The sequence below is a fragment of the Aulonocara stuartgranti genome, assembly GCF_965226115.1.
Source record: "Aulonocara stuartgranti genome assembly, chromosome: 22".
Lineage (NCBI taxonomy): Eukaryota > Metazoa > Chordata > Actinopteri > Cichliformes > Cichlidae > Aulonocara > Aulonocara stuartgranti.
In genome coordinates this window covers 8,160,208-8,215,958 of record NC_138957.1, presented here as the reverse complement: position 1 = coordinate 8,215,958, position 55,751 = coordinate 8,160,208, and the positions used below count along the sequence as shown (strand labels likewise).

General features: G+C 44.0%; 1 protein-coding gene across 1 annotated transcript; it reads right to left on the bottom strand.

Annotated features, from left to right (window-relative positions):
* Positions 1 to 27,414: 27,414 nt before the first annotated feature.
* LOC309699587 (CMP-N-acetylneuraminate-beta-galactosamide-alpha-2,3-sialyltransferase 1-like) lies at positions 27,415 to 30,809 on the bottom strand. The gene is made up of 7 exons (XM_082522668.1): positions 30,614 to 30,809; positions 30,144 to 30,405; positions 29,856 to 30,052; positions 29,489 to 29,668; positions 28,419 to 28,464; positions 28,210 to 28,329; positions 27,415 to 27,661 (listed from the first exon to the last, which is right to left on the bottom strand). Exons 2-7 carry the CDS (start codon positions 30,396 to 30,398, stop codon positions 27,482 to 27,484), a joined length of 978 nt encoding a protein of 325 aa, XP_082378794.1. The 5' UTR covers positions 30,399 to 30,405; positions 30,614 to 30,809; the 3' UTR covers positions 27,415 to 27,481.
* Between the last annotated feature and the right edge of the window lie 24,942 nt (positions 30,810 to 55,751).

Here is a 55,751-nt window from a genome sequence, read left to right as displayed (position 1 = left end):
ATTGCCTCATAGACTACAGATTACACAATTTAAGAAAACACATTTTCTCTGTGGATCCTTTGGTTTCCATACCATCGTTAAAGTGTGAGTAACCCTCGGATGAGCTATATTTAAATCATTTTTATTGAACAACGGGAGGGCTGTTAGTTCCGCTCTCTGTCACTTATTAATGTGGACATACCCCGATTATGATCTTCCCTGATTATGAATCTTTTCCTTATAAATGTGACTTACACAGTAAGCCACCAAGTTTCTGTATAGATAGAAGTAGCATGTTTGTTAAGGGAGGACAATAATCTAGCAATATTTAAATAGCTTTACAGAGCTCAGGTGATGATATTACGTCTCATAAAGACATGATCCAAATTATTTTCTGGCGTTCATCAATTTTATTCCCAATTAGCAGTATAATTCAGTAGTGAGCAGTACTAGCAGTAGTGAGCATAGCTGGACTGGCCACGGGGCATACTGGGCATTTGCCTGGTGGGCAGATGGGGATTTTTCGTTTCGTTTTGCTTTGTTTTTTGTAACGGTATAAATAATGACAGGTGGTGGCCAGATTGGCCAGATGTTGGCAGGTGTGTAAAGAGAACTCAGTTGTTTTCTATGGCGGAGCTTCCACAGTTTCAGTAACATTAGCAAGGGGTGGAGGCCAGCAGGTGGATCAGGGATAAGGGAGGCAGGAGGAGGAGAGACATGAGGCGCGGCCGGTCCGAGGGGCAGGTGAGAAGTTGGTCTGAGTGGGTCAGATATAAACCAAGTTTAGTTGTAGTTTATTTTCACATTTTTATTTCCTCCCAGTTAAAATAACTCGTACTGCGTACCAGCTAGCATGACGGATTTTTTATACTGCTAGACGGGTGCTATGATATTACTGATTTATTTTATTCACAATTAGTTATTAGAGTTGCCAACCGTTCTGTAAAAACGGAATCATCATGTATTGAGAGAAAATATTAATATTACTTCTCTCACCTTTAGTCTTCTCTGTCAAAGGCTACGTTCACACTGCAGGTCTTAATGCTCAATTCCGATTTTTTGATCAAATCCAATTTTTTTGTCTGCTCGTTCACACTACAAATAAAATGCAACAGCAAACGCGCTCTAGTGTGAACGCTCAAAGCGGCCCGCATGCGCAAAAGAAGATGTCACACACAACGCGCTCTGTTTAGACCCAGAGCAAACAATATTGTTTGACTGATGGCCCTTAATAAAGACTTCGGACATTACGTTTCCCAATTTTTGCTATAAGTTATTTTGTTATTTACATAATAATGTAAATAACCTAATAATTATCCTTATTGCTGTTTTAGAGGAGCGGTGCTTCAAATGATAGTTGCACATTTCTGTCAGAATCTGCAGATTATGCAGTCCAAATCAAATGTTAACGTTTCTCCAACGTTGTCTTCCCAGCAGTTTCACCGGATGGCCAGGAAGCGTTCGCGATGTCTTATCAGGCGCTTCTCTGGCGCTGATAATTGGTGTCTGTCTTGTGTCAGTGACGTAAAAGACGGATTTAATGCGACTTGACCATTCACACAGCAGTCGCTTTCTGGAACATCGGATATGTTTCGGATTCAGTACCACATACGAAAGTGACCCAGATCGGATTTGAAAATATCGGATTTGTGCCGTTCACACTGTCATACCATGATCGGATATGGGTCGCATAGGGTCAAAAAAATCGGATTTGATGCGCTTTCGCCTGCAGTGTGAACGTAGCCTTAATGTCAGGTTTCCACCATGTGTTGTAGATAGTTTAGGAGGTTAACTCCACCAAGCAGTCTTTTGGTTTCTGCTAAGTACGATTTAGAATACCAGAATATGGAGGATGGTGTAGGTTTAAGTTTATTAGACTTGTGCATATATACCAACAAGACAGTGTACATCATTGTCATGCAACCCAACCAGTGCAGGGGCCTCCCTACACCCCGGACTCTGCGTTGTGTTAGTTTTTAAGATAAGATAAGATAAGATAAGATAACCTTTATTAGTCCCACACGTGGGAAATTTGTTTTGTCACAGCAGGAAGTGGACAGTGCAAAAGTTATGAGGCAAAAATTAGAATACAATAAGAATAAATACAGTACACAACTGTACAGAATAGAATAAAATAAAATACTATATACAGTAGAATAAAATAAAATAAATATACAATAAGATAAAAATAGAATACAAATACAAATACTATATACAACTGAGTAAAAATACAACGATGACAGAAAGGATTATTGCACTTAGTATTATTGCATATGTATGGATGTGTGTGCTTGATCAGTTAAAGTCTTTATTATGGAGTCTGACAGCAGTTTGTGTTGGATTGGGGTGCACCGCAGAGAGACCAGTCGGACACAGGCGCTCGATTTGTGGCTCGGACCGTGCCGTTTATTCGGAAGCAGGGGCAAACACCACTCCAACTCTGCTGCTGGCCCTTTTTGAATCACAGCAAACACTGAACCAAGATGGCGCCCGCGCGAACAAGAAATCTGAAGTACGGTGTCCTGCAGAGGACAAATGGTCAAAATTGCTAAATTTTACACCATATATGCAGCTCAACAGCGACACCTTGTGACTTATTCCAGTCACTACCTTACATCCGCCCCTCCTTTAAGTGATGGCGTCCCAGTCATCAAACAAAACAAAATAAAACAGAACAGTCTCACTATGTATACAAGAATAACGGTGGTGGAAGATGTGCAGTGTAATGCGAAAATGTCTATGTGTGTATCCTATGTGTTTCCTGCAGCCCTTCTTGCTTTGGCCCTCTGCCACAGCTTCCATCCCCTTTCTATCTTCTCCTGATCCTCCCCTGGTTCGTTAACTCTCGACCCATAAGTCAGTCTCTAAGGGGGATGCCGACTCCTTGGCAAGTTCCTCCTTGGTTCACTTGGTCTGGGAGGTGAGTGGGTGACCCTGACAGTTTCAGTCCCCCTCCAATCTTCACTCTCTTGTCCTGTCCCTGTGTCCCTTTCCTCTGGTCCCTTGGGGGCAAGTGATCCATTTGCTGCTTCAGGTGAAACTCCCTCCACACCTCCTTCCAGGCTATCAGCCTCCCCGTCCTCGATCATGTCCGACTCTTCATCCTGTCTGATTACTTCACCAGCCTGCTCTCCACTGTCCTCTATGTCCTCAATCCCTCCTCCATGAATCTCCTCCACGTCAAGCTCCATTTCCTCTCTTGCCTCCTCTCCCACCTGCTCCACGGGAAGAAACATACACTGCGCGAGTAGGTTGCGGTGGACCACTCTCTCTGTATCACCATTTTCCGATCGCACCACATACACCGGCATGTCTGGCTGTTTCTTCACCACAATGTATGGACGGGACTCCCACTTGTCTCCTAGTTTGCTTCGCCCCTCCACATGACACACTTTAACCAGGACTCTGTCACCCGGGCTGAAGCTTTGACTCTTTGCTTGTCGGTCATAGTATCTTTTCTGGTGACCCTTAGCCTGGCGAGAGGCCTGATTAGCCTGTGCATAAGCCTGTGACAAGCAGTCATGCAGGGTCTGGACATAATCGCTATATCCCCCCGACCCATTAGTGGTTGACAGCCCAAAGACCAAGTCGACAGGGAGCCGTGGATGCCTGCCAAACATCAGGTAGTATGGTGTGTACCCTGTCGAATCATGGCGGGTGCAGTTGTAGGCGTGTGTCATTGCATCCACATATTCGTGCCACCGGGGTTTCAGGTGAGGTTCTAGCGTCCCCAGCATGTTCATGAGGGTGCGGTTAAACCGTTCAGTTGTCCCGTTGCCCTGTGGGTGATAGGGCGTGGTGTGGGTCTTAGTGATGCCGGTGCATTTACACAGCTCCTTCACCACAGCACTTTCAAAATTGCGCCCTTGGTCTGCATGCAGTTTTGCTGGGAAGCCAAACCGACAGAAAAAGTTTCTATACAGCACCCTAGCCACTGTGCTGGCTTTTTGGTCTTTAGTGGGGTATGCTTGCGCATAGCGTGAGAAATGGTCAGTGACCACGAGGACATTTTCGATACCACCTTTTGATTTCTCAAGAGTCAAAAAATCCACACAAACTAGCTCCAAGGGGGCACTGCTGTGGATACTGACCAGGGGGGCCCTGACCCCTGCGGTTGGAGTTTTCCTAAGGCAGCACCTCTCACATTGTTCGCACCAAGCCTTGATTTCCTGGAACATCCGTGGCCAATAAAACCTCTCCCTTATCATGTGCAATGTCCTCTCAAAACCAAGGTGGCCTGAGTCATTGTGGAGAGCAGTCTTCACTGATATACGCTAATCCTCTGGTAGCACCAATTGCTCAACTACTCCCCTTTGGCTGTCTTGGACGCAGCGGTACAGGATGCCATCCCTTACCGCTAACCTTCTCCACTCCTTTAAGAGAAGGCGCACGTGCCCTTCAGCACTCATTCGCTCGCTGCGGCTCGGCTTCTGGTTCATACTCTTATAGTGCAAGACGGGGCCAATAACAAGGTCTTTTTTCTGCCCTGCACGGAGCTCCTGTTTGGTCATGGTGGGCAGGGATTCCATCCCCACATCCCTGTAAGGCTCAGTGGATGTAGGTGGCCCGAGTTCCAGTTCCTCCCCTGCAGGCGTGCCATGGCCAGTGAGGCTTTGAGTATCCTGGGTAGCCTGTGTCACACCATGCCCCTGTTCGTCGACACCCACCCACTGAGGGCATGTCTGTAGGATGTGCATGACCTCCTGGTTAGACATGCGAGAGAGGGCGTCAGCGTTTGTGTTGCTCTGTCCCCTCCGATACTGGACATCGAAATCGAAAGCAGCCAGCCTAGACACCCACCGCTGGCCTGTGGCATCCAGCTTCGCTGATGACATAACATACTTGAGAGGGTTGTTGTCTGTCTGGACAGAGAATCTACGCCCATAGAGGTGGTCGTAGAATTTGTCGGTGACCGCCCATTTAAGAGCAAGGAACTCGAGTTTGTGTGCAGGATACCTTGTCTCTGCTGGGCTCAAACCTCTACTGGCGAAGGCTATGACCCTCTCAGCTCCACCTTGGATCTGAGCTAGAACGGCGCCCAGACCCTCCCCTGAGGCGTCCGTCTGCAGAACGAAGGGCAAGCTATAGTCAGGATATCCCAGCACTGGAGCGCTTGTCAGCCTTTCTTTTAGGGTCTTAAATGCCTTCTCGCATTCATCTGTCCACAAAAAGGGTGGGTCGGTAGCCAGACTTTTCTTTCCCCCTCTCCTTTTCTTTCTGGGGTCACCAGCAGTTAGGCGGTACAGGGGAGCAGCTAGGGTAGAGTACCCACTTACATACCGCCTATAGTATCCAGCGAATCCCAGGAATTGCAACACTTCTTTGCGATTTGTGGGCCTCACCCAGTTTTTCACCTTGCTGATCTTCTCTGGGTCTGTCCGGATCCCCTCAGCAGACACTAAGTGACCCAAATACTGAACCTCCTTTCTCACTAGGTGGCATTTAGAAGGCTTTAACTTCAAGCCATGCTCCCGAAGCCGATCGAACACCAGCTGCAGTCTTTCCAGATGCTCATCAAAGGTTTTGGAGAATATGATGAGATCATCAAGATAGATTAGGAGGTGGGTGAAGTTCAAGTCGCCAAAGCAGCAGGTCATGAGTCTCTGAAAGGTGGAGGGAGCATTCTGCAGTCCAAAGGGCATACGATTTGCTTCAAACAGCCCCATAGGGGTGCTGAATGCCGTCTTGTGTTTGTCATGCTCCGCCACCTCCACCTGCCAATAACCAGAGGTGAGGTCAAGGGTGGAGAAGTATCTTGCCTGCCCTAGAGCCTCCAGGGCTTCCTCTATTCTGGGGAGAGGGAAAGCATCTCTCGTGCTACAGGAGTTCAGTTTCCTGTAGTCAATACACAGCCTTAGTGATCCATCTTTCTTGGTTACGATCACGACTGGTGAAGCATATGGACTTTTGCTGGGCCTGATAACTCCTGCTACCTCCATTTCTGTCAGCAACCTTCTCACATCCTGCCACTGTGATGGGGGGATCTTACGGTAAGGCAGTCGAAATGGCTTAGAGTCGACCAGAGGGATTTCATGTTGCACAGTCTTTGTATGGCCATAATCCAGGGGGTGCTGTGAGAACACACCCATGTTCCTTTCCACAAGCTCTTTAAGAAGGGAACGCTGGTGCTCGTTTTCGACATCTGCTCCACTTAAATCCACTTCCTGGCTTGCCACAACGTGGTCCATACCCAGGCATGCTTCTCTGCCTCCGCTAATGTGATGGCTGCCCCGCACCCTGTCTGAAAAGTCCACAATACTTTCCACCAGAGATGCCCTGGCCAGATGCGTGTGAGGCTTGATAGTGATAGCATGCTGGGAGAGGTTCATCACTCTTACCGGGGCACATCCTTTCTTTACATCAGCAAGAACTCTGGCGACCAGGATGTCTTGGCTGAGCCGCAGGGAGGGGTGGCCTTCAATTAGGGCTGTATAAGTCTTTCTTTGTGGTCCAGCTTTTATTTTGCACATTAAATCCATCTCTTTCCCTGCTTGAATGTGCACCTTGCGACCAGTATAAACAACAGGGCCCACTGTGTCATCCATATCACACTGATCAGTGCTCTCAATCTCTAGCAGGGAGGCGGCACGCTCCGGATGAGTCTCCTTGACCTGGAGGAGGAACTGCTGGCCGTAGGTTGCCTGGAGGTGACTTCTGGAGGCACGGAGGACATTAGTTCCCACAAGCAGAGGAACAGAGGAGCGGTACTCTGTGTTAGTGACAACAAAAGCAGGCACACCCTTAAACTCTCTCCCCAACAATTTTAGGTTGATGCGTAGCACACCATGGTAGGTGACACTCTGGCCCCCTGCACCTTCTATGGGTATCTTAGAAGGCTGCAGTTTTTGTTTATGGAGGGTGGGGTGCCTGCGCCAGTACTGATGCGTAATACTGGTTATCTGGGAGCCAGAGTCGATGAGTGCCCTGCACTTCATTCCGTTGACTTCCACCTCCCCCTCATTCCTGGGACCAACTAGGGGAGTGTTCTCTCCTCCGTCACCTTTGTTCACCTGCAGTGTGGGGACTTGCTGCTCACCCATGGTTGCCCCGGAGACCATGGGCTTTATCTGTTTAAAGGCTGAGCTGAGTAAGTGTTTCCCTCCATGGGGGTCACAGGCTGAGGATCGTGTGCCCACGTCTGTTCAGGCCCCGGGAGCACTGCTCTGCAAACCCGGGCTATATGTCCTTGCTTCCCACACCGGTAGCATGTGACCACTGACATTGGGGTTGTAGCCCCAGGGGGTGGTCGGACTCTCAGTGGAGTGGCAGAGGATGGAGCATAAATTCTCGATTCAAGGTGGGTCAACTTGGCCATCTGCTCCTCCTGGCTCAATGCTAATTTCTTGACCATCTCTGCTAGCTCTGACCACTCTGAAGAATGTTTAGCCTTTTCTGCCTTCACATTCACACTACACTCTGATGCCACTTGTACCTGGGCATAAGTTTTCTTTGATTTGTTTTGAGGCTGGAATCTCTTTGTTTCTTTTGCTAAATTTCGGAGCTCAGCCTGCAGCTCACGGAAACTCAAAAGCCGGGGCTTCATTGGCGAGATCCTCGCATACACATCCTCATCATTAATCCCCCGTATGAACTGCCGGGTGAGTTTACTGTCACGGTCAGGAAAAGGCTTGCCTCCTCTTTGGTTTTCTTCCACAGCTCGCAGTGTTGCCTCCAGTGCTATAGCATATGAACAGGCAGACTCCCCAGACCTCTGAACACGCTCATAGAAGTCCGCTAGTAGATCTGAGGAGCTCTGTGTGTCGCCGTACTCTGCTCTCAGTTCTTCGAATGCCCTTTCAGGTGTTTGGTCATGGAGAGGTAGATTCAGGACCAGCTTTCGGGCTTCACCAGTTAGGTGACGCACCACCGTGGAAAAGCGGAGGTGAATGGGGAGCTCTATTGCCTCAAGAAGATACTGCATGTCACGAATCCAGTCCTCTACAAGCACCTTGCTGTCAGCACTGCCAGTGAAGACTTGGACATTTTTCACTTGATGAGTCTGTATAAAACCACCGTAGGCAGCTAATGGGGGGTTAGCGTTGGCTGCAGCCCCGCCCGGAGCGCTTAAAGATGTATGCACCTGCTGGGGGGGTATGCCAGGGTGTCCACTAACTTGGGGGTCTAAAGCAGAGGTTGGTACGTGCATTGAGGCATGGGTGCCGGGTGGGGCTATAAAACCTCCATGGGTCATATTCACGATAGGGGGCATGACAGTGTTGGGGCTTATAGCAGATGAGTGGAGGGGGGCTCGAGAGTCGTGGACAGCAGCTAGTGGCATGTGGGGCAAACGGGGCGTCAGCCCATGCTTTGAACTTTCAAGGGTCTGCTCGGCTGCAGAGGGATTATTCATTATGCCCACTCCCTGCACTGTTAGGGGGCTTGGCATGGCGGCTTGGGGGGCAGGTGTGGAATACAGATGGCTGGTGTATGCTTCGGGGCTGAATGGAACGGTCATCGTTGGGTAAGGAGTGTTAAGTGATTGGTTCAGGGTGGGATGCTGGGTACTGTGCACCGCTGGGTAGTTGGGATATGAGGCAACATGGGGTGCCGGTGTAGCAGTGGGCCCATGGACACTGGCCTGAGGGGAAAAAGCAGGGGGCATAGTTATCTGTACATCTGGCCGAAACACTGGAGGGGCTGTAGTTAGAGGGCTGTGGTTGGACTGGCTTGTCTGGTTGGTTGGCACTGACCTTGGGCAAATTTCAGATAGGTGTGAGGGCACCTGCATTTGGCCTCCATAGGGTGGCAGTGGTGGGGCATGAGCTGGAGCCACGCCAAGATCAGTCTGGGGTGAAAGCATGGTTGGTGGTGGGGTCTGTTGTGTGCCCAGCCCAGAGTCGGTAAGGTCCCTGATTGGGGTGTGATACTGTAACCGCTGGCCAGTGAAGCTGGGGAACTGGGTGACCAGCTTCGACTTCACTGATGACTGTTGGTCCACTGTACTGGCGCTAGCTGTAGCCCCTTCATTCAAAAGGTGAGGCTGTGCCCTCTTTGGCGTGTCTGCAAAGTCTCTCAACATTTTCACTGTCCTGTATCTCAAATTTAGCTGCACCAGAAAATGTGTGTGGGCTACTTGCAGTATGCTTAACTGTGAGTAAGTACAATATATTTCTAGTAAAATAGAACACAACACAGATGTATGACAACTATCATTCTATAACGCAGAAAAAAAAAAGAATTCACAAAAAAACAGCATTAAACTCAGAGTGTAGTTAAACAACTATCTTCAGCACAGAGGTTGTGAATGACACAAATCAGCAGCAATTGCTTAACCGTATTCAATGATTATCATTATAGACAGGGAACATCATTTAGCATTCTTTCTACAATTCAAGTCTCTGAGTCTTTTTTTTTTTTTTTCAGGGACAGAAACCCTCAAATGAAACCACCCCAAGATTTCACTTTCAAAGGATATGCCTGGGGAGATGAAAGTCCCAGTAATACAGCTGCACAGGCAGTTATATACTTAGTTCAGCACCCCATCAGATGGCGACACCTCTTACTATGGCTGCGTAGCTGGGGGGTGTCGGCATTGCTTTCTCTTCGGTCTCGAAGTGCCACAAATCCGGGGTCACGGCACCAAAGATGTAACCCAACCAGTGCAGGGGCCTCCCTACACCCCGGACTCTGCGTTGTGTTAGTTTGTGTTGGATTGGGGTGCACCGCAGAGAGACCAGTCGGACACAGGCGCTCGATTTGTGGCTCGGACCGTGCCGTTTATTCGGAAGCAGGGGCAAACACCACTCCAACTCTGCTGCTGGCCCTTTTTGAATCACAGCAAACACTGAACCAAGATGGCGCCCGCGGGAACAAGAAATTATAGTAATTATCATTACTATAATTAATAGCCAAATTTACTGGATTTGAGTTTCCTGGGCAAAATTCTTCTTTTGGGCTCTTTATCTGATGCTTATGAAATAATAATAAAATACAAGTTAATTTAGCAATATCTAACACATCTATCTATGTGGACACAGATGTCACCTTAATGTATTTTAGACCATTTCAAATAGCTTCAGTAAAAATTAATGTTTCATACAGTGATTGCCTCTTTCTCTCAGTATGGCAAACAAAAAAGGTCAGAATTATAACTAAATAAATAAAATTTATAATACGGGTCAGTGCTACTTTTTTCTCTTGTTTTGGACTGGGCTCAGACTATCTGAACACTACAATGACTCACTTTCTCATTCCAAGATCCAAATTTGTATGGCAAGGTGGCTGGTGCTTTGTGGTTCCCATGCTGAGTTAATTGTAGAACTTTGTATCACTGTGTCTGTCAGGGTCCCTGTGCCTTCCCGGTCGGCTCGGTATGGCTACATATGTTTTGTATTCTTTGATTTTTTGCTGCTCTCTCCCTTCCCTTCTTTCCCTCCTCCCTCTGCCTGGGCGGAGCTCACCTGTGGGCTCCTGCCCTTGGCCCATGCACCTGTGGCTCATCACGAGTGATCCAGCTCCTTTATAAGATGGCAGCCCTGTGTTTCTCGTCGCTGGACCGTTGCCGACCCTCGTCAGTGTAACCCCAGCTCAATTACTTCTGAAGTGTTTTCACAGCGATTTACCTTACTATCCCTTCGTGTCTCTGTGTACAGATTCCCTGGACCTACCCCTGTGTTACCCGAGTGAGTGGAGTGTGAAGAGGAGTGGACGGAGTGTGTGTGTGTGTGACTATTGGCGTCTTTCCCGTTCGTGTGTGGACCCCCGGAGCCTGGCTTTCCCCTCACTTTTGTAAATAATCACCTGGTGTATCATAATAAAGACTCTTGTGCTTTCAAGACCTAGAGCCTGCGCGTAAGTCCGTTCAGTCCCGTTGTGACAGAGTCAGCATCTTGTGAATCTAAAGGAGCTGTTGCTACCAGCAGAGCAGCACCCAGGCAAACATCATAACAACACCAGTAGCATTCCCAGTAGATCGATCTGTTTTGGAGAGAAGAAAACTAAGCCCCTAGAGTAAACAAATAGATTTAAAAGCCATGGAGCTTGACGGTCTGATGCCTCCTGTACCTGAGTCCATGGGTCCCTTAACACATATGCATGAGCAATGGGCCAGTCAGACTGCACTGGTACGCATGGATTTTGTAACACTGAAGATTTCATCAGTGCGTTAGTCTTCTGTCATGCTTTCAAGTCAGTTGTCTTACATGAGAATTCTTTTTTTTAATCTCTCTTTAGATGTCAGTGTTCTGCCACCAAGTCATTTAAAAGTACTGCTATGGTATCATGATCAATGGGGCTGGAGCCAGTGCTTTAAATTACCGATTACATTCTGGATTAGGCTTTGGCTGATTTATAGTAAAAAAAAAATCTAATTTTATTTCTTTAATTTTCTTTTAGGTTTTAAGTTACTGTCTTTTTATGTTCTCTGAGGTCTTTACAGTTTGCTGTTTAAATTTGACTTTATTATGTGTGGGTTTTTTTGTATTTTCTGAAATTACCAGTTTTCGCTCTTTAATATCTTGTGTTTTCCTTTTGTAAAGTTCACCCATGTTTAGTACATCAGATGTGGTTATAATTCATTTCCTGTTTTGTTTTATTGGTAAGTTGTCTCCTGTGTCTTGGGTCCTGTTTACCTTCCCCTGCCTTTTGAGTTTTTGCTTTAAGCAATCAGGCTCTGAGGATGATGGTACCCTGTTTTCACCACAGAGAAAGAAATCAGTCAGATTAAGTGGCTAATTCTTTTTTCTTGTGGATTTCTGCATGATTTTCTGAAAGACTATTGAATTCACATTCTCACTGCTACTGGCCAGCCCTTTGTTCCTGCGGCACCCGGTCAGCTCCTATTAAAAAGGGTTCTTTTAGATTCTTAGGGCCAAAAAGACACAAGGCTCAAAGTGGTCAAACTCAAAAAATGATCTTTATTTTACATATCTGGATATGGAGACCTTTCTCACAACACACAACCCAAGGTCTGAAGCACAAAACAGGAAGGCTAGTCATTTATATAGACGTCACACACACTTTAAGTTTCGATCAAACACTCTTCTTAGTTTCACTTTTCACCTGCAAAAGCATGCTCTGCAAAAGCATGTAATTTCCTGTCAGTCCTGTCGGAACAAACTGTACTAAGAGTTGGCCCTCTCTTATCCAGAAAACAATATAATAGCAGATAAGCTTTCAGATTATATTTTTAAATTCCAACACTCCTCACCACGACAGTAACCCGGCCCTCACAGTAGTCCTCATCTAATCGCTTGTCAAGATCCCACGTTTTCTCCACACTGCCCTAAATTTTCCGGCATCACTGCTCAGTTTACCTTAATTTGACCAAGGTTGTGGTGCCTAGCCGAGTATCCGTTAGTCCCCCCACATAAAATGAGAGTCTTCAGATCTATTCCAGCCCCTCTGCCTGAGTCCCATAGCGGCAGACCAAATCTGTCCCTGCTCCAAGAGTAAAGGTGCCTAATTCTCAGCCTGTCCCAAGTCTGACGAGAAAGGGTGCTAGACTCCAGCCTGTCCATGCAGCCAGGACCAGGACCCTCCAGCCCTCCACTGCTTTGCCTGAACTCATTGTGTCTCCTGTAACAGTCCCCTAAGACACTGTTGCTCTGTCTGGTTTGCCACCAGAGCAATCAGAGCCGGCTGTCCCAGTGAGTTTTCTGTTCCTGCTTTTAGCTCTCCTGGAGCCTTCAACTAACCTAAACTGGCTAGCTAATTCTGTTCAGTCCCAGCAATAAGAGCAACCAGAGAGGCACAAAAGGAGCATTTAGGTGCCAAGCAGCTAAAGCCTGAACTTGAGTCTTGGGTGCCATATTCCCTGAGCCTGATCTTGTGAGTTATTGTCTCAGCTGCTTAGTTTTCTCTCCTGTTACTGTTTGTGTATTTATCGCCTCATTCTCTCCTTAGTTATTTGTCTTGTCATACTGTTTCCTGAGTGTGCTTATACTCTGTGTTACGTCCTAGTGTATCTGGTTTCACTTAAGTTTATAACATGTGTTACTAAATATTTTTAATACTCCTTGAGTGTTTTTTGTTGTTGTTGTTTTGCTTGTTTTACTATCTTGCTTCTCTTTTGAAACTGAATTTACCTTTCAGAGTCTTGTCTTGCTGCTCAAACAACTCATCTGTCAGGCAGGCACTGCCACACTTTCATTTATTGGAAGGTTTCTGTAGAAGAGGGAGTATTTCTCAATCACAACAAAACTATAACATCAAGTTAAATATTAATACAGACGATTTTACATATGAACCAGGGTCAGGACACTGTTCCAACTTGCCGTTTTTCACATTCAGAAACATGCATTCACATAAGACGAGATAATCTGCTTCAGATGCATTCTTACTGCTCAAAATGTTCTAAGTAACTGAGGAAAGCAGGAGGAAGATTACAAGACCACTCAAAAGCTGGGAATTCAGCACTCTTACCATGAACAATTCTCACACCAGCGCATTTGTTAATGGAAGTTTAAAGATCATTTAATGCCCAATTTTACTGTGTCTGGTATTTGTAATCTCACACGCAACTCGGTTGAGTATTGTCTAAAGCTCAGAGCTACAGTGAATATGTTAAAAAGGCTTAATTAATGACCACAAAATCAAAATGAGCACATCTGAACCAGTAAACGAGACCATGAATACAGAGATGGGTGCTCTACACCAAGTGTGCCAGAATGAAATATTCATAGTTGACAGCGGGGATGAATCGCAAATAGGAGATATATATACAAACACGATACAAACATATGAACAAAAATAAGAGAAAGCCACACATTAGAGGACAGCTTGCAAAGTGCTTGAAAGTAGTGCAAAAAAAAGACTTTGGTCTGAATAGAGTTCGTGTGTGAGTGGCCTAAATAAGGGGGTTACTCAGACCGTGGCTCAGATTGGTGAGATATGTGGGCAGGGGTGGGATGTGGATGGATAGTGTTTATTGACAGTCCAAATGGCCCAGAGGAAGAAGATGCTTGTGAGTCTGGAGGTGTGGGACCCGATTGACCTGAGGAGCCGACTGGAGGGCATCAAGTCATGTGGTTAGCAGGATGCGAAGGGGGTGACCCTGTGATGGCCGTGGGTTTCTTGAGACAGGAGAATTTGGCAATGGCCTGATTGAGGCCAGTTGGTGAGGAAGTCTTTGATCCAGAAGCAGGTGGCAGGGGGGATCTGAAGGTGGTCCAGTATGGTTGTGAGGATATCCGGTATTTTGGTGTTGGACAGCATCCTTACCTAGCTCTACCTGTTTTCCACATTTCGCACCGCTCTGTAATGGGCGATGGTGCTAACATCCCCCGTGGACTGATACGCTCTGTAAGCAAACTGGTGGGAGTTGAGGGAGGGGGGTAGACAGTCTCTGATGTTCTGAGAACCTAATCGCTCAAAACACTTCATGAAAAAGTCTAAGATGGCGCCGGTGAGGTCGGCTGCCGTGCTGGATGCTCTGCCCCAACTTTTCCACTTTTTTTCTTTTTTCGTCACTTTTTGCTATATCTGCCATAATCTTGCATGGGCATCATGCAAAACACACAAATTCGCTACAGTAGAGACACTCTGGTTTCTATTGGTCTACAATACACAAACATTTCACCATGTTTAACTCCGGACCCAACCTGGCCAAAGGAGATCCTGAGAGAGAACAAAGGACGCGACCCTAAGCAACGGCCTCGAGGGAAACGAGCCGGCATCAGGAACAGGCTACGGGCTCGCGCACACCGCGCACCCATGCCCAGTATCCTGCTAGCCAATTTTCAATCCATCGAGAACAAGCTTGATGACCTCAGAGCCAGAACTAAGTTGCAGAGAGACATTCGGGACTGCAACCTCCTCTGCTTCACCGAGACTTGGCTGAACCCAGCGATACCAGACCGCACCGTGTAGGCGGCGGGGTTCTTTTCGGTTTACCGCATGGACAGGACAATGGAGTCGGGGAAGAAAAGAGGTGGTGGAGTGTGTTTGATGGTGAACAACAGATGGTGCGACAGCACAAACATCTCCCCACTCACACGCTCTTGCTCGCCCAATCTGGAACTTTTGATCGTTAAATGTCATCCTTTCTATGTCCCTCGGGAATTCACTGCGGTCATTGCCTGCACTGTTTACATTCCGCCTCACGCGGACTCGGACACTGCCTTATGTGAGCTACATGAGGCTCTCACACATCAACAAATACTTCACCAAGATGCCGCACTCATTGTTATGGGAGATTTTAACAGAGTAAATCTCAAACTCACATTTCACAACCTTCGCTAGCACATCAACTGCCCCCACCCGGGGCACTAGGACATTAGACCACTGCTACACCCCGTTCAAGAACTGTTAACTGTTAAGAAACTGGAAAATCGGACCATGCCACCATCTTCCTCATGCCTGCTTACAAACAAAGGCTAAAGCAGCAACCACCAATTAGTAGGGAGGTTGCTCGCTGAACGGACCAATCAGTGACCGCGCTGCAGGACGCACTGGATGACGCACTGGATGATGCAGACTGGGACATGTTTCGGCGCAGCTCTGATGACATCAACATGTTTACGGAAGCGGTTGTGGGATTCATCGGGAAACTAGCGGACGACACAGCAGAAAGATCTATCAACCGAACGTTTCCCAACCAGAAACCGTGGGTGGATAAAAACATCCGCGACGCTCTGAGATCTGCTGCCTACAATGAAGGGCTCGTCTCCGGTAATATGGACCTATACAAGGCTGCGTCTTACAACGTGCGCAGTGCGTCAGAAAGGCAAAGCGGAGCTACGGGGAAAAACTAGAGTCACAGCTACAACAGTGCGACTCTAGGAGCCTGTGGAAAGGACTGCAGACAATAAAGGACTATAAACGACCAGCCTCGTCAATGATGAATGCCGACGCTTCACTGGCTGATGAGCTGAACACGTTTTATGCTCGCTTCGACGCTGCGGCAATTAAAACAACAAATGGCTGCGCGCGCTCGGAGTGCACCAGTGAAGACAATGCATTCATCATCACAGAGCATGCCTTGAGGAACACCTTCAGGAGGGTGAACACCAGGAAGGCAGCAGGACCAGATGCAACCCCTGGCCGGGTCCTGAGAGCCTGCGCTGACCAGCTAGCACCGGTGTTCACGGAGATCTTCAACCTCTCCCTGGCTCTCCCTCCAACGTGCTTCAAACAGTCCATCACTGTCTCCCCCTCCATCTCACTCAGCACTGGAGCGCCTCAGGGCTGTGTTTTAAGCCCCCTGCTGTACTCACTGTACACTTATGACTGTGTAGCCACATCAGACACCACCTCCATTGTCAAGTTTGCTGACGACACTGTTGTTGTGGGCCTGATCTCCGACAATATCGAGACGGCCTACCTGGAGGAGATTAGGAACCTGGAGACCTGGTGCCAGGAGAATAACCTCCTCCTAAACGTCAGCAAGACTAAGAAGCTGATCGTGGACTTCACTACAAAGCAGCCGAGGAATTACAAGCCCCTCATCATCAGTGGCACGCCAGTGGAGAGAGTGGACAGTTTCCGATACCTGGATGTCCACATCACTCAGGACCTGTCATGGTCCTGTCACATCAACACCCTGGTTAAGAAAGCCCGTCAGCGTCTTTTCTTCCTCAGAAGACTTAGAGACTTCCATCTGCCACTGAAGGTGCTCAAGAACTTTTACTCCTGCAAAATCGAGAGCATCCTGACGGGGAACATCTGCACCTGGTTTGGGAACAGCACCAAGCAGGACAGACGAGATCTGCAAAGAGTGGTGCGCTCAGCCGAACGCATCATTCAATCAGAGCTCCCTGACCTGCTGTCCATCTACACCAAGCGGTGCAAGACCAAAGCTAGGAAGATTATGATGGACCTCTCCCATCCCAACAATGGACTCTTCTCACTGTTGAAGTCTGGGAAGCGCTTCCGCTCCCTTAAGGCCAAAACAGAGAGAATGAGGAGGAGCTTCTTCCCCCAGGCTATTCGGGCCCTGAACCAGGTGTAGGACTGGACTCTCACACACATCACATCACCACACGCACTCTGGTTTTTCTTCATGCACACTTCCTATAATTTATAATCTCTTTCTGCTATTTGCACATTTTTTTACTGTAAATTTCTAAGTTAAATCTGTAAATTTTGTATAACCTGTAAATTTGTAAATACTGTAAAACCACTGTCATTTAATGGTCGGGCACTACATTGCACAGCTACAAGCATTTCACCTCATGTCATACTGTGTATGGTTGTGTGTGTGACAAATAAAATTTGAATTTGAATTTGAATTTGACTATAGGTGTGAGGGCTATGGGTCTTTAGTCATTGAGGCTGTCTATTCCAGTCTTTTGGGGGATGGGAATAATGGTGGAGGCCTTCAGACAAGTGGGAATAGTGAAGGGAATACCATGTTTACATACATACATACATTAGGGACCAAGTGAACATTTTATCCTCCACTGATTTGTTAAAAGCAGGAAAAATGGGCAAGTGTAAGGATTTGAGTGTGTGTGATAAGGGCCAATGAATATGCTGGACAAGCAAGTCAGATCCATGAAACCCCCAGCTCACACCTCACAGGACCTACTATCTATCTGTTACTAACATCTTTGTGTCAGATACTGCAGCACTCTTTCAGGGGTCTAGTGGAGTCCATGCTTTGATAAGTAAAGGCTGTTCTTGCATATCAATATCAGCAATTTGATTCCCTATTGATTATCTTTATCGATTCTCATTTGATTATCATTGGCTTATGGAATCACTGGCCATTGGAAATATTTGTTTGCTAAGTGAAGATCATCCTTTTTATATCCTTTTTACAGTCATGTGCAGTAGCGATTGCCCGGGGCGGCATCGTGGTGGGGGGCGGCATCACGGACATCGGCAAAAAAAAAAATGCTCGTACTCATGCTGCCCCGACGTCATGCCAGCGCATATTGGGAATGGCATAGGCCCCGATCGGTTTTCTATCGCCCATTTGCTGGGAGTAAGGGCTCCCTTCGTTTGCAAGGTGCGCCTGCTGCTTGCGGCGCAGAGAGGAGAGGGCGTGGCGGCGGGGGATTCTCTGATCGGCTGGAGCGGCATCTAAAAACCAACTCGCAAAATAAAACAAAATAAAAACAAACCAACAAAAACGAAAACACCAGACATTATGATACAGACTTATAATTTGCACCAATGTTTTTTCGAAATTCTATACACGAAAAGTGAGCGCGAGAGCCCTCGGTGCACCTGCTCGCTGCTGAAGTCAAAGTAAACTTTATTGTCATCTCCGCTACATACAGTCCAGTATATAGAGACACGAGACGACGAGGCTCCAGTTACAGCAGTGCAAGTAAACAAACAATATAAGAAGAGTAAGAAAATAAATATACACTTTAGGACTAGGGGTAAAGGGATCAATAACAATTTGAAATTTACAGTTTGATGATTTAAAGCAGGGGTCGGCAACACTGGGCACCCGTGCCACAGTTGGCACGCGAAGGGTTAAGTGATGGCACGACCATAGCTGGACTGGCCATTGGGCATTATTTTGGTCGGTGGCCGATGATTTTTTTTTTTTTTTTTTTTTTTTTTTTTTTGTAATAGTATATAATGAAAGTGGTGGATTGGCCAGATGCTGGTCGGTGTGTAAAAAACGAACTCAGTTGTTTGGTGGTGGCTAAGCTTCCACAGATTCAGTAATATTAATAAGTGGTGGATGCCAGCAGGTGGATGAGAGAAAGGGGAGGCAAGAGGAGAGACCCGAGGCAGCCGCCGTTCCGAGTGTCAGGTGAACTGAACTTCAGGTAAGAAGTTATGACCTGCAGTCTATCTGGGTCAGATATAATGGATTGGATTTATATAGCGCTTTTCAAGGCAGCCAAAGCGCTTTACAATGCCACTATTCATTTACTCTCGCATTCACACACTGGTGGAGGCAAGCTACGATTGTAGCCACAGCTGCCCTGGGGCAGACTGACAGAAGTGAGGCTGCCATATCGCGCCATCGGCCCCTCTGGCCAACACCAGTAGGCGGTAGGTGAAGTGTCTTGCCCAAGGACACAACGACCAGGACAGAGAGTACGGGTATCGAACCGGCGACCTTCCGGATCGAACCATCTGTAACCTTTCGGTTACAGATGCGCTTCCCAACACCCTGCGTGTAACTGTTCATATAGAGCGTTATTAGATTTATTGCTAATGCAATCATATGGCACAGTGACTTCTGAGGAAATTTTAAATGGCACTCGTCGTCAGAAAGGTTGCCTACCCCTGATTTAAAGTCTCGCACACAACCCGTCAAAAGGGGAGGGGGGGCCTGCTGCTTCCAAATAGAGCACATTTCATTTATAATGTTGTAAATCCAATACCATTATGTATTCATGATTTGAATCCTGGGTTGTGTGAAATCTCAGAAATGCACCCTAGACAAAGTGAATCTATGAACTAAGGTGTAGATTATGGTGTTAGATCAGCGGTCCCCAACCCCCGGGCCTCGGACCGGTACCGGTCCGTGAATCGTTTGAGAAAGTTGAGGCTCAGGTGTGAAATGTATGGTTTTCAGGGTTGTTATCGGTTTTCAGCGTTATTTTGTCATCATTTTTATCGTTAACTCAGTTTTCCTGGGTCTTTTCATGTGTGTTATGAATAAATCTTCTTTTTTTCGATACCGGTACTAGTTTTATTTTGTAGTATTTATCCGCGACACCTTAAAGGCCGGTCCATGAAAATATTGTCGGGCATAAACCGGTCCGTGGCGCAAAAAAGGTTGGAGACCGCTGTGTTAGATTATGTTGTGGTGATCCTCGGGTTGAGGGATGGGTACTGGAGTGCAAAATTAAAACCAATGGAAGATGGACAAGAAAAGTTCAAAGCCATCAGGTACTCAGTTTAGAAAAATACGGAGCCCCGCAAGGGACATGGGAGGGGAAAAAAATTAAGAAAAGAATTAAGAAGGACTTTTGCGAGATCTCGCAAAACAAACTCGGGATCTCGCATAACTTTTGCCACAGGGAGTGTTCGCCCAGGGCGCCAAACAGGCTAGGACCGCCACTGTTCATGTGTCTTCATTGTTTGACTCTAAGGGCGTGTTCGGAATGTTTGTCATTCCGTAATGCGTTTCTACTTGCTCTGAGTCAACTAACGAAATGATAGTTTTACTTCCTCCGAATCGTTTAACCTAAGGTTTCTCAGATCAAATTTTATTAAGGTGCAGTTTTTTCAGATCATTTAATTACAAACAATACAAATATAATGACTCAATATATTTGGTCATTTCAAAAGTAATATCAGTTTTATCTTTCCATAGCGCCTTTCACAAGTATCTGTGACAAAGTGGTGACCTGAGTGTTTTGACCTGTGACCGCTGAGATAGGCTCCAGTTCAAACGCAACAAAAGAGAATGGATGGAAGATGAAGGACGTCTGACTTCAAACAGCATTGATGGTTCTGTCTAAGTGGGAAAACTGGATTATCTGTTGGCACACAGATGATTTTACTTATTTGCTCACGTGAAGAACAGATTTTTTTTTAAAGAGCTTTGTAAAGTGTAATATATCTTGTTATGTGGTGTGAAATATTTTCACTGTCTGTGGTGACTGTTTATGCATCTGTGTCTCAGTGAGTGCTTTTCATTAAGCTAATGCTGCTTCATCTTAGCTTCTCCTGAGTAAGGGATGAGTGAGTGTTAGGAGAAAGGATATAATTGTTTTTCACCATACACTCCTTCAACAGCTTCTTCTTTTCTTCTTGAGATCCATCAAGAGGTACGGATATAAATGTACGCCGGGCTGGATGTGGCCTGTGGGCCATGAGTTTGACACATGTGCTCTACCTAATCACATGAGCCAAGGTGTGAAGTTTCAGGTGAGCTCGTCATTGCTGGATATTCAGTGTTGAGAGTGTTATGGAAAATATTGAATAAAACTGCAAACAACAGGCATGCATGGCTTTTGAAGTGAGGTTTATATAAAAAAGAAAAGAAAAACACTGCAGTGGAGAAAAATGTTCAGATCACACACCTAACCCGTTTTTCTGAGTGAAAGACATCACCCTGATCCCTTTATACTTCCCAAACAAAGAACGTTTCACAGCAGATCAATTATTAACAGATCCTTATCTCTTCAGTCTAGGAACAGTTCCGACCAACCGTCATCTCATCTGCAACAGGATGTCCAGAGCCCTCAAGAGGAAAATGAGTCTGCTGTGAAGGTGCAATAAAACTTGGACCCCACTTTTGATCACATTCCACATGCATACAACTGATGCCAAGAGTGAGCTTTCTATACTGAGTACAAAAGTGTTACTACTATTACTAAAGTGATTTAATTAATACATAAACTAAAGAAATTTCCAGTGCAAGAGTCTGCAGCCTCCAAAACAAAACCATCTTCAACCGATCCAAGGGCTGTGTGGTGCTCCAGCAAAAAAAAAAAAAAAAAAAAAAAAAACTAACAGCAATGATTAATCAACACTTATTCAGATGTTACAAATGCAATCACACAGAAATGTCTCAACCATTAATCAGTTAAATGACTAATTGGTTGTCTGGTTTTAAGCCTAATCCTTTTTATTTGTTCTAGATGTGAATCTCTTGAGTTTCGTGAACCTTGGTTGGATGAAGGATGAGCTCAAAAGAGGCTGTCCAGTGTTTGCCAATGTCCCATAAAAAGGGAAAAACTGTAGCCTGCTCTTTCAGGCCAGCAGTCTTTGGTCAGACATTAGTTTGCCTCTTCTGACTCAGACCTTTTACTGTTATGTATTATGTTGTTGTTATCTGGCCAAGAACTTCCATGAAAAAGCCAAATACAAGCACTTCTTCAAAAGGCAAATGGCAAGTCTAAATATTACCAATTTACCTCACAAATGCCTTTATTGTGGTTTTTGAGTTCATACTGGGGAGACATATATATATATATATATATATATATATATATATATATATATATATATATATATATATATATATATTAGGGGTGCAACGATACACAAAATTCACGGTTCGGTTCGGTTCGATACTTTGGTGTCACGGTTCGATATTTTTTCGATACAAAAAAATGTTCATGCATTTTTAATTTGTCATTTATTAAAATTATAAATATATATTTTAACTCAAAAGTACAGTTTTTGAATTTAACCCTAACCCTTGTGCGTGTTTTTTATTTTGACAGCGAATGCGCACCTGCGGACCACTTATGTGCAGCCCTGGTTATTTAGCTCATCATATTGCAGCCACAGAAATTCTTTTGTCCATGAAACCATAAAGCTGCACTTTCTTTTTGCCTCATAGTCTGATTTGTCATAACTTCTCCGTTTTGTGGTAAGCTTTTCTTTGGCTGTCACTTCTTCACCCTGACCTGTCTTATTTGGCTCAGCAGAACTGAAATGCTTTTACACACTCACTCACATAAGCTCAGCGATTCTCTGCACGATCAACCTCTCACATGTTTAAGCTTGCTGCGGGAGATTTCACTTGTCATGTTTGCATAGTAAGCTAACGATTAATAAGACGATGTCAGAGGAATTGGTGCACAAATTATCATCACTCACAGATCAGTGCTGTCGCTCTCTATACACAGTTCGCACGATTGCAAAGTGAAAGCAAAAAAACAAGCGCAAATTCAAACGCGATTACAATATGTCACATATTGACAGTGGCTCACCAATGCCAATGACATAATTACCCAGCTACATTTCTGAAAGAATGCAAAAGCATTGACATATATTTTTCCTACAATAGCCCGACGGGCAGGGAAGAGATAGATTTTGGTACCCCGACTGAAAAAATCGCTCCGGGACGTCGGGCTAGCGATATTGCAAGCCCTGTATCTGATTGAGGAATCACTCATCTTTGGAAAAGAGAGTTTATTACAGAGAAATATGTCTCTTTCCAAAATAAAAGCTATACTATCCGCTTCTTCTGGGCTATATTCTCAGCAGCATAAGGAGAATCATGTGCTAACAGCTGTCTAAATGACTCGGCTAAAGTTAGTAGCATGCTTGTTGTTTTTGTCTTTGCACTACGATGATGTCGGCGTAAATGTGCAGTCATATTCGTTGTGTTCCCGCTAGTGCTTTCAGGTTAATCTTGTTGAAATTACCTTAACGCCACAACACGGCAAATCTCCGTTAACGAGCTACCGCCGATCACTCCGTGCATGGGGCTAGACGGCCAACACGTTAACGAGCTAACTGCGCTAACACACTAGTTCACACCAATGTAATTGAGCATTGCATGGCACATTCAACATACTGTTTTACTTTAGTCCATGACTCGCTTACCTTCAGGGTCATACGTCACATGAAAACCAAAATAATTCCAAACGCCAGATCTGAATGACGTTCAATTTGCCTGTTGCAAGGAGAGCTTAACTTCTGTCTCGCTAGCTTGCCCTGCGCTCTTCCCTCTGACTATGCTGTCTGTGTTGAGCGCTCAGTGGATCTGCGCTCGACAGTGCAGCCTAGGCGGAGTAGTCGAACACAGATTCACTGAGCGCTCAACACAGACAGCATCGTCAGAAGGAAAATTGATAAAATAAATTACAAATGTTGTATTGTTCGATACATATGCATACCGAACCGAAAGCACTGTATCGAACGGTTCAATATCGATACGAATATCGTTGCACCCCTAATATATATATATATATATATATATATACATATATATATATATGTGTGTGTGTGTGTGTGTGTGTGTGTGTGTGTGTGTGTGTGTGTGTGTGTGTTAAAACACACTTTTTTTGCTTAAGAGCATTTTATTTACCCTTGTTATTCTGTTTGAGTAGATTTGAATGGGTGATCCTTTTCACACTGATGAGTGGTTAATGAGTTCTTAAGGCCACTAAAACATGAATCCTATATTGCCCTTTACTGAACACAAGGGACATATTGGTGGGTCATAATAAAACTTTGAGATTATTCTTGTAAAAGTTGTAATATTTAAATATTTGGTGACTAAACAAATAAATGGAACATATTGTTGGGTCATTAATTTGACAAGAGGTCTACAGATCATTAAAAAAAGTTGGGTAATCTTTGTTACATTGCAAACAATTATATACTTAAATGCGAGCATGCTGCTGCTCACTGTAAAGTACATTGCCAAATTCAGTGATCCCACTGGTGAAAAATATGTGAAGGAAAAGTGGCCTAATACAATATTATCTATAAACATACCTGTCCAGCTGTCCAGTGATTAATTGCACACATAGGCAGGACCTCACAACAGATGCATCCTCCAGAAGGTGTTGTACATTATACATGTATTTTTCATCTATTGTATTTACCAACATCAAGAAGCCGCAAGCAAAGAGCAACCACACCATGGTACATGTTTAACTAAAAAGAAGTTTATTGATCAAATGTATTTATTAAACAAATAGAAAAAAAACAGCCAAAAAATACATGTTCAAAGCAACACAAGGTTAGCCCAGTATCAGACAGAATTGTGTAGTCCACTCTGTAAAGTGGGCAGTCATAATAATGAAGCAGTACACTTTAATTTCTACATTCAAGACGTTCTTCATATTTTTGGCCACCAGATGTCACCAGAGAGGACTATCTTAAAACGCTTCGATTAATGAACCGTTTTTTAACACAAGCTTCAATGCTTCAGAAAGCTTCGTTTGGCCATCACTAGTTCTAGTTCAAGCTATCCAAATACAATGTTCTCCTATGGCCTATTCCATTCAATTGAGAAGACTAAACATTACCATCATAATCATTTACTTGTGATGCTCCTCTTTACCAGCAATAAAACACACTTCTAAGATATAGCTCTTACATTTTACAACAACACATATAACTCTCAAGCAAACAAAACCCTTGACTTTATTAAATTACAACCCCCCTCACCCCCCACCCCACCCACCTACTCCCTCACCTGGTCTCTTCCTGAGACATCAGAACTAAATAGGAACCTATAAACACAGGAAGTGAGACAGCACTTCCTCCTTTTGCTCCTGGAACACAGGTAAGTAAGGGGAGTTCAACCAAAGTAAACTAAACAAACTAACAGTTGGAATAAATAAAATGTTAACTTAACAAACTTTCAAAGTTGAAACGTTTGTGTCTGTGTGTACCTGTTTGTCTGTGTCTATATGTCTCCACCCCCTCTGGCAACATCTCAGGCCCTCCAAGGTATGGCCCTTACCACACTCAAAGGCTTTAATTTCATCTGTACTGAGCTGCATCATCTTTTCTTTCTTAGGAGATACTTTGTTTTTGTTCCACCTAGGATTTTGCTTAGAAAATGACTGAATGCACAATGCTTTTCGTTTAATGGGTTAGTAGTCATGATCATTCAACTCCTAAGTGCTATCATCTTTATCGCACTTTCTTTTTTGGTCAGCTTGATTAGCTGTCAGTCTACTAGGTTTTATCTTTTCTGTTATCCCTTTAGCAGTTGGTGTGGTGGTGGTTGGTTTCGCAAAGAATAAAAAATACTGACAGGAGTTATTTTGTTTGACATTTTCAAGCTGTGTGTGTGTGTGTGTGTGTGTGTGTGTGTGTGTGTGTGTGTGTGTGTGTGTGTGTGTCTTATCTTCCAATGACAACTAGTTCTTCAAAAAGCTAGTGGAAGGTCTAAACATTACCTGCTTACTTTATCCATACCCTTATGGGATAATACCTAAGGAAAGGTGTAAAATGTTTTTTAAAAAAATTATTATTATATATTTTAAAAACAATCACCACGAATCCTTTCAGTCTATTACTGTAAAGATTCATTCAGTGATCAATTCATTCATTAAGCGATGTAGTTGTTTAACTCTGATTATAGCACTGTTTCAGTGTGCCTGATATATCAGAAAAGGAAATCAACTTTGTGTTCTGTAGTTTCCTGTTCTCTAGATTATGACCCCTTACATAATAGGAAGGAATAGCAAACCTTTTTCTTTTTTTTCATTTTAAAGTAAATTACAGATTCACTTTGCTACCTAGCTAACAGATTCTTCCTGTTGCCAAAATAGAATGGGGAAACTCACAATAACAACTTTAAGTACACTAAGGTTAAACCAAATTTTCAGTCATTCAGAAAAATAACTCACAATTGTGTTTTTTATGTTATAGTTTTTTTTTTCCATTGTTAGCTTCTTGTTTCAATCATTTTCTGTCCTAAACTGGAAGAAAAGCACATGGTAGTTTTCAGCAAAAATATCATCACACTACCATTACCTGTTTCTGCAGGTTTTCTGCTTTAAAAAAACAGACTGACTCAACATAGACCAATGGCAAGAATTCTTAGATGGACTCTCTAAAAAGAAGCAATTTCACAGCGTGTTAATCTGACCTGTTTAACAACTGTCATATAATTCCAATGTTCAGCATCCAAAAGTACAATTAAAAGTTGGCAAATGTCAGTTTCATCTTTTTACCCTGGTCATAACAACAAACAAATTATTTTGCTCATATGCCTTTTACTTGAGCACAGGAAACTGATTATTTTGTCAGCTTTTGTGTAACAAGGCCAGGTAGTGGATGTAAACTACAAATAATCTTTAAATCTTTTCAAATTTCTGACAGTTGATGACTTGTGGTCTCTTTGTCACTGTGTGGATTCTAGGTGAAGTGTTATTTTAAAATTAGCTATTTTAAACCACTCAAGATAACTGGATGTTAGCTTGATTGGTTGTTTGTCTCCCTATGTTATCCCCTTGATTTCCAGGCATCTGGCTTTCCAGGTTTTCATCATTTGTCTTTTGCATTCTTGTCATTACATTCATAGCCACTCTATCTGATTTTATATATTTACATTTTTGTTTGTTCTAAACAGCTTCTTCTTCTCTTGTAAGCCATGAATTTGAAAGGAATACTGCCTGTTGGAAGTATAAGTCCCAGGAGAAAAGAGACTGTGTGTAGGTTTACAGTTACACATAACCCAATGTGTTATGTTTTACATGTTTCTTCTGCTTCAGCAAGACGTAAAAGAGCACCCTCTATGTATCATCATCTATAATGACATATCTAACTTTAAACTTTTGTGATCCATTAGTCTAAAAGTCAAATTTGTTGAATTCTAATTTAAATTTTGTAATTGCAAAACACTCAAATACTTCCATGTTTGAAGCTTGAAAGAAAAGACTGCCTGCCTCTGTTTGTGTTTGTGTGTTTGAGTCCTTCCTACTCTGAGAGTATGACAGCTCTCCACTTGCATAATAACAATAACGCAAGTTTAAGGAGATCAACCCTGTAAAATTCTACAAATCTAAATATTTGGTGACTGAATTAAACACCCTCTATGTTATAAGTCACTTTACCACACCATTTTCCTTTTCATGCAAACAGCTTACTTTAACTAAGAATAATAATGCTGTTGTCTGTCTTCTTGTAATTCTGCCAACTCTTAAGAAAATACTTCATTTCTTAAGAACCATAGATGTTAGAAACTACTAAAGAGTATGACCCCTGGGTACATTTTTTTACATGGTTAATTTAAGCTATGGATTGGGGGGGGGGGGGCGACCTACCAAAATGTCACATATCCAAAGACTTCTTTAACGTAACACCTTTCATGATTACTAGTCCTTCCTAAAGATTCCTAATATCAATGTCAAGTTAGGAGGGTTAGGAAATTACTATAGTTGTAGATACACATCCATTTGGCTTTCAGTTCTTTCCTTACTGAGTGTATGGCATTCAATCACATTTTTTTCATTAGGCCTTCATAGAACTTAATTTTTTGTTGCTGAGCTAGTTGCTGGATGATGTTATACTCATAATTTCCAGGATGTACTCCAGTTCTTAACCTTTTGTTTGTGAGTATTTCCCAGTAGTGACTCCAGTTTCCATCACTGTCAGCGCCATAACCAAACACATCAACCTAGGAAGACAAAAAAGGAACATATGAATGAATGGGAAACAAATGCATGAACAAAATGTCCCTTTTTTAACTAAAATCCAAACAATGGCTGCTGAAAAATGAAATGAACAGTTGGACAGCGACCTGAGCACTAAATGGAAACACTATGATTATACCATGAGTATACAATGACAAAACCTCTTATTGAGAGGTTTAGCTAAAATGCTTTCCATGAAGGAATGTCTTCTAGATTGTAGTCTAGTCAATTTAAGAAGGGGACACATCAGAAATACTTGCAACAGCTTTCACTTTCATAGGGCATGTGAACTGAAATTTAACCATTCACAGATTAAACCAGAGTTTTTAATCAAGTGGTACTGGTGGGTAAACCTGCTCTGATCTTCACCAAAGACATTTTGAACTTTTGAAATGCACATCTATTTAGGAGAGCAATATAAGAACAAAAGAACAAATTAGCAAAGACTCAAATGGACCAGCTTGTATGAAAATGAAAAACATATTTTATTTTGTACGTCTGGCACTTCAGAAACTGAAAACTTTGTACTTACCTCATCACAAATGTGAAGTGCAAGAATCAAAGCCATAAAGCCAGTGGATGGATAACGTCCCTTATTTCCAAGCCAAACCTCATGTACATATTTCATAAAAGCTGGATTTACCACCATGACCTGTTAGAAATTAGAATGAGCCTTTAAACAGCTTTTATTTTTAAATATTACCATTGCCACCAGGAAGCTTTGCCATTGACGCTACTCACCAAATCCTTGTTAGTTTTGATCTTTGATTTCACTGGCATATATGACCTGTTGGAAACAGCATGATATTGAAAAATATGAAGTAGGTGTTTAACAAAAACAAAGCTAAAAAAGGCATGGTCCGTCTTGAACATGGAGAAGGATCAGAGTAATGGTTTGATACAGAAATTCACCTTATTTCATCTCACACTACATCCATCAGCCAAATCCTTTTAATCTGCATACATGTTGAATTCATGCAGTGGCATTCTATTTTTGCATTTGATGTAAATTCTGTACTGCAAGACAATCTAGGGGAAATATTTCGAGATAATTTGCTTAGTAGCAGGTGTGGTAATTTTAGCAGCTGGGAGAGAAGAAGGTAGTGTATGCTGACTGTAACATCTAAACCTAAGAGTGTTATTTTTTCTTTTAATGGGGTGGCATTGGTGGGACCAAGAAGAAAGCTGGGCAAGCTCAAATGAAATCAGAATATTTTATCTGAAACAAAATAAAGTACAAAATGATTGTATGATTGAATGTATGATTTTCATGTGCCCAAATTAGTGGCTGCACAACTGCCTAAAAATGGTTTACATAAAATAACTTTTCAACAAGCATTAAGAGTCTTTATTTAATTTTTTAATTTTTACTTTATATTAAGTCACAATCCTAAGAACAGTACAAAAGCATACGTAAATGAACTACAGTAAGATGAGTTGTTATGAGGACACTTCATCTGTCTGCATGTTGCATAAAAATGTAGTCATAGTATGATTTCAGGATAATCAGTTTGTAGAGAGCTTAAAGGTGCCGTCATTTGAAGTCTGTCTTCGTGGAATACATTACAGAAAGACTTTGAGCTCTCTCGCTTAACTGATTTTGCTTGTAGATTTAAAAGACGTCCCAGTGCTGATTTTCATCACTGGGAACTTGATCTTAATGAGGCAGATTTTGCTATTTTATTTTTTCTATTTTATTATTTTCATTTAATTATGTTGTCTAAAACAGGTCTCTCTTGTAAATGAGACACTGAGTCTCGTTAAATAAATGTCAAATACATGTGCATGTAGCCCTGAAAAAGAGAACTCACCTTCCAGTAAATCCTGTTGTAGAGGCATTAATGAGCCACTCAAAGTCCTGTATCTTAAAGGGAAACAGTACAAAATGGGTGTTGTCATCCAAATCCACAGCACTCTCTGGATACATGACATGATGAGTTGTCTTGTTTCCAACGTCTTTTTCAAAGCCTCTGGTAATACCAGTGTTCATTCTAAAAAGCACAAAGGGATATATTTCACATCAGTTTGGATCTTTTGTGTAGGAGGGGATATTTCACTGCATTTCACTGCATATCTAAGCATTTCACTGCATATCGTACTGTGTATGACTGTACGTGACAAATAAAATTTGAATTTGAATTTAATGGTAAAGAAAAATTGCTTTAGCTTAGAAAGTACCTTATGACAACTTCATGTAAATCTATCAGCGGTCCATAATGCGATCTCCTTAAATTACCAGAATTACCCACCACAGCACAAGTCCTGCAGTGGTCATATTTGGGTTGTATAACATCTGGATTCTGTGGGAAGATCTGAAACAAGTTGGCCACTGTTGTTTCATAAACTCTGAAGCTACGGCTTTCAGCCTGCAAATCCTGTCAGACATTTCAAATAAACTTTGTTGTTAGACCAAATGAGCTGGAGGGGGATGTGTAAAAATGTCATCCTTTCCTGGTGACTACTTACCTTCCACCAGTTGAATTCATTCTGTGAGAGGTTTATGTTTGCAGTCAAAAATGGTTGAACACTTCTATTCGATCGATCCAGAAGCAACTGCTTATCCTCTGATAAACATTTTATGCAAGCACACAGCTTTTGGTCCACAGCATAATGAGTCAATTGGTAGCCCGTTTTGACATACACACCAATACCAGTGAAAAACAGCAGGAAAACCAGCACCTTTGATTTTGAAATCATTCTAGATGTTTGACTGGGAAACATTAACAATCTGCAGACAGAGTGTGTGGTGATATAATCAGCAAAGTGTAACAAGTTATAGTTTAGAAAGTCATCATATATAAAGCAACATTACAACACACTTAGCCATGTCTCATTTCTATTCACTTATAAGATAATAAAGAAAATAACATCAGCGAAGATTAAGCTGTTTTTACCGCATCATCTGGTAAAATATGATACTTTTATAAATGACTTACCCGATCTACGAGGAAATCGCTTTCTGGTTCAGTTTCATATAATACACGTACAAACGATGCGTAGACTCTATCGGTGAGAGCTTTTTCACCGTTTCACTCACAGGTAACAAGCGTGACATACTCGTTTGCTACCAGGGAACGTGATACCGTCATCTCTGACAAAGGTGTGGAGAGGTGTGGTTTGCGCGGATTTCCTCACGTACCCATGTTCGCGTTTGGAAACAACCCATTTCGAAATCAGTCACACCGGGACAAAGCTGGTTTATTGCCTCATAGACTACAGATTACACAATTTAAGAAAACACATTTTCTCTGTGGATCCTTTGGTTTCCATACCATCGTTAAAGTGTGAGTAACCCTCGGATGAGCTATATTTAAATCATTTTTTATTGAACAACGGGAGGGCTGTTAGTTCCGCTCTCTGTCACTTATTAATGTGGACATACCCCGATTATGATCTTCCCTGATTATGAATCTTTTCCTTATAAATGTGACTTACACAGTAAGCCACCAAGTTTCTGTATAGATAGAAGTAGCATGTTTGTTAAGGGAGGACAATAATCTAGCAATATTTAAATAGCTTTACAGAGCTCAGGTGATGATATTACGTCTCATAAAGACATGATCCAAATTATTTTCTGGCGTTCATCAATTTTATTCCCAATTAGCAGTATAATTCAGTAGTGAGCAGTACTAGCAGTCGTGAGCATAGCTGGACTGGCCACGGGGCATACTGGGCATTTGCCTGGTGGGCAGATGGGGATTTTTCGTTTCGTTTTGCTTTGTTTTTTGTAACGGTATAAACAATGACAGGTGGTGGCCAGATTGGCCAGATGTTGGCAGATGTGTAAAAAGAACTCAGTTGTTTTCTATGGCGGAGCTTCCACAGTTTCAGTAACATTAGCAAGTGGTGGAGGCCAGCAGGTGGATCAGGGATAAGGGAGGCAGGAGGAGGAGAGACATGAGGCGCGGCCGGTCCGAGGGGCAGGTGAGAAGTTGGTCTGAGTGGGTCAGATATAAACCAAGTTTAGTTGTAGTTTATTTTCACATTTTTATTTCCTCCCAGTTAAAATAACTCGTACTGCGTACCAGCTAGCATGACGGATTTTTTTATACTGCTAGACGGGTGCTATGATATTACTGATAGTGAACTTTATTTTATTCACAATTAGTTATTAGAGTTGCCAACCGTTCTGTAAAAACGGAATCATCATGTATTGAGAGAAAATATTAATATTACTTCTCTCATTCTCTCCCCCCTCCCTCTCCTGTTGATACTTCAATCATGAAACTGATAAATGATCAGCTGATCGGCTTTTCTCTCTTGTTTGTTTATTGCCCACTTTGCCCAGAAAGAGGAAACCAGCGGATAAACAACAGCAGCACATTTAAGCTTGATCAGCTGTTGTTAGAATGTATTTAATATTAATTTCTAGTATCAGCTGATGTTTGCTGGAGCCAAAGCCTTAAAAGCTGCTGGTCATGATATTGTTTGAGAGAGTGATATTATACCCCTCTTGTCAAACTGACAGGTCATGAATTATTCATGAGCTCCGGAAGTAATTACTTCCGGAGTAGGAAGTAATTAAGGAAGTAATAAAAATATGATATTCATAAAAATATGATATTCCTAAAAATATGATATTCCTAAAAATATAATTGATTATTTAGAAAGTTTCTTATATATCAAAATAGCATTCTTTTATTTCTTTAAGCAATTTAAAAAAAATTAATTTTTTTATGCTCAAAAAACGCCATCTGGTGGCGGGTCAGTGTGTGTGTGCGCGCGCCCGCGCGCGCCCGAGGCTGTGTGTCTGGGCGCGCGGGGGCGCGCCCGTGTCTCCGGACCGTGCTCTCTCGGGCTCCGTGCTCATGTGTTTAAAAATGTATTAAACCATATTAAAATTGTTTAGTTAAACTTGTGCTTTTGTAACGTTCAGTATGGCCACAAACACATGCTGCATGCCTTGGGGGAAAACTTTAATTCGATTTATATGCATTTTAAAAAAAATTATTATTATATTATTATATTCTCATACAGTGAGAGTGTTACATTGTGACAGTTTCCATAAAAGTCTGCAAATTCTCTGAACAGGTAGCCATGAAGCAGCCTTTTTTTTTTTAAGATTAATTAAACTTAATATTATTTGTATGGCCATATCACAACAACAGCATAGCCTTAAACCAGTTTGGAGTAAAGAGAACTGGACATATAGTTTCTTTTTTGGGTTACTTTGAAGTGAAGAAAGTTAACTTGTTTAGAACTGTGATCAAGGATAACACGTAAAATATTGAACGTTTCAATATAAAAACTGTACAAACTCCAGAAAAGTGGCAACTGAGGTGGCAAAATTGCAGGCAATTTTTACTTAAGTAGAAGTACAGCTGCTAGTGTCAAAAACACTCGAGTAAAAGTTTGATAAAGTATCGGGTCAGAAATGTGCTCAAATTGAGGAAGTCAAAGTAGTAACCTAACTGAACCTTGTGCTATAATAAAAAATAAAATAATATTAGTAGATAGGAATACAAACTTAGTCTGGTGGTAAAAAGCACAAAGGCCTCAGGGGGACATTTGGCAGCCAGGGTTAGAGCTCAGACACCTGGAGCCTGGGGGTTGGGGCTAACAACACTGACTGGTAAAAGAATCTAACATCCAAGTGTTACATGGTGTTGCAGGTGACAAAAAGCCATAAACCACTGTTTAGAGGTTGTTGTGGAAGTTTTCCGTTTAATAAAGCCTGCAGACAAGCGATGAGCGGTAGCTAACATTCTTTAATCAAGACAAAGAACAGAAATCGAGCTTGGTGAGGGACTGCCATCGCTGGGACAGAGGGTGAGCAGAGTCTCTCACTGAGCATGGCTCTCAGTTAAATACCTCCTACAGGAAAGAAGGCAGTACACAGCTGTTTTCACACCTTTTTGTCTTTCCCCCAACTTCCTTACCAGACCCCACTGTCTGTCAAACTGTTTAAATGGGGTGTGAGGCAGACATGCTAAAACAGTGACCTAAAAGCATTACCAATAAACAATGTGATCAATACATAAATGAAAGAAATGCAGCTGATAAAAAAGCCATAAACTACTTCCATTTGTTTAGTGGTGATTGCCAGTTTAGTTGGGTTTTTTGAGACACAGAGAGTGAGAGATCCTGTCCTACATTACTTTAAAAAAAGAAGATATTTTCAGAGCTGTTGATATATGAAGCTCTGAGCATTGAGTGTTGCATTGTGAGAGTTTCAGTAAAAAGCCTGCAAATTATTGCATTTATACTGGAGAGCAAAGAAAAATTAAATTCTACTTGTACTATGGAAAATCAGTTTCATAAAAGCTACATAAACAGAGCTGAAGAAGACTGCGTTTGTAAAACTAGCGGTAACGTGTGAGAATTATAAGTTATAAGACTGTTTCTGCTATCGATACAATTTGTGTTGTTAATCCTGAATGATTCACGGTGACAGCATCATGAGAAGAAGGTCATTTTACTCCACACACACACACACACATTTGGAAAATCACATAGTTTGACCATAAAAATTCCCAGAATAATTAGTATTTGAGATTGCTGAAGCAACATCACTAAAGAAAAATATCCTTGCATGTCACTTTCGTTTAAAAATATAAAAAATGTGAAGTTTTTTTTATGTAAAACATAAAAACAACAAAACTTAAGACCTTAAGAATCTCCTTATGAATTTTGTGAATATCTAGATCATTGGTGTTTGGATTTGAGGGTCAACAGGGCGAACACTGAGGCTGGGTATTAGAAATACAACATGGCAACATGAGACATGTTAACTCTGAGAACACTAACATCTAGTTTAACACGTGAGAGGTAAAAGCATAACAGAAGCTAAAAAGGACTTGCTTGTCTCTAGATTAGTTAAAATAAATTGAAAATAAACTGATTTGAACAGGTTTGATGCATTATACAAAAAAAGGTTCATGATATAGTTCACATGATCTAAGCAAGAGTGACTCGGAATCTCAAATGTTAAAGTACACTTACTGATTGTACTTTTACTACATGAGCTAATGTAGATGCTCTAAAAGCACGCTGGCTGAAAAAGAACCACACGTTTGGAGAAACTGTGCTGTAACTTCTCATACTGTGAAGTTTTCTGACAAAAGTGAATTGAAAACTTATGCTGTACAGCTTACTAAGGGGTCCTGTGATGGGCTATGTGCAATTACACAAAAGAACAAGTTAAATTTCACCATAACACTGCTGCCCTCAGATCCAGATGCAGTCTTCTGTACTTGTTGTCTGTACTTGATGCTGTCCAAGATAAAGACAATGTTGGATAACACCTCCCACCCACTCCATGACATGTTGGTCAGTCACAGGAGCTCGTTCAGTGAGAGACTGAGATTACCGAAAAGCACCACTGAACGACACAGGAAATCATTCCTGCCTGTGGCCATCTCCCTGTACAACGCATCCACTTAACACACTGTTTGCTGCTACAACTACACATGTTTCTTTTCCAAATATTTATTTATAAGTGACTTATGTATGTATGTATGTATATATATGTATATATTGTACTATTCTTAGTTAGCGTATTGTCTGTCTTGTCTTAATGTTGGTTTAAAATGGAGCACTGTAACAAAAAATAATTTCCCCCAGATAACAAAAAATAATTTCCCCCAGGGATCAATAAAGTATTCTGATTCTGATTCTGATTGATTGTTTCATTGGAACAGTAAAGTACCATAACAAAGAAATGAGTACACCTTTGTAGATATCACTGATATGGAGTTTTTCATGTTTTACATACAGACTTTCTCATTTAAACCATGGTGACTTAAAAGTTTAGCAGCAAGACACTTGTTTCCTTTGTTCCATCAAACATTTCTTTCAGCCATCTGTGTTTATCAGAGCGATATGTGACTAATTTTTTATTGAATTACCAGAAAGTACACAAATACAAGAATAAATATTTTATTTATTTATCAAAGATACATAATTACACATTGATACAATGAACAAGGTGTCTATAAAAATTACACATGGTGTAAGAAAAACATTATAACATACAAATAAGTGTTTTAAGATAATCTGACATACTTTAAAAGCATAAGAATAAAAGTTTTTTTTTTTTTAAAAATCATGTTCTTTGATGATCACATTACATGTATCACATTTTTTAAAGCATAACGTAGGGTGTTCACAAAAACAGTTTTATGATTACTTTTTCCACAGTGCTTGTATGCCTCTTGCAAAACTATGTACTTATCACCATATGACATAATAACTCACGATTATGCAAGACCAGCCATGAAATGTCCGTCGCTTCATTACAATCATTTGTCCCCGCTGCTGCCCTCAGACCCAGTCTTCTGTACTGTGGGGTAAAATTGCTTTTTTGGTGGTTCATAAAAAAGATCTCAAAAAGCGATGTTAGTGAGGGGACCAGAAACACTGGGTTGCAGAGCAGTTGGTAAGGACTTGTATATTTCTGGAGAGTCTGCAAAAGCTGTCTTGCTCGTGCTCCTGATTGGATATGTGGAGCCCGGCTCTGATATCTCACTGGTGGCAGCTAAAGGTAGGCATGCCTTGGAGGCGGAGTTGGTCTCGGGCGCAATCTTTCAAACGAGCCTCACGGCATTTCAGGCAACCTCAGGTCGGAAACAACATCCGGTCACTCGCGGTCAAAATCCACGCAGAGCTGGTGTTTCGCAGGGATCAGGTTAACACATCTGGGTCTAAAAATATAAAGAAAAATAAAAAGAGTTTTAAAACACGCAAACTAGCAAAATATCAAAGGAGCATAACATAACAATAACAAGATGATATGAGATACCTGATGAGGCCATGATAGGTGATGTAGAGATGTAATGTATAAACTTTTACAGGAGTTAAAAGTGGAGCTTATATATATTTTAAAGTGTATTGTACGTGGGATAGGCTCCAGCGCACCGCGCGAGCCTGAAAAAAGGATAAGCGGAAGCGAATGGATGGACAGATGGTGTATTGTACGTGTTACAAACCATTATGATATTTTTTTAAATGAAAGGATTGACAGAATGGTAAAAAGGAAAATGCAAAAATGTAGTTAGAGAGGAAGATTAACACTTACCGAATGATATGCGGATAAGGAAAGAGACGCAAGTTGCTGTTGAAATCGGCCGCTCCCTATGCGAACTCGCAAGCAGTCTGAGCGGTTCCAGTTGTTGATATGGCTGAAGGCAGGGGTCTTCTGGGAGCTCGAGGGTAGTCTTAACCTGAGCGGGAGATCATAAAAATCGGACCTGGAGCGGATTGGCTAACCGGGGTGCGAAGGGAGCGGTGCAATAGTTATGTGATTGGCAGCGGGGCGAAGTAAGGGGGAGTTGGTCTCCGGCGCAAATTTCGAACGAGGTAAGCAGCACATTCGGGAGCAGAGCGGGGAGCGAACAAGCAGGAAAAAATTGTGCTCTGCAAGAAGTTGTGGATCGGAGATTAAGAGCGAGGTAGAACTTAGAGTGTGGGTTGAATTTTAGAGCTTGCTAGTAAGAGGGAAGTTTTTGAAGAAAAAAGACTAAGGATTTTTTCAGGATTTTCCCTGTTATCGAATATAAGGTTTTGGGAATAGAGGGGTAGCTAACAAGTTATTCTAGGGTTTTGGAGAAATCGCGGAGAATTTTTTTAAAAGGAGTTTTGGCTTTGTTTGGCTGAGCATGAAGGGAGCCGCGGGGCGCTGAATTTGAGAAAAAAGACTAAGGATTTTTTCAGGATTTTCCCTGTTATCGAATATAAGGTTTTGGGAATAGAGGGGGTACCCTAACAAGTTATTGTAGGGTTTTTGGAGAAAACGCGGAGGGTTTTTTAAGGAGTTTTCCCTGCTTATGTTTCTAAGGATTAGGTTAAGGGGATCGCGAGTTTTTTCTGAGTATGAGTTTTATTCTAAATCTACAAATGCATATAAATCGAATTAGTTTTCCCCCAAGGCATGCAGCATGTGTTTGTGGCCATACTGAACGTTACAAAAGCACAAGTTTAACTAAACAATTTTAATATGGTTTAATACATTTTTAAACACATGAGCACGGAGCCCGAGAGAGCACGGTCCGGAGACACGGGCGCGCCCCCGCGCGCCCAGACACACAGCCTCGGGCGCGCGCGGGCGCGCGCACACACACACTGACCCGCCACCAGATGGCGTTTTTTGAGCATAAAAAAATTAATTTTTTTTAAATTGCTTAAAGAAATAAAAGAATGCTATTTTGATATATAAGAAACTTTCTAAATAATCAATTATATTTTTAGGAATATCATATTTTTAGGAATATCATATTTTTATTACTTCCTTAATTACTTCCTACGTCCGGAGCTCCGGAAGCTCATGAATAATTCATGACCTGTCAGTTTGACAAGAGGGGTATAATATCACTCTCTTGTTTGGATATCTGGAGAGAGGGAAACATGAAGATGAATCCAGGAGATGTCCTTACTGAATCATCAGAGCTGAACAGGTGACGGAGAAACAGGTTTACCTTTTAGGTGACATGAATGAGTTGAAGGGAAGTTATGAACTGTTTCTGAGAGACAAATAACACAAAGATCCTTTTCTAAGTAGCTGGCAGCTGGTAACTGTGCAGGGGCGGGTCAAACAAAGTTTTGCCAGGGGGGCCAGGTAGGGCATTAATAGGGAAAGGGGGGCAGAAAATATATTTTTCTTTCTTATTCTCATTTAAACTGTTTGGCTTTTAATAAATCATTATCTGAATCTTACAACCAAAGTCATGTTATGTCACTTTTTAAAGGTTGCCATGTTAGAAAAAATATTTTGCCCTGCCATGCTGTTTATTGATGTGGTAAATAAATAGTTTATGAAAATATCACTAAATCTGTCATTTATTATTTTTAATATTCAGTAATGGTCATGTCTCACCTTTAGTCTTTTCTGTCAAAGGCTACGTTCACACTGTAGGTCTTAATGCTCAATTCCGATTTTTTGATCAAATCCGATTTTTTTGTCTGCTTGTTCACACTACAAATAAAATGTGACTGCAAAGGCGCTCTAGTGTGAACGCTCAAAGCGGCCCGCATGCGCAAAAGAAGACGTCACATACAACGCGCTCTGTTTAGACCCAGAGCAAACAATATTGTTTGACTGATGGCCCTTAATGTAAAGACTTCGGACTTTACGTTTCCCAATTTTTGCTTTAACATATTTTGTTATTTACATAATAATGTAGATAACCTAATAATGATCCTTATTGCTGTTTTAGAGGAGCGGTGTTTCAAATGATAGTTGCACATTTCTGTCAGAATCTGCAGATTATGCAGTCCAAATAAAATGTTAACGTTTCTCCAACGTTGTCTTCCCAGCAGTTTCACCGGATGGCCAGGAAGCGTTCGCGATGTCTTATCAGGCGATTCTCTGGCGCTGATAATTGGTGTCTGTCTTGTGTCAGTGACGTAAAAGACGGATTTAATGCGACTTGACCATTCACACAGCAGTCGCTTTCTGGAACATCGGATATGTATCTGATTCAGTACCACATACGAAAGTGACCCAGATCGGATTTGAAAATATCGGATTTGTGCCGTTCACACTGTCATACCATGATCGGATATGGGTCGCATAGGGTCAAAAAAATCGGATTTGCAGTGTGAACGTAGCCTTAATGTCAGGTTTCCACCATGTGTTGTAGATAGTTTAGGAGGTTAACTCGACCAAGCAGTCTTTTGGTTTCTGCTAAGTACGATTTAGAATACCATGGAGGATGGTGTAGGTTTAAGTTTATTAGACTATTCATATATACCAACAAGACAGTGTACATCATTGTCACAACAACGTTTGTTTTCATTCAAAGGCTTTATGGTTTTTCCTATAATGCCTGGTGGGCCGATCTCTAGTCAAAATGCCCGGGTCAATTTTTTGTCCCAGTCCAGCCCTGGCAGTGAGTAATTATCATTACTATAATTAATAGCCAAATTTACTGGATTTGAGTTTCCTGGGCAAAATTCTTCTTTTGGGCTCTTCATCGGATGCATATGAAATAATAATAAAATACAAGTTAATTTAGCAATATCTAACACATCTATGTGGACACAGATGTCACCTTAATGTATTTTAGACCATTTCAAATAGCTTCAGTAAAAATTAATGTTTCATACAGTGATTGCCTCTTTCTCTCAGTATGGCAAACAAAAAAGGTCAGAATTATAACTAAATAAATAAAATTTATAATACGGTCAGTGCTACTTTTTTCTCTTGTTTTGGACTGGGCTCAGACTATCTGAACACTACAATGACTCACTATCTCATTCCAAGATCCAAATTTGTATGGCAAGGTGGCTGGTGCTTTGTGGTTCCCATGCTGAGTTAATTGTAGAACTTTGTATCACTGTGTCAGCATCTTGTGAATCTGAAGGAGCTGTTGCTACCAGCAGAGCAGCACCCAGGCAAACATCATAACAACACCAGTAGCATTCCCAGTAGATCGATCTGTTTTGGAGAGAAGAAAACTAAGCCCCTAGAGTAAACAAATAGATTTAAAAGCCATGGAGCTTGACGGTCTGATGCCTCCTGTACCTGAGTCCATGGGTCCCTTAACACATATGCATGAGCAATGGGCCAGTCAGACTGCACTGGTACGCATGGATTTTGTAACACTGAAGATTTCATCAGTGTGTTAGTCTTCTGTCATGCTTTCAAGTCAGTTGTCTTACATGAGAATTCTTTTTTTAATCTCTCTTTAGATGTCAGTGTTCTGCCACCAAGTCATTTAAAAGTACTGCTATGGTATCATGATCAATGGGGCTGGAGCCAGTGCTTTAAATTACCGATTACATTCTGGATTAGGCTTTGGCTGATTTATAGTAAAAAAAAAAAAAAAATCTAATTTTATTTCTTTAATTTTCTTTTAGGTTTTAAGTTACTGTCTTTTTATGTTCTCTGAGGTCTTTACAGTTTGCTGTTTAAATTTGACTTTATTATGTGTGGGTTTTTTTGTATTTTCTGAAATTACCAGTTTTCGCTCTTTAATATCTTGTGTTTTCCTTTTGTAAAGTTCACCCATGTTTAGTACATCAGATGTGGTTATAATTCATTTCCTGTTTTGTTTTATTGGTAAGTTGTCTCCTGTGTCTTGGGTCCTGTTTACCTTCCCCTGCCTTTTGAGTTTTTGCTTTAAGCAATCAGGCTCTGAGGTAGTGATGTGACGTTCTGTATCGAGGCTTCGGAGCGTCTGTCGAGTAATGGAGGGGGCGTTTCCGCGAAGCGCGTATCGAGGCTTGCTTCATTTATGGGAGGAGCTGAAAATGATGACGTCCGAAGCCTCGCTGCCCGGCTGTACCACGTGACTGGTTCATGAAGTGGTTCGAACTTTGCCGCGAGATATGACAGCGATATAAACCCCTCAGACTTCATTCAAAAATGTGGGTGTTTGATGGAGAGTTGCGGTTAGTGAGAGTTTGGAGACCGTTTGGAGGTTTATGAGAGTGAGGAGAGAAAGTCAGGAGAGAATGGAGCCAGCTAAGAAGAGGAAGATGTCCTCCCCTGTGTGGGAACATTTTGATCTTATTCCTCCCAACAAGGTATGTAAATTTCTACAGAAGATGTATTTTCATGATACTGATGGTGCAATACAATTTATGTTAAGCTGTCTGTACTTTTGTACAAGGTGAAGTGTTTGCTATGTGCCAGGGAGCTGGGATATAACAACAACACCTCATCCATGCTTAGGCACTACAGAGCTTTGCATAAGAATAAGGGGAACACCGATTGTGGAGCAAGACCAGGTGAGCCATCAAATGCAATGATAATATAGCATGCAGTAATGTTACTAAATGATATAACAATATTATACAACTGTTATAAGTTACGTGTGTGATATTTATATTTGTGCTTTATCTTTATTGTCTTTCCTCAGGAGAACAATCTCAAATAGATGAAGACCTGGTCAGCATGGTGATTGAGGACTCCCAGCCATTTAGCATTGTGGAGGACAAAGGATTTAAAAGATTTGTTAAATCATTAAATCCCAGCTATGTTCTCCCCACTAAAAAGGTCGTAAAAGCAGTGAAAATTTAGTTTTTACAGAATAAAATGTGAACAGGCAGGACTGAGGCTCAAAGCCTCAGTGTGTAGCTGTCCATACCTCAACGTTACAAAAGCACAACTACTGTCCACACCCCAACCACACCTCACCTCACAGTAAATGATCATTTCCATTTCAAGCATTTCCAAATAATCATTTCCCATACTGCCACTATAAATATACACAGTATACTGCCATCACTACAATATACATGTTTTACACACTCCTTTTGTTGTTGACATTTACAGGCTGTGTGCAAAATGCCACACTCTTCAAATTCATGCCAGCTATTATTTTTTACGTCCAGTAGGTGTCCTACTAGAGCAAATGAAGCTTCATGAAGCTTCGCGTTGGGGTGAACCAATTGGATGAAAAGCTTCAGTGCTTCATGGGGCTTCATCTGCCCATCACTACTCTGAGGATGATGGTACCCTGTTTTCACCACAGAGAAAGAAATCAGTCAGATTAAGTGGCTAATTCTTTTTTCTTGTGGATTTCTGCATGATTTTCTGAAAGACTATTGAATTCACATTCTCACTGCTACTGGCCAGCCCTTTGTTCCTGCGGCACCCGGTCAGCTCCTATTAAAAATGGTTCTTTTAGATTCTTAGGGCCAAAAAGACACAAGGCTCAAAGTGGTCAAACTCAAAAAATGATCTTTATTTTACATATCTGGATATGGAGACCTTTCTCATAACACACAACCCAAGGTCTGAAGCACAAAACAGGAAGGCTAGTCATTTATATAGACGTCACACACACTTTAAGTTTCGATCAAACTCTCTGCTTAGTTTCACTTTTCGCCTGCAAAAGCATGCTCTGCAAAAGCATGTAATTTCCTGTCAGTCCTGTCGGCACAAACTGTACTAAGAGTTGGCCCTCTCTTAGATGATTTTACATATGAACCAGGGTCAGGACACTGTTCCAACTTGCCGTTTTTCACATTCAGAAACATACATTCACATAAGACGAGATAATCTGCTTCAGATGCATTCTTACTGCCCAAAATGTTCTAAGTAATTGAGGAAAGCAGGAGGAAGATTACAAGACCACTCAAAAGCTGGGAATTCAGCACTCTTACCATGAACAATTCTCACACCAGCGCATTTGTTAATGGAAGTTTAAAGATCATTTAATGCCCAATTTTACTGTGTCTGGTATTTGTAATCTCACACGCAACTCGGTTGAGTATTGTCTAAAGCTCAGAGCTACAGTGAATATGTTAAAAAGGCTTAATTAATGACCACAAAATCAAAATGAGCACATAAAACCAGTAAATGAGACCATGAATACAGAGATGGGTGCTCTACACCAAGTGTGCCAGAATGAAATATTCATAGTTGACAGTGGGGATGAATAGCAAATAGGAGATATATATACAAACACGATACAAACATATGAACAAAAATAAGAGAAAGCCACACATTAGAGGACAACTTGCAAAGTGCTTGAAAGTAGTGCAAAAAAAAAGACTTTGGTCTGAATAGAGTCCGTGTGTGAGTGGCCTAAATAAGGGGGTTACTCAGACCGTGGCTATATCTGCCATAATGGGCATCATGCAAAACACACAAATTCGCTACAGTAGAGACACTCTGGTTTCTATTGGTCTACAATACACAAACATTTCACCATGTTTAACTCCGGACCCAACCTGGCCAAAGGAGATCCTAAGAGAGAACAAAGGACGCGACCCTAAGCGACGGCCTCGAGGGAAACGAACCGGCATCAGGAACAGGCTACGGGCTCGCGCGCACAGCGCACCCATGCCCAGTATCCTGCTAGCCAATGTTCAATCCATCGAGAACAAGCTTGATGACCTCAGAGCCAGAACTAAGTTGCAGAGAGACATTCGGGACTGCAACCTCCTCTGCTTCGCCGAGACTTGGCTGAACCCAGCGATACCAGACCGCACCGTGCAGCCGGCGGGGTTCTTTTCGGTTTACCGCATGGACAGGACAATGGAGTCGGGGAAGAAAAGAGGTGGTGGAGTGTGTTTGATGGTGAACAACAGATGGTGCGACAGCACAAACATCTCACACGCTCTTGCTCACCCATTCTGGAACTTTTGATCGTTAAATGTCGCCCTTTCTATCTCCCTCGGGAATTCACTGCGGTCATTGCCTGCACTGTTTACATTCCGCCTCACGCGGACTCGGATACTGCCTTATGTGAGCTGCATGAGGCTCTCACACATCAACAAACACTTCGTCAATGATGAATGCCGACGCTTCACTGGCTGATGAGCTGAACACGTTTTACGCTCGCTTCGACACCGCGGCAATTAAAACAACAAACGGCTGCGCACACTCGGAGTGCACCAGTGAAGACAATGCATTCTCATCACAGAGCATGCCGTGAGGAACACCTTCAGGCAGCAGGACCAGATGCAACCCCTGGCCGGGTTCTGAGAGCCTGCGCTGACCAGCTAGCACCGGTGTTCACGGAGATCTTCAACCTCTCCCTGGCTCTCCCTCCCACGTGCTTCAAACAGTCCATCATTGTCCCTGTTCCAAAGAAACAGCAGCCCGCTTGCCACAATGACTACCGTCCAGTAGCACTGACTTCAATTGTGATGAAGTGTTTTGAAAGACTGATGAAAGATCAAATCACTTCTTCACTTCCTGCCACCATCGACTCACTTCAATTTGCTTACTGGACTAATCGTTCCACAGACGATGCCATATCTCACCTGCTCCACACATCCCTGAGTCACCTGGACACTGGCAGAGGCAATTATTGTCATGAATCGCTGTGCGGTGGGAAGGAGTTGGACCCAAAAGGCAGGCACTCAGGCACAAAGTTTAAACACAAAGAACTCAGCTTTATTCGCTGGCAGGAGAAAGTCATACAAAGCAAACTAAACTGTAAACTCACAAACTAAACCCACAGAGAAACACAGGGAGATCCACACAGCATGAGGGACGACGCAACACTGACTCAGAGAAACACAGGGTTTAAATACACTGGGGAGTAACGAGGGGAATGAGACACAGAAGGAGGGCACAGCTGGGAGAAATCAGGACTGACGAGACAAGCAAAGCAGGACACATTCACATAAGACACGGACCTTCAAAGTAAAACAGGAAGGATCACACAGAGACGCGAACTTGACACAGTGGAGACAGCAACTAAGAAACACAGAGACATAAACCATAAGGCAGAGGACTTTAAGAACCGAGAGACACAGAGGGGAACTCAAACATGCAGACACAGACTTACACAGAACAGAGGGGACACAGAGAAACATGAAGGGCAAGGGATCGAAACTAGAAACCATCGAATAACTCACACACAAGTACAATAATACAAACATCACAAAAAACTAAAAACGCTGGGTCAGGAGACCCAGGACCGTGACAATTATGTTAGGATGCTCTTCGTGGACTACAGTTCAGCATTCAACACAATAATTCCCTCTAAGCTTTTAACCAAATTGACGGATCTAGGACTCAGCTCATCACTGTGTCAGTGGATCCTCAACTTCCTCACAGACAGACCCCAATCAGTGAGGGTGGGAAAACAAGTCTCCATCTCACTCAACACAGGGGCGCCTCAGGGCTGTGTTTTAAGCCCCCTGCTGTACTCACTGTACACTTATGACTGTGTAGCCACATCAGACACCATCTCCATTGTCAAGTTTGCTGACGACACTGTTGTTGTGGGCCTGATCTCCGACAATATCGAGACGGCCTACCTGGAGGAGATTAGGAACCTGGAGACCTGGTGCCAGGAGAATAACCTCCTCCTAAACGTCAGCAAGACTAAGAAGCTGATCGTGGACTTCACTACAAAGCAGCCGAGGAATTACAAGCCCCTCATCATCAGTGGCACGCCAGTGGAGAGAGTGGACAGTTTCCAATACCTGGGTGTCCACATCACTCAGGACCTGTCATGGTCCTGTCACATCAACACCCTGGTTAAGAAAGCCTGTCAGCGTCTCTTCTTCCTCAGAAGACTTAGAGACTTCCATCTGCCACTGAAGGTGCTCAAGAACTTTTACTCCTGCAAAATCGAGAGCATCCTGACGGGAAACATCTGCACCTGGTTTGGGAACAGCACCAAGCAGGACAGACGAGATCTGCAAAGAGTGGTGCGCTCAGCTGAACGCATCATTCAATCAGAGCTCCCTGACCTGCTGTCCATCTACACCAAGCGGTGCAAGACCAAAGCTAGGAAGATTATGATGGACCTCTCCCATCCCAACAATGGACTCTTCTCACTGTTGAGGTCCGGGAAGCGCTTCCGCTCCCTTAAGGCCAAAACAGAGAGAATGAGGAGGAGCTTCTTCCCCCAGGCTATTCGGGCCCTGAACCAGGTGTAGGACTGGACTCTCACATACACATCTCATCACTATAAGACTGGACTCTCACACACATCACATCACCACACGCACTCTGGTTTTTCTTCATGCACACTTCCTATAATTTATAATCTCTTTCTGCTATTTGCACATTTTTTTACTGTAAATTTCTAAGTTAAATCTGTAAATTTTGTATAACCTGTAAATTTGTAAATACTGTAAAACCACTGTCATTTAATGGCACTACATTGCACAGCTACAAGCATTTCACCTCATGTCATACTGTGTATGGTTGTGTGTGTGACAAATAAAATTTGAATTTGAATTTGAATTTGACTATAGGCGTGAGGGCTATGGGTCTTTAGTCATTGAGGCTGTGAGATCGATCCGCACTGCAGTAAACGCCAGGACCGCCTCCTACAACGCGGGTCTCGCCACTGGCGATATGAGCGCCTACAAAGCGGCCTCGTACGGCGTACGGCGTGCGGCGTGCGGTGAGAGATGCCAAACGCCGGTACCGGGAGGGCTTCCACCAGGGGGACACACGGAGTATGTGGCACGGACTATGCACCATTACGGACTACAAAGCCAGGGACACTGCGCCGATCAACGCCGACTCTGCATTCACCAACGAGCTGAATCAGTTCTACGCCCGTTTCGAGGTTAGCCAGGCGGCTAATTCTATCTACCGCCTGACTACCGAGGACAGTGACGTCATCAGTGAGAGACCGGTGACCAGCATTGCGGAGCATGACGTCCGAGCGGCTTTGAGGAGAGTGAACACAAGGAAAGCGGCGGGGCCAGACGGCATCACCGGCCGTCTGCTGTGCTGACCAGCTAGCAGGTGTGTTCACTTACATCTTCAGACCTGGCGAAGTCTGTGGTCCCCACATGCTTCAAAAGATCCACCATCATCCCTGTGCCCAAGAACAGCAAACCCTCATCCCTGAACGATTACCGGCCAGTTGCACTGACCTCGGTAGTAATGAAGGTGTTTGAGAGGCTGCTGAAGAATACCATCTCTTCCTCCATCCCAGACACTACAGATCCGCTGCAGTTCGCCTACAGATCCAACAGATCCACAGAGGATGCCATCGCCCACGTCCTACACACCACTCTCAGCCACGTGGACAAGAAACAGGGTAACTATGTGCGAATGCTGTTTGTTGATTACAGTTCAGCGTTTAACACAATAGTGCCGAGGGATCTGGGACTTAACAGCCGTCTGTGTGCATGGGTGTTGGACTTCCTCACTGGCAGAACTCAGGTGGTGAGGGTGGGCAGGTGCTTCTCCAACAGCATCACCATCAACACAGGAGCACCTCAGGGATGTGTCCTCTCGCCACTGCTCCACTCCCTCTACACTTCAGACTGTGTGGCCACCCATGGCTCCAACACCATTGTGAAGTTTGCTGACGACACAGTGGTGTTGGGTGCCATCTCCAACAACGATGAGGCGGCCTACATGGATGAAGTGAAGAATCTGGCATCATGGTGCCAGGACAACCACCTCCAGCTGAACGTCGGCAAGACCAAGGAGCTGGTGGTGGACTTCAGAAGGGGTCAGCACAGAGACTACAAGCCCATTATCATCAATGGAGCTCCAGTGGAGAGGGTGCAGTCCTTCAAGTATCTTGGTGTTCACATCTCCTCAGACCTGACATGGGCTTCCCACATTCAGGTCCAGACCAAAAAGGCTAGGCAGCGCCTGTATCACCTACGACAACTGAGGAAGTTCAGGGTCTCTTCAAAGATCCTCAGGATTTTCTATACAGGCGCTGTGGAGAGCATCCTCACACAGAACATGACATCGTGGTTTGGGAACAGCTGTGTGAAGGACCAAAAAGCTCTCCAGAGAGTGATCCGTACAGCAGAACGCTGCTGCAGGATTGCTCTCCCCCCGCTTCAGGACACCTACACCAGGAGATGCCGGACTAGAGCAGCGCAGATACTGAAGGACCCGTCCCATCCTGGCAACAAACTGTTCCAATTTCTGCAATCTGGTAGAAGGTTCCGCATCATCTGGGCAAGGACAGAGAGACTCAAGAGGAGCTTCTATCCCCAAGCCATCCGTGCCCTAAACACACACACCCGCCCGCTCACATCATCTCACATCATCTATAATTGACTGAGGCAGGACTCTTCCAGACACTAAACCAAGGCACAATGTACATTTCAAATTCCTTTAATTTTAAACATGTTTATAATGTCTATTCATATTAATGTACAGAATTCACCTGCCTGCTGCTACTACTGCACATTCACCCAATGTGTATATATATATATAAAAAAAATAAAAAAAAAAACACCCAGCACGCCCCTGCGGGCGGTTTATCCTTCAAGCTCGGGTCCTCTACCAGAGGCCTGGGAGCTTGAGGGTCCTGCGCAGTATCTTAGCTGTTCCCAGGACTGCGCTCTTCTGGACAGAGATCTCCGATGTTGTTCCCGGGATCTGCTGGAGCCACTCGCCTATCTTGGGAGTCACCGCACCTAGTGCTCCGATTACCACGGGGACCACCGTTACCTTCACCCTCCACATCCTCTCGAGCTCTTCTCTGAGCCCTTGGTATTTCTCCAGCTTCTCGTGTTCCTTCTTCCTGATATTGCTGTCATTCGGAACCGCTACATCGATCACTACGGCCGTCTTCTTCTGTTTGTCTACCACCACTATATCCGGTTGGTTAGCCACCACCATTTTGTCCGTCTGTATCTGGAAGTCCCACAGGATCTTAGCTCGGTCATTCTCCACCACCCTTGGGGGCATCTCCCATTTTGACCTCGGGACTTCCAGGTTATACTCCGCACAGATGTTCCTGTACACTATGCCGGCCACTTGGTTATGGCGTTCCATGTATGCCTTGCCTGCTAGCATCTTGCACCCTGCTGTTATGTGCTGGATTGTCTCTGGGGCATCTTTACACAGCCTGCACCTGGGGTCTTGCCTGGTGTGATAGACCCCAGCCTCTATGGATCTTGTGCTCAGAGCTTGTTCTTGTGCTGCCATGATTAGTGCCTCTGTGCTGTCTTTCAGTCCAGCTTTGTCCAGCCACTGGTAGGATTTCTGGATATCAGCCACCTCCTCTATCTGCCGGTGGTACATACCGTGCAGGGCTCTGTCCTTCCATGATGGTTCCTCGTCTCCCTCCTCTTTCTTGGGTTTCTGCTGCCTGAGGTATTCACTGAGCACTCGGTCAGTTGGGGCCATCTTCCCAATGTATTCTTGGATGTTCGTTGTCTCATCCTGGACTGTGGTGCTGACACTCACCAGTCCCCGGCCCCCTTCCTTCCGCTTAGCGTACAGCCTCAGGGTGCTGGACTTGGGGTGAAACCCTCCATGCATGGTAAGGAGCTTTCTTGTCTTTATGTCAGTGGCTTCTATCTCCTCCTTTAGCCAGCCTATTACCCCAGCAGGGTACCTGATCACGGGCAGGGCGTACGTGTTGATGGCCCGGATCTTGTTCTTACCATTCAGCTGACTCCTCAGGACTTGCCTGACCCTCTGCAGGTACTTGGTGGTTGCAGCTTTTCTAGCGGCCTCTTCATGGTTCCCATTCGCCTGCGGGATCCCCAAGTACTTGTAACTGTCCTCTATGTCTGCAATGTTGCCTTCTGGTAGTTCAATCCCCTCAGTTCTGACTACCTTCCCTCTCTTTGTTACCATCCGACTACACTTCTCCAGTCCGAACGACATTCCAATGTCATTGCTGTATAGCCTGGTAGTGTGGATCAGTGAATCGATGTCTCGTTCACTCTTGGCATACAGCTTGATGTCATCCATGTACAGGAGGTGGCTGACAACTGCTCCGTTCCGTAGTCGGTATCCGTAGCCAGTCTTGTTAATGATCTCACTGAGGGGGTTCAGGCCTATGCAGAACAGCAGTGGGGACAGAGCATCTCCTTGGTAGATCCCGCACTTGATGGTGACTTGTGCTATGGGCTTGGAGTTGGCCTCTAGTGTTGTACGCCACATCCCCATTGAGTTCCTGATGAAGGCTCTTAGGGTCCCATTGATCTTGTACAATTCTAGGCATTCCAGTATCCAGCTGTGGGGCATTGAGTCATAGGCCTTCTTGTAATCAATCCAGGCAGTGCACAGGTTGGTCAGTCTGGTCTTGCAGTCTCGGCTGATTGGTGTTTTGCGCCTCTGGTATTCTTGCCAATTCCTTTCTGTGTCCCGCTCATGTATTGACCCATGTGCCTGTTCATCTTAGCCGATATGATGCCTGACAGGAGCTTCCATGTAGTACTGAGGCAGGTTATTGGTCGGTAGTTGGAGGGGACCGGTCCCTTCTTGGGGATCAGGACCGTCCGGCCTTCAGTTAGCCATTCCGGGTGTCTCTCGTTAACTAGCAGCTGGTTCATTTGTGCTGCCAGACGCTCGTGGAGTGCAGTTAGCTTCTTCAGCCAGTAGGCGTGAACCATGTCGGGCCCTGGTGCTGTCCAACTCTTCATACTGGAGACCCTTTCTTGGATATCTGCCACTGTGATGGTTACTGGACCCTGTTCAGGGAGGTCGCTGTGGTCTGCCCTCAGATCCTCTAGCCACTGAGCATTGCCGTTATGGGTTGCATCCTTCTCCCATATGCTCTTCCAGTATTGCTCCGTCTCCAGCCTTGGTGGTGCTGTTCTCTTATTGTTCCCTTGCCACTGAGAGTACACCTTTGCTGGTTCTGTGGAGAACAGCTGGTTTATTCTCCTGCCTTCTATCTCTCTGGTGTACCTCCTCAAGCGGCTGGCCAAGGCTGTGAGTCTTTGCTTGGCAGTTTCCAAGGCCTCAGGTATGGACAGCTTGCTGTATTTCTTAGGCACCTCATTCGTCGCACCTTTCTGCAACTCCGTTAGTTGGCTAACCTCTCTCCGTGCTACTTTGATCTTGCCCTCTAGCCTCCTTCTCCATGGAGGGTACTGCCCCTTGTGGCTGTTCAACTTGTAGCCAAGCATCTCACTGATCACTGCTGCCGTATTGTAGATCAGCTTGTTAGTGTCGGTAATCGTGGTTGTAGGTATTGCCCGTAGTGCTGCATTAACATCATCTAGCAGACCTTCTGAGGGTACTTCACGTAATCTTGGTAACCGGCTACGGGGGATCCAGGTTTCAAGCTTGGCCATGATCCTATTTTTCAGGTCAGTTCCTCCCGCACTCAACGATCCTTCTCCTATCGCACTTGGGGCTATGTACCCAATCTCGGGTGGGGGTGATGATATCTCCCCCCTGACCTGGCGTCCTGACTCCTCCTTGCCGTAGCATTTGTGTTGTACCTCGTCAATCTCTAGCTGCGAGAGCAGTCCCTTCTTTCGAATGTTGGAACACTGAGCTACTAGTTGTTTCGGCTAGGATCAACAAGGTCCGCGTCAGGTGTTGAGGAACCAGGGCACCCTGACGAAAAGTGGGCTACTAGAACAAGAAGGCATCGGTGGGCAAGGGACGAAAACAGGGCGTTGTTGGAATGCTACTACGCAAGTAACCCCGGCGGAAGGGGCTACATGAATAGGATGAGGGACCTATGGATTCTTCGATACCCAACATCCACAATGACGGCGAAACAACTAGTAGCTCAGTGTTCCAACATTCGAAAGAAGGGACTGCTCTCACAGCTAGAGATTGACGAGGTACAACACAAATGCTACGGCAAGGAGGAGTCAGGACGCCAGGTCAGGGGGGAGATATCATCACCCCCACCCGAGATTGGGTACATAGCCCCAAGTGCGATAGGAGAAGGATCGTTGAGTGCGAGAGGAACTGACCTGAAAAATAGGATCATGGCCAAGCTTGAAACCTGGATCCCCCGTAGCAGGTTACCAAGATTACGTGAAGTACCCTCAGAAGGTCTGCTAGATGATGTTAATGCAGCACTACGGGCAATACCTACAACCACGATTACCGACACTAACAAGCTGATCTACAATACGGCAGCAGTGATCAGTGAGATGCTTGGCTACAAGTTGAACAGCCACAAGGGGCAGTACCCTCCATGGAGAAGGAGGCTAGAGGGCAAGATCAAAGTAGCACGGAGGGAGGTTAGCCAACTAACGGAGTTGCAGAAAGGTGCGACAAATAAGGTGCCTAAGAAATACGGCAAGCTGTCCATACCTGAGGCCTTGGAAACTGCCAAGCAAAGACTCACAGCCTTGGCCAGCCGCTTGAGGAGGTACACCAGAGAGATCGAAGGCAGGAGAATAAACCAGCTGTTCTCCACAGAACCAGCAAAGGTGTACTCTCAGTGGCAAGGGAACAATAAGAGAACAGCACCACCAAGGCTGGAGACGGAGCAATACTGGAAGAGCATATGGGAGAAGGACGCAACCCATAACGGCAATGCTCAGTGGCTGGAGGATCTGAGGGCAGACCACAGCGACCTCCCTGAACAGGGTCCAGTAACCATCACAGTGGCAGATATCCAAGAAAGGGTCTCCAGTATGAAGAGTTGGACAGCACCAGGGCCCGACATGGTTCACGCCTACTGGCTGAAGAAGCTGACTGCACTCCACGAGCGTCTGGCAGCACAAATGAACCAGCTGCTAGTTAACGAGAGACACCCGGAATGGCTAACTGAAGGCCGGACGGTCCTGATCCCCAAGGACCCCAAGAAGGGACCGGTCCCCTCCAACTACCGACCAATAACCTGCCTCAGTACTACATGGAAGCTCCTGTCAGGCATCATATCGGCTAAGATGAACAGGCACATGGGTCAATACATGAGCGGGACACAGAAAGGAATTGGCAAGAATACCAGAGGCGCAAAACACCAGCTACTGGTAGACAGAACAATCAGCCGAGACTGCAAGACCAGACTGACCAACCTGTGCACTGCCTGGATTGATTACAAGAAGGCCTATGACTGAATGCCCCACAGCTGGATACTGGAATGCCTAGAATTGTACAAGATCAATGGGACCCTAAGAACCTTCATCAGGAACTCAATGGGGATGTGGCGTACAACACTAGAGGCCAACTCCAAGCCCATAGCACAAGTCACCATCAAGTGCGGGATCTACCAGGGAGATGCTCTGTCCCCACTGCTGTTCTGCATAGGCCTGAACCCCCTCAGTGAGATCATTAACAAGACTGGCTACGGATACCGACTACGGAACGGAGCAGTTGTCAGCCACCTCCTGTACATGGATGACATCAAGCTGTATGCCAAGAGTGAACGAGACATCGATTCACTGATCCACACTACCAGGCTATACAGCAATGACATTGGAATGTCGTTCGGACTGGAGAAGTGTAGTCGGATGGTATCAAAGAGAGGGAAGGTAGTCAGAACTGAGGGGATTGAACTACCAGAAGGCAACATTGCAGACATAGAGGACAGTTACAAGTACCTGGGGATCCCGCAGGCGAATGGGAACCATGAAGAGGCCGCTAGAAAAGCTGCAACCACCAAGTACCTGCAGAGGGTCAGGCAAGTCCTGAGGAGTCAGCTGAATGGTAAGAACAAGATCCGGGCCATCAACACGTACGCCCTGCCCGTGATCAGGTACCCTGCTGGGGTAATAGGCTGGCCAAAGGAGGAGATAGAAGCCACTGACATAAAGATAAGAAAGCTCCTTACCATGCATGGAGGGTTTCACCCCAAGTCCAGCACCCTGAGGCTGTACGCTAAGCGGAAGGAAGGGGGCCGGGGACTGGTGAGTGTCAGCACCACAGTCCAGGATGAGACAACGAACATCCAAGAATACATTGGGAAGATGGCCCCAACTGACCGAGTGCTCAGTGAATACCTCAGGCAACAGAAACCCAAGAAAGAGGAGGGAGACGAGGAACCATCATGGAAGGACAGGCCCTTGCACGGTATGTACCACCGGCAGATAAAGGAGGTGGCTGATATCCAGAAATCCTACCAGTGGCTGGACAAAGCTGGACTGAAAGACAGCACAGAGGCACTAATCATGGCAGCACAAGAACAAGCTCTGAGCACAAGATCCATAGAGGCTGGGGTCTATCACACCAGGCAAGACCCCAGGTGCAGGCTGTGTAAAGATGCCCCAGAGACAATCCAGCACATAACAGCAGGGTGCAAGATGCTAGCAGGCAAGGCATACATGGAACGCCATAACCAAGTGGCCGGCATAGTGTACAGGAACATCTGTGCGGAGTATAACCTGGAAGTCCCGAGGTCAAAATGGGAGATGCCCCCAAGGGTGGTGGAGAATGACCGAGCTAAGATCCTGTGGGACTTCCAGATACAGACGGACAAAATGGTGGTGGCTAACCAACCGGACATAGTGGTGGTAGACAAACAGAAGAAGACGGCCGTAGTGATCGATGTAGCGGTTCCGAATGACAGCAATATCAGGAAGAAGGAACACGAGAAGCTGGAGAAATACCAAGGGCTCAGAGAAGAGCTCGAGAGGATGTGGAGGGTGAAGGTAACGGTGGTCCCCGTGGTAATCGGAGCACTAGGTGCGGTGACTCCCAAGCTAGGCGAGTGGCTCCAGCAGATCCCGGGAACAACATCGGAGATCTCTGTCCAGAAGAGCGCAGTCCTGGGAACAGCTAAGATACTGCGCAGGACCCTCAAGCTCCCAGGCCTCTGGTAGAGGACCCGAGCTTGAAGGATAAAACCGCCCGCATGGGCGTGCTGGGTGTTTATATATATATATATAAACACCCAAAACTGGGTGGTTTTTTTTTTATATATATATATATATATATGTTCTTCCTATGTTCTTCCTCTACAGCCCCCCCCCCAAATTTTTGCACATGTCGAGGAGTGTGTCAGGCTACATTTCACTACGTGTTATACTTGTATAGCTATGCATGTGACAAATAAAGAACCTTGAACCTTGAACCTATTCCAGTCTTTTGGGGGATGGGAATAATGGTGGAGGCCTTCAGACAAGTGGGAATAGTGAAGGGAATACCATGTTTACATACATACATACATTAGGGACCAAGTGAACATTTTATCCTCCACTGATTTGTTAAAAGCAGGAAAAATGGGCAAGTGTAAGGATTTGAGTGTGTGTGATAAGGGCCAATGAATATGCTGGACAAGCAAGTCAGATCCATGAAGCCCCCAGCTCACACCTCACAGGACCTACTATCTATCTGTTACTAACATCTTTGTGTCAGATACTGCAGCACTCTTTCAGGGGTCTAGTGGAGTCCATGCTTTGACAAGTAAGGGCTGTTCTGGCATATCGATATCAGCAATTTGATACCCTATTGATTATCTTTATCGATTCTCATTTGATTATCATTGGCTCCATCATCGCTAAGCAGCATATCAAAGACATTACTAACATGCAAATTAATTGCATGCTGTGTGTTCAAATGTTTGTACATGTTGGAAGAATTTCCCCCTTTGTTAAAAGGTGAAAAAACAAAATATTATCCATATCCCTGCTGTGAATGCGCCACTATTTTCCTCCTCTGGCACACAAACTAAAATCAGCTTATTGTAGTACAAGAGCAAGAGGAACCGATAAATATAATCAATATGGAAGCAGACTTACAATTCCAAAGAACGGAACTACTGGGAACTGAAATAAATGGATTAAGCAGTGGCAGTCCTAGCCTGTTTGGCGCCCTGGGCGAACACTCCCTGTGGTGCCCCTAACCCCCCCCCCCCCCCCCACACACACACACACACACACACACGGACAAAACATAACGTGTCGCCTGTATCTAAAACCGCTACTGGGATTAAGTTTTTAAAAAATGGATTAAGAATTAAACAATAGTTAGAGTTACTGTGAAATCACAGTCACAGCTTTGCAACACTATATGCATGTTACTGTGTTTTAACAAAGAAAGAAACTTACCTTACTCCTTTCTCCTTACCTTCCTGGCAATTAATT

Excerpts from the sequence above, each read along its gene's own strand:
- LOC309699587 (XM_082522668.1), bottom strand. The coding sequence starts at position 30,398 with ATGTTTCCCAGTCAAACATCTAGAATGATTTCAAAATCAAAGGTGCTG. Across the intron at positions 29,669-29,855 it reads TTACATGAAGTTGTCATAAG|AATGAACACTGGTATTACCA; the intron begins GTACTTTCTAAG and ends TGTGCTTTTTAG. Across the intron at positions 28,330-28,418 it reads TCAAAACTAACAAGGATTTG|GTCATGGTGGTAAATCCAGC; the intron begins GTGAGTAGCGTC and ends AATTTCTAACAG.